The sequence below is a fragment of the Monodon monoceros genome, unplaced genomic scaffold (genome assembly GCF_005190385.1).
Source record: "Monodon monoceros isolate NGI ecotype Baffin Bay Population unplaced genomic scaffold, NGI_Narwhal_1 Super_Scaffold_7, whole genome shotgun sequence".
Taxonomy (NCBI): Eukaryota; Metazoa; Chordata; class Mammalia; order Artiodactyla; family Monodontidae; genus Monodon; species Monodon monoceros.
The window spans coordinates 95,353,942-95,408,960 of NW_021703784.1; the positions used below are offsets into that span (position 1 = coordinate 95,353,942).

Consider the following 55,019-nt stretch of genomic DNA (forward strand, 5'->3'; position numbering starts at 1 on the left):
TATGGCCTTTATTATGTTGAGGTAGGTTCCCTCTATGCCCACTTTTATCATAAATCGGTGTTGAATTTTGTCAAAAGCTTTTTCTGCATCTATTGAGATGATCATATGGTTTTTATTCTTCAATTTGTTAATATGGTGTATCACATTGATTGATTTGCGTATATTGAAGAATCCTTGCATCCCTGGGATAAATCCCACTTCATCATGGTGTATGATCCTTTTAATGTGTTGCTGGATTCTGTTTGCTAGTATTTTGTTGAGGATTTTTGCATCTATATTCATCAGTGATATTGGTCTGTAATTTTCTTTCTTTGTAGTATCTTTGTCTGGTTTTGGTATCAGGGTGATGGTGGCCTCATAGAATGAGTTTGGGAGTGTACCTTCCTCTGCAAGTATTTGGAAGAGTTTGAGAATGATGGGTGTTAGCTCTTCTCTAAATGTTTCATAGAATTCACCTGTGAAGCCATCTGGTCCTGGACATTTGTTTGTTGGAAGATGTTTAATCACAGTTTCAATTTCATTACTTGTGATTGGTCTGTTCATATTTTCTATTTCCTCCTGGTTCAGTCTTGGAAGGTTATACCTTTCTAAGAATTTGTCCATTTCTTCCAGGTTGTCCATTTTATTGGCCTAGAGTTGCTTGTAGTAGTCTCTTAGGATGCTTTGTATTTCTGTGGTGTCCGTTGTAACTTCTCCTTCTTCATTTCTAATTTTATTGATTTGAGTCCTCTCCCTCTTTTTCTTGATGAGTCTGGCTAATGGTTTATCAATTTTGCTTATCTTCTCAAAGAACCAGCTTTTAGTTTTATTGATCTTTGCTGTTGTTTTCTTTGCTTCTATTTCATTTATTTCTGCTCTGATCTTTACGATTTCTTTCCTTCCGCTAACTTTGGGTTTTGTTTGTTCTTCTTTCTCTAGTTCCTTTAGGTGTAAGGTTAGATTGTTTATTTGAGATTTTTCTTGTTTCTTGAGGTAGGCTTGTATAGCTATAAACTTCCCTCTTAGAACTGCTTTTGCTGCATCCCATAGGTTTTGGATCATCATGTTTTCATTGTCATTTGTCTCTAGGTAATTTCTGACTTCCTCTTTGATTTTTTCAGTGATCTCTTGGTTATTTAGTAACGTATTGTTTAGCCTCCATGTGTTTGTGTTTTTTATGTTTTTTTCCCTGTAATTCATTTCTAATCTCATAGCGTTGTGGTCAGAAAAGATGCTTGATATGATTTCAATTTTCTTAAATTTACTGAGGCTTGATTTGTGACCCAAGATGTGATCTATCCTGGAGAACGTTCTGTGCGCACTTGAGAAGAAAGTGTAATCTGCTGGTTTTGGATGGAATGTCCTATAAATATCAATTACATCTATCTGGTCTACTGTGTCATTTAAAGCTTCTGTTTCCTTATTTATTTTCATTTTGGATGATCTGTCCATTGGTGTAAGTGAGGTGTTAAAGTCCCCCACTATTATGGTGTTACTGTCGATTTCCTCTTTTATAGCTGTTAGCAGTTGCCTTATGTATTGAGGTGCTCCTATGTTGGGTACATATGTATTTATAATTGTTATACCTTCTTCTTGGATTGATCCCTTAATCTTTATGTAGTGTGCTTCCTTGTCTCTTGTAACATTCTTTATTTTAAAGCCTATTTTATCTGATATGAGTACTGCTACTCCAGCTTTCTTTTGATTTCCATTTGCATGGAATATCTTTTTCCATGCCCTCACTTTCAGTCTGTATGTGTCTCTAGGTCTGAAGTGGGTCTCCTGTAGACAGAATATATATGGGTCTTGTTTTTGTATCCATTCAGCAAGCCTGTGTCTTTTGTTTGGAGCATTTAATTCATTCACGTTTAAGGTAATGATCGATATGTATGCTCCTATGACCATTTTCTTAATTGTTTTGGGTTTGTTTTTGTAGGTCCTTTTCTTCTCTTATGTTTTCCACTTAGAGAAGTTCCTTTACCATTTGTTGTAGAGCTGATTTGGTGGTGCTGAATTCTCTTAGCTTTTGCTTGTCTGTAAAGCTTTTGATTTCTCCTTCGAATCTGAATGAAATCCTTGCCAAGTAGAGTAGTCTTGGTTGTAGGTTCTTCCCTTTCATCACTTTAAGTATATCATGCCACTCCCTTCTGGCTTGTACAGTTTCTGCTGAGAAATCAGCTGTTAACCTTATGGGAGTTCCCTTGTATGTTATTTGACGTTTTTCCCTTGCTGCTTTCAATAATTTTTCTTTGTCTTTAATTTTTGCCAATTTGATTACTATGTCTCTCAGCGTGTTTCTCCTTGGGTTTATCCTGTATGGGACTTGCTGCACTTCGTGGACTTGGGTGGCTACTTCCTTTCCCATGTTAGGGAAGTTTTCAACTATAATCTCTTCAAATATTTTCTCTGGACCTTTCTCTCTCTCTTCTCCTTCTGGGACCCCCTATAATGCGAATGTTCGTGTGTTTAATGTTGTCCCAGAGGTCTCTTAGGCTGTCTTCATTTCTTTTCATTCTTCTTTCTTTATTCTGTTCCACAGCAGTGAATTCCACCATTCTGTCTTCCTGGTCACTTACCTGTTCTTCTGCCTCAGTTATTCTGCTATTGATTCCTTCTAGTGTAGTTTTCATTTCAGTTATTGTATTGTTCATCTCTGTTTGTTTGTTCTTTAATTCTTCTAGGTCTTTGTTAAACATTTCTTGCATCTTCTCGATCTTTGCCTCCATTTTTTTTCCGAGGTCCTGGATCATCTTCACTATCATTATTCTGACTTCTTTTTCTGGAAGGTTGCCTATCTCCACTTCATTTAGTTGTTTTTATGGGGTTTTATCTTGTTCCTTCATCTGGTACATAGCCCTCTGCCTTTTCATCTTGTCTATCTTTCTGTGATTGTGGTTTTTGTTCCACAGGCTGCAGGATTGTAGTTCTTTTTGCTTCTGCTCTCCACATGATTCTTATAACAAGGTACATTTGGGAGTCGGTGGACCAGTCCTGTCTGCACGTTAGAATCACTTGGAGAATTTTTGAAAAAAATCTCAATGCCAAACCCCATTCTAGACCGATTGACTCTCAGTCTTGGGGGTGAGCCCCAGCCAGGCACCAGGACTTTTCATAAGCTCCCAGGTGATTCCAAGGGGCAGCCAGAATGGAGAATCCTGGCTCTAAGCCAGTGCTGTCCAAAAGAACTTTCTGGAATACTGGAAGGGTCCTCTCTCTGCACTGTCCAATTGATGAGTCCTTACCACATGTGACAATTAAGAACTTGAAATATGGCTAGTGTAGCTGAAGAACATAAATATTAATTTTGTTTAATTTTAAATGATATCCATTTAAATTTGAATAGCCACACATGGCTAATGGCTACCTTATTACACATGCAGCTTTAGACCTGGGTGTGCACACCTCCCCCTCTGAGTAACAGGCAGGAGCTGAGGAATGAAAATAAGAAGGGTCCTCCCCACTCCTAAAAGGAGCAGGGGTCCTCTCTGAGACATTTCCTTGGAAATCAAAATGTTTTCATGGGATCCAAGACAATAATTGGTCCCAGGGGTCTGTTCGTAGGGTAAATTTCCCACCTGGCCCCTTTCTTGGCTCCACTGGAGAAGGAAAACAGCCATCTCCAGGCTTCCAAGGAGAGCCTTGAAGTCGCAGGAAAAGCCAGGGGGTGGGCTGAGGAGGTTAGCTTCTATTTTAAAGATGTTTTCCTCTTTGGAGTATGCTCCATCCTCCAACGGTGCAGACAGGGCAAAGGCTATGACTGACATTGTGTTACTGAACATTAAACAGCCTCTGAGGTCACCTGGCAGCTGGTGGGCACGTCCTGACGGTCGGTTCTTAATCAGACTCACCCCTGCCCCTGGGAAGCTTGAGGCCCTGGTGGGGAGGAGGCCAGCTGTAGGCAATCACCAGGTGATTTTCCCATCCCCCTCCATACTCCCTGCCCCTTGTGTCACCCCACCCCCGTGCCCTGCTGTGATGGATGTTTGTGCGTTAAGTGGACACACAGACAGGCAGGCAACAATACAGGAAGCTCTGTTGGGTTTCTTCTCCCCTGCTATGAGCTCACTCCTGGATGAAAAGCTGTGATTTCCAACCAAATGTTTTCTTACAGTCACCACACCTATTGGTTTTCTCTCCTCTGGGAACATTCAGCAGGTCTTGTAAGGGGTCATCTTACTCCAGCTCCATTAGGGCAATGGGACCTCAAGACCTCAGTCCAGGGTCGGGGAGGGAATATGGAACTGTGGAGGAAGGGCTGGGTCTGGGCAAGTCAGTTCACCCTTAAAATGGGGATATTAACTTCCACTTCTCAAGGCGGTCGGAAAAACAAAGCCAGGTGATGATTTGTAAATAAAAATCACCAGCAGACAGCAAGTACCCAAGTATTTTTAGCCTGAGCTTCCCTAACCCCTATTCCTTAGGATTTCATTTTTGGTTATTTGTTTGTTCGTTTGTTTGGCCACGCTGCACGGTTTGCGGGATCTCAGTTCCCCAAGCAGGTTTGCGGGATCTCAGTTCCCCGGGCCTGGGCGATGAAAAGGCCAACTCCTAACCACTGGACTGCCAGGGAATTCCCAGGATTTCTTAATCTTCACCTTACTCTTTCCCTAAATTTCCTCTTAATAATTGCAGTGCCCTAGGCTGTGACCTCTGACCTCTGCAGATGTGTTACCCTAGGATAATTCCCCAAATAACCTGACAATACCCAAGTCCCAGTGGGCCACGCACTGTGGGATTCCCTGCCAGGACTCAGCCAACCCTCCCAGAACTATTTTCTCTTCAAATTTTTAGCTCAGCTTAAACATTTGCTATGTGTCCCCAGTATGGTGGCTGAGCGTTTGTGCATGCGATGGGGCAAGGAGTCAGCCACCAAATCAGTGAGACACACATCACCAGAGCATCCTCCAAGCACTGTCCTGACTAATAGCTCTTACAGTCGTCCAAACAACCCTACGAAGAGAACATGGAAATTGTTATTATAACTCCTATTTTCCAGATGAGGAAACTGAGGTACAGAGAGTTGAAATGTCTTTCTCAAGTTCACAAATAGTAGCTGCAGACCCAAGCCTCAAACTCAGATTGGTTTTTACTTCAAATGATACTTTGCGTGCAACGCACACAAGACAAGAACTAAAATATTGATTAGTACTATTGTTATCCAAATTCCATGCCTTTCCAGCAGCAAGGAAAGAGCTGTGTTTTAAAAACAAACAGGCTGTGATTAAGTACAGACACTGATGTCCAAAGAAACCAGATATTAATATGCACTTGCAAGCCGAGGAGGTATACTTGTGTTTAAGGACCTCGGTAATGAACATGGGCTGTGGAAGCTTCTTAGAGAAGGCAGGACTTGAGTTGAGCATGGAAGAAGGGATGGGCCTTGCATGGGGAGAGGGGAGAATCAGGGCTTTCCAGGCAGGGAGCCCCACCAGCACAAAGGCTCTGGGTACTGGAATAAGCATGCATGTTTTGTCAATTCAACAGCTGAGCTCAGGGGCCAAGCACTGGAGATGCAGAAATAAATAAGACAAGGTCGCTGCCCTAAAGGGATTTACAGTAGCAAGGCCAACATGTGCTCTTTGGGCCTGTGAGGGAGGAAATCAAGGAAAGGAGACAGCTCTGGTGGAGTTAGATAGTGAACAAGCCTTGAATGGCGGTCCAGGGAGTCTAGGGTTTATCCCGCGGGCAGTGGGGTGGGAGAGGGCTCCTCCTGCAGCCCCTTTGTCCCAGTGTCTGAATCATGCTCAGGCCCCAGGACACAGCTCACAGGCCCTTTCAGCATTCTCCCCCAGGCTTCCAGGCTCCATGAAAGCCACAAGACAAAGACAATAAATCTCCCTAGTGATACCCCCCCCCCGCCCCCCCCTCCCCCAGCTTTTGTCCCTCCCCTTTGTCTGGAGAGGAAGCCTCCCACCCCACCAGGGGCCAGGCTCTCACCATCCCACGTCCCCTGACCCTCCTCCCTCTAACCCCCCTTCCAGTGGGCTTTATGATTTCCATGGAAACCAGAGAGCCCTAGCAGCCAGGGGTCCCTCACCAAAACACTGTTTGTGCCGCCATTTGGGGTGGAGGAGACGGGAGACGGTGTGAAAGTGAGAAAATAGCTTACAAATGCCTTCCCCGCCTGCAGCCATGCAATCGATCTGGGCTGGGAGGAAGGAGGAACTGCGCTTTCTGATTTCAACTTCAAAGGGGCTTTGCTGGGTTAAGTCCAAGCCTGGCCTGGCAGCCCTAAAGCAACACACACACACACTCACACACATACACACTCACACATACACACACACACTCACACATACACTCACACACACATACGCACTCATACATACACACACTCACACAAACACACAATATATAAACACTCAACTACTCATACATACACACACTCACCAGCCCCACCTTCCTAGGAGAGGTGGGCTCAGTCCACTAAGAAACAAGCCTCCCATAAGATGACCCTGCACTTAGAACAACTGTCTGTTCCCAGCACGGAAAAACCCTCTGGTGACCCCCCAGAGCTGCAACGCCCTCAGGATGCCCCAGCCCTCAGCATCTTGCCCCTCAAGCCCCCTGGCCTTAGGACTCAACAGATTGGAAACTTGCTTCTCGGCCTTTTTAAAGACCTGGTGACAGCAGAGCTACAGATGCTGCAGGTTGGAAGGCCAGCACCTCTGCAGGCTTTCCCACAGGACCCCTGCAGAAGCCATCAATCCTGCTCAAAAGGACCAAGGACAGGGGACCAGCAATACATGAGAACAGAAGAGAAACACTTCGTTTCCCACTTTGCTAGGTCCCTTCTTGGAGATCCAGACCCTGGGGGTGTGCTCAGGTTGGAGAGGGGGTCCCCAAGTACTAGGAGTATTTCAAAAAGCAGCCAGTCGAATGGAAGCATGCAGCCCCTCCCTATGGAATGGATTACGACAGTCCAGATTGTTCTCGTCGGCCGTTACGAGGCAGTCCAGAATTCAGTAGGTAGTTCAGTTGTTTCAGATTGTTTTTGGTAAACGAGGTAATCTGGGGGTTGGTTCTCACTCAGCAGTCTTCTTGGGAGTCCAAATATTTCTGAGCACAAGGGGCTTGTTGGTGGATAAACGCCCAAGCCCCTTGAATCAAGCCTTACGTTGGGCTCATCCAAAGACCTTGCTGAGTTCACTCCTTACCTCTAGCTTGCATTAGTTCTCTACCCTCCAGAGGAAAAACAAATGAGAGCCCTTCTTTTCCTCTGCCTAGGTCTCACCCCAGCATGCGGAGCGGAATGTAAATCTGGTCCTCCCTCCATCTAAATTGTTTGTCCAACACCTGGAGGGTAACTTTGGCATCGTGGATGGTAGAAGAGGGTTCCAACGGATCCTCACCCGACTCTTCCATGTACACTGTTGTTCCCGGAAAGTTAGCTTAACTCTACACTTAATCTATAAAATGGACGCGATAACGCAGCACCCTCCTCCAAGACAGTCGCAATGATTACGAGATAACAGATGCTAAAATGCCTGGCACAAGGGTCTCTAATATTCACTACTTCTCTTCAGTGAGATGGATAAATGTGAAATAATATTAACTGTGATCCCTCTAGCCATCCCTTTTATCTCAAGGAGGCAATAGATCTTATAGATGCACATTAATGCTTAGTTTCTCTACACCAGTCCCTCCTTACTTGTGAAACTTAACTTTGAACTAATCCGTTTTAAGTGCCTAATGTGTGATCTCTGCATCAAGACCTGAGCAAAGATGGAAAATTAAAAAAAAAATTGTCATCATCACTTAGATAAAAATAATTTACTAAGCAATTTGACCTCTACATACCAAGCCTTGCAGAAGACAAGGGCATGAGTAAAACACAGTCACTGCCAACCAGCAGTAGCATATTGTGGTGGAGAAAGTCCCAGCCCTGGATCCCATCCACCCAGGCTGAAATCGCAACTATCCCCTACTGGCTCTCATTTCATGCTTGGCAGGTTATTTCCTCATTCTGAGCCCAGTTTTCTCATCTGGAAAATGGGGCTGATCACAATAGCACCTATACCTCCCAGGAGTCAATGAGGTAAAGCCCATGAAATGCTCTAGCTCAGGATATGTGTAGCTTAGGAAGTGTTCAATTAATTTTAGCTGCTATTATTCATATTATTGTCATCACCATCATCAGTCCATCCAATTCTGGAATAATTCAATCACAGAATAGCACAGGAGCGGGGTGAGGGGTGGTATAAAGATTCCAGTTGGCCCTGGGAACCCACTTCCCCTTTGGAGACTTCGTTATATAAAGCAACATGGAGAGATGAGACCCAAGGATGCTTTCTTGCTCAATGACTTCAAGAGGTACTCGAGGTCACAAACAAACAAGAGAAACGACAAAAAGCACCAAGGAGCCCCTTAAAGCTAACAGTTCTGTTGGGGTCCTCCCCTTCAGCTCGGTTCCCTGATGGCCAATTTGTTTTCCGGAAAAAGCTCTTTTTTTCATCTGATCGCTCCTCCCCGTGCTTTCCCCTCCTCCCAGGCACCTTCCTCCTCCCGGGGAAGCAGAAGTCCCTGAGGGCCAGACAGAGGGCCGGAGGTCTCCACCGGCCTGGCCAGGAGCCACTGGGGCTGCTTCCTGCCAGGACACTTCTGCGAGCTGCTTACCACCCCAGGGAAACCCAGATAAAGCACCTCCCCACCTGAGAGCATTTTGCCCTTTAAGGGAAGGCTGTGTTTGGAGCCCAGAACATATTTACAGCTTTCTGAAGATTTCATCCAACCTTTTACGGATACAGTAAGCATCAAAGAGGCCCACCCAGGCCCATCTGCTACTGCTTTCACGGGCAGACCTGGCCTGATCCTGAGTAATTACCAAGTCACTGAGCATTGCCTCTGATAATCTTGCTTTCTTCTTTCTTCCCTTTTTCTACCTCCTTATCCCACCCAAGTCTTCTCTTCCACCGTCAAGCAGCCTTATGAAATAATCCCATCTGTCTTTTCAAAGATGAGACTGAGGGTAATTATTCAAAATAGCCACCTATATATGTGTACTGTGTGTGTGTATATATATATATATAACTGAATCTCTTTCCTATATACCTGAAACTAACACAACATTGTAAATCAACTATATTTCAATAAAATTTTTTAAATGACCATCGAATGTGGCTTCATATATTTCCATCCCAAGAAAGAAAAGCTTAAAGAAGAGACCTGCTAAGCATTCATGAGCCCAGAATTTTGTTTTATTCTCACAACAGCCTGTCAGTAGGTACAATAACCATCCCCACTTGATGGACAGCTGAGGCTCAGAAGAGAGCTATAACTTGCCCAAGGCCCTAGTGACTGGTGAGGACAGAGCTGATATTCTAACTCGGGGCTCTAGGCGTTGTCTGTGTGACACCACACCACAGCAGACTGAAAGGCGAAGGGATTTCCAGCATTGCCGAGAGATTGACAGGATTTACAGGGAGACACCAAAGTTTGAGGAATCTATCATACCCTATAGGTCTCTCTCAACACTTCCTTCTCTTGGGACCAGATCTGAGTCTGTCCACCACTGAGGTGGCAGGCAGGACACCCTCACTCTAGGACACCCTGGATAACGACAGCTAACCACATTGCAGCTGCCTCATCCAGAAAGGACGATGCGCCTGAATTCCCAGAGACTTGGGGAATGAAAGGCAAGAGATTTTGAGATACTGGTAAAGTTCTGCCATTCTATTGGATAAATAGGTAGACAGAGATGATAGAGCATGGGTATAAATATATACACAGGGAAATAAAGACACCTAAACGTATAAGGACATAGAGTTTCACATCACAAGTTTTCATGTCAGTTAAATAGATAACTAATAAGAACCTGCTGTCTAGCACAGGGAACTCTACTCAATACTCTGTAATGACCTATATGGGAACAGACTCTAAAAAAGAGTGGATATATGTATATGCATAACTGATTCACTTTGCCCTACACCTGAAACTAACACAACATTGTAAATCAACTATCCTCCAATAAAAATTAATTTAAAAAAATAATCCAGCAGGACTCAGGAGTGGGGCAGGGTGAAACCAGCACAGATTTTATAATTAGGCAAACTGGCTTTGAATCCTGCATGGCCATATACTGGTTCCATGACCTTCAGCAAATTGCCTAACATCCCTGAGCTTCAGTTTCCTCTTCTGCAAAATGTAGATGATAATATATGTCTTCATAGACTTACTAAAAGGATCTGGGATTATTTATGGAAGATACCGACATTGCATTGAGGTTGCTAAACAGTCAACAAATAGTATTATTCTACATATTCTTATTTGAAATGATAATGGCGTCACGAAGCTCTCCAAGACATCCAGACGTACAGATCCCCAGGATGAATGTGGGCCAAGAAACAGTCCACTCCTTCCATCCTTATCTCTCAAAGCAGAGATATGGAGACTCCAAAGTCCAGGGCAGTCCTAAATACAAGAGAGAGAGTTTCACCAGCCAAAGAGCGGCTGCTCTGGCCTTTCGGGAACAGTCCTCTGCCTTAAAGCTCCTCATGGACCACCCACACTTACAGGAGAATGTTCAGACTCCCGGCATGACTCAGCAACCCCTTCACTTCCCCTGCGGCCTCACCTCCAGCCAGTCTGATCTCCCACGCACATACCTCCAACCAGACATTCAGCCCACCATTGCCCAAACACAGTGTCCCAGGGTTCTGATCATGCTGTTTCCTGAAGCATCTTCCTTGCCTTCTGTCTAAAGAATCCCCTGTCATCATTAGGAGCCCAGCCCAAATCCATCAGGCAGAATTTTTTAAATTAATTTTTATTGGAGTATGGTTGATTTACAACGTTGTGTTAGTTTCTGTTGTGCGGCAATGTGATTCAGTTATACATATATCCACTCTTTTTTAGATTCTTTTCCCGTACAGGCCATTACAGAGTATTGAGTAGAGTTCCCTGTGCTAGACAGCAGATCCTTACTAGTTATCTATTTTATATATAGTAGTGTGTCTATGTCAATCCCAGTCTCCCAATTTATCCCTCCCCGCACTTTCCCCCTTGGTAACCATAAGTTTGTTTTCTACACCTGTGACCCTATTTCTATTTTGTAAATAAGTTCATTTGTATCATATTTTTAGATTCCACATATAAGTGATATCATATGATATCTTTGTCTGACTTACTTCATTCAGTATGACAATCTCTAGGTCCATTCATGTTGCTGCAAATAGCATTATTTCATTTTTTTTATGGCTGAGTAATATTCCATTGTACACATGCACCCCTATGTTCATTGCAGCACTATTTACAATAGCCAGTACATGGAAGCCACCTAAATGTCCATCGATGGAGGAATGGATAAAGAAGTTGTGGTACATATAGACATCAGGCAGAATTAACCACCACCTTCTGAAAGGAGAACAAGAGGGTGTGGAGGTATTAGAGGAAACAACACTTGCTAAGTACCAACTGTGGGCCAGGCATTGGCTACTCCACAAACTTTATACTACTCACTCCTTCAAATAACCATAGGAGCTAAGTCTTGCTATCCCCACTTTACAGGTGAGAAAACTAGTTCATGTGGTCCCACATTTGAAAGACCCCAAGGTCCTTTTCCTCAACTCCCTGAGCCACGTGGACACACAGTAAAGTGTAGGCCTGTCTGTCTCTGACACTAGATTGTGTTTCCTGTAAACAATCCATGTCTTACTCATCTCTGAGACCTCCCAGTCTCCTCGGCCCAAGCTTAAGCCCCAGTATCCAGCACCTAAGTAAGCCCTCAATAAATGCTTGCCATAGAAATCCTTCTCCGCACACACAGGGAGCTGCTGGGTTATCTTTCTGCTTATTACAGATACTAGAGAGAAGGGACACTGGATCACTGAGGAATAGCATTTCCAGGTAGAATGTCCCAGGTTTCTCTGTGGACACAGGTGTGTCAGCAGGCGGATTTGACCTTGGCAACCACCCATTTGCAGGAGCTTGAAAAAACAACTTCCTGCTTCTCTTTTAACGGCATTCATTTTAAAGGAAATTCCAAAATTTTAGTACAAACAGTCTAGCAGTAGTACTGTGATCTCTGAGCTCATGATCACACTCTGTGAAGATGGGCCATTGGACCAGGAAGGACAATGGCCCTGTCGCCTGTGTACACCTAGGGGGCAGCTTTCCCAAATTCAAGGCAGAAAGGTCCAAGAAACCTACAGCCTAGGAGGCAACCTTTTCCACAACCCATGGCATTCACCATTTTTTGGAACAAACTCCCCATGTTTGGGGATCTTCCCACCAGCTGAGCACCGTCTCCCAAGTTAGAAGCTGGAACGCACTTTCCCTGGCCTCCTTTTCAGCTAGTGTCAGCACGTGGGAGAATTCATTTTGAAAGAGAGCAAGCTGAGGACCCAGGAGCTGCATGGAGTCTGTTTTCTGGCTGAGGGAGAGGAATGGCAGAAAATCACCAAGGTCTCAGAGTCAGCTGTGGTCCAGCCCCAGGCAGAACTTCATGGTACAAGCAGTGAGGTCCCTACTAGAACCGGATAATTCGAGGATGGCTCCTTCCCAAAGCCAAATTTCCAGAGATTCTGTGAGCTACCTCATGTTCTTTATTAAATTCATTTTATGCATAAATAGGTGGGGGACCCTCTGTGGTTTACATCTAAGATGCCAGAAGGATGCAAACCTCAGGGATGCCAGCCGTGCAAAACAAAACCCATTAAGGCTGAACACAGACTGAGCCCCTCACCTCCATGGAGAGCCCATGGACCTGAAACATGCAAAATAAATATGTGTTGGAATAAAATGTAGAGAAGCCACGTTTCCAGGCTGCCTCTTGGGCTCTCAGACCCAACACCAGAGAAGGAAAAGGACAGGTCCCACGTATTAAATAGGATTCTACAGTGCAGTGGGTTGTCTTTGTGACTCAGAAGCTGGCTCTGAAGATCTTTTCTCTGAAGGAGTGTCCAGAAATCATTGAACAATGGCAGCATCACTAGAAAGAAGTCTGTCACCTCCCACAGAAGTGACTTTGAGGGACAATATGTTTCTGAATTTGCAATTTTGGAGCATTTGCTCAAATATCATCCTCCGTCACAGGGTATGGCAGAAAGTGAGAATCAGAACAGAGTTTCCTTCCAGTTCTGCCACCAAACGCCCCTTGCTCATTTCCCTTCCCTGGGTCTCATTTTCCCTTGTCTGTGAAATCAGAGGGTTGATCTTTGCTCCCCATTGCCCCTTTCAGGGAACACTGACCCTGCAAAAAGCTGCTTCTTTTGATGCCTAGGCCATTGAACCAGGGCTACAGGCATGGCTGTACAGCTTGTGTAAGTAGCATGTGTCCTGCCAAGGATGCCCACCTGAGGGGTGAGTAAAACCCAGCCACACTCCCCAAGCTGTACATCCGGGGACGGGGCTGCTTCCCCTGGAAGAGGGACATTTTTCCTTAATTTGCACAAAAGCATCGTATGGGCCCTACTTCTGGTTATTTCATCCCCATGCCCTGCTCACTGGGGGCATCCTACCCGCTTAGTCATCACCCCTCCTTCACTGCAGACTTAGCTCCTGGTTACAAGTGTGCGCACTGCCCTCTTCCAACATGATCCTCAGAACTTCGCTACCAACATATGTACCTCATCCAGCAGCTTGGCCTCTCCATTCCTTGACGTCCTGCATGCCAACAATTGTTTCTCCTCTCTCCTCAGCCACCCACTCAGCGTCACACCATAGACCATGGCGTTACCAGAGATCTCTGTTTCAAAATCCCACTCTTTGACCTCTACTTCCCATCCTTCCAGCGCACTTGCTGCAATACCTCCCCACACTTCCATATTTCTTGCCTCTTATCCTGACCACTAACTCAGTGATCCAACCACATGTCCACCAGCCAGCAGCCACCTCCGGTCTTTGCTTCCTTCTTTACATAAATTAAACACCACGGTCCTTCTTTTTTAATGACACTCCGGCAGATAACCCCACCCCAGCCCCAGATCTCTCTCCTCTGTCACAGCCACATTGAAAAACTCCAACACCTGCCGAACACCTTCTCTGCTCCTATAACCGCAGCAGCTAAACACTGCCAGAGAAAATCATGCAAACTGCAAAGTGACTTCACTTTAAGTTCGTGGACATAAATCTCACAGTGGAGAATCAGCATTGTGTGCTTCCCTGGGAAAGGTGCTTTTTCATTGTCCGAGATAGTACTTGATGCCCTCAAAATTTTATATGCCCCTTTGCTCAGCTGATGCCCTCACCCTACAATTCACTTAGAAACTAAGAGTCACAAAACCAGGATGCCCTCCTCTTCCCACCACCAAAGTCTAGCAACTTGTCTGCTTCTTAGCTCCTTCCCCACTCCTTCCTTCCTAATGTGCTGAGTAATGCTCTCTCTTCTTACCAGGCTGATCCTTCCCCATGTGTTCCAGCTCGAATCCTCTCTGAACCTCTCAAAGGCTTTTCTCCTCCAACCATCCCATCTCTGTGGACGCATCATTCACTCGTAGTCTTGGTCTTCCTCAGACCATTCCTGGCGCACAAAGGTGCTCCTCGACCTTTGATTGTTAAAAGACTTTCTTGGGAATTCCCTGGTGGTCCAGTGGTTAGGACTCTGCACTCTCACTGCCTAGGGCCCAGGTTCAGTCCCTGGTCGGGGAGCTAAAATCCCACAAGCTGCATGGCACGGCCAAAAAAATCAAATAAAATTTGTTAAAAAAAAAAAAAAAAAGAGGTTTTCTCTCCATCCCACATCCTTCTCTAGCTATTGCCCTTTTCCCTGCTCACTTTCCCAACAAAACTTTTGAAAAGAGTTGTTTCTGTGAGCATTCTCCCATGCCCCGCCTCACATCCACCCTACAACTCTCTGTCTTCTACCAACACGATCCACTGTGACTGGTCCATGTTACTGACCTCCATGTCACTAAATCCAGTGGACAATTTTCCAGTCTCTTCCCTGATCACTCAGTAGCATTCTTCACAGCTCCAGCTTTGCCGTGCTCAGATTTTTGTCACCAGTCCAGACTGCTCTTCAGAGCTCCAGACTTGCGTGTCAAACTGCCTCCTTGATGTCTTCACTTGGATGTCTTACTGACATAGGCTCGACATGGTGAAAAGAGAACTCTCCTCCCTCTCTCTCTCTCCACCCTCCCCCACACACACCCCACCATCACCCCACCCACTCTCCCATCCAGGTCATTAGAAGTCCTGTTCATTCTACATCCAAAATCTGCCTCACTTGCCATCCTCTGTGGATGCCACCCTTAGGCAACCCACCATCAACTCGCATCTTAGCCTCTGAAGCAGTCTAGTAACTGGTCTCTCTGCTTTTTCTCCTGCTCCCTTTCAGTTTTTTCTCTACACAGAAGCCTGAGGGATCATTCTAAATACACATTGGATCATATCAGTTTTCTGATGGCTTCTCATTGCCCTTAAAGTTGCACTCGCTGTGGCCTTCCAAGTCCTACATGACCTGGCCCCTGTTTGTCTCTCTAACTTTGTCTCATGCCACCCTTTCCCTGACTTCCTGCCCACTAGCCTTCCAGATGCCCTGACAATAGCTCTGAGCCCACTGAGATCTTTCCTGCTTTGAAGTCTCTGCATTTGCTCTTCCCTGCATCTGGAACTCTCTCAATCAGCCCTTTGCATGGTGAGCTCACCGTCATCTATCAGGTGCCAACTGAAAGGTCACCTTCCAATAAGACTTTCACTGAACACCTTGTCTGAAGTTGTCCTCAATATTATTTTCTATCTGAAATGTTACTTGCTTCACAGCATTTTCTGTTTGTTTATGTACCTGTTGACTATCTACCCCCACAAAAATGATAATTTCCATAAAAAAAGGACCATGTCTATCTCATCCTCCACTATAATCCCAGTGCCTAGCCAAGTGATTGGCATACAGTAAATGTGTTGAATATTTGTTGAATGAATGAATGAGTGAATGAATCATCATGGTTTGTCTTTAGTCTAATCTTTCGCCCTTTATCTCATACTCTTTTGTATGTATCCCCTACATACAAGCCAGTCAGAACTGTTCCTCAAACTTCTCATGCCCTTCCCTGACCTTTTGCCTTTGCTCACACTGTCCCCTCCATCTGGATACCCTCCTATCACCCCCATTCCACATTCAAGTTCTCAAAATCCTAGTCAACATTCAAGGCCCATCTTCAACTCTAATGACTGAAATTCCATCATTAGCAATTCTTAGAATCCTAGCGGGTCAGTTCTTAGAGATGGTAGCTCAAAATTGTATTTGCTGCTTCAGCTGCCCATAGCACTGCACTGAGGAGGATTCTGGGGTCTAGAGCCATAATCAAGCAAAAAAAATTGCCATCCATGACAATGGGAAGGGGATGGCTGCCCTGATGTTACAGGTGGGGAAATTGACGTTCAGGCTGGTGGGGTGACTTTCCAGGGGACACACCTAGGTGGAGGCAGTGCTGAGAACAGAACTTGTGTCTCTGGACCATCAGTGTGGAATTATATCAGGCTGCCTTGTCTACACCCCCAGAAAGAGGGGCTGAGGTTCACACAGACTTGAAAGACTATTGAGATTGTGAATTTTAAATTTTAAAAATATATACGCAGTATATGATTTTTAACCTTTCTTTTCCAACGAGACTCTGACTAGATTAATTTTATATGCAAACTTCTGTCAGAAGTCTCTACTTTTATTTTTTTGTTACCACCAAGATAAAAATATTTTAAACACAACAAGAAGAATTACCAACAATCACAGTCCTGAAGCTAAGTACTCCTTTCTTCTTTATGCTGTCTTTTTAAGTGCAAAGATCTTCCAAGCTCTCTGTACTGGAAAGTTCATCAAGTTGCTTTTCTTTTTAATAAAAAAGGTGAACAGGGAGAATTGGAGAAAGTTAAAGCCTATTTGCCATAGACTAAACATGTGCCCCCAAAATTCATATGTTGGAATCTAATCCCCAATGTGATGGTGTTTAGAGGTAGGGCCTTGGGGGTGATTAGGGCATGAGGATGGATCCCTCATGAATGGGATTAGCACCCTTATAAAGGAGACACAGAGTTTACTTGCCCTCCCACCATATGAGGTTACGGTGAGAAGACAGCTGTCAATGAGAAGCATCTGGAAGCTGTGAGAAGTGGGTCCTCACCAGACATTGAATCTTCCAGGGCCACGATTTTGGACTTCCCAGCTTCCAGAACTATGAGAAATAAATGTTTGTTATTTATAAGCCACCCAGATTATGATATTTTTGTTATACCAGCCCTAATGGACTAAAACACTATGGCTTGTCTATTATATGCCAGAGACCATGCAAGGCCCTTGCAAACATTAGCTCATAGAACCTTCAAAACAGTCCTATGGGGTAACTACTTTATTATTCCATTTTACAGATGAGAAAACAGTCCATTGGTAAGTATCATGCCCCAGAACTTTGCTCCCCTGAGTATGTTCCCTGGACTAACAGCATGCACCATTGCCTGAGGTCTTTTAGAAACAAGATTCTTGAGACACACCTTAGACCTACTGAGTCAGAGTCTGTATTTTAACAACACCCCCCAGTGATTCTTCTGCACACTAAATCTTAAGAAGCCCTGGTCTTGATGACACAAACAAACAAGAAAAGAACTAGGATTCAGACAAGACCTGTCTAACTGTGCTCTTGACAGCATGGCGGCAGAGACTCTGACCGCAGTCCAGCTGGCGCACATGTCCTAAGTAGAATCACTGGTACCTCTTCCTGCCCCACACAGAGACCCCGACTCACTGTCCGCCTTGGCTGGGCTGAGCTTGGGGGAGGGTAGCTGCAGGCTGGACTTGCTAGTGCAAAAAAAAAAAAAAAGTGGACAGAAGAAACACAAATGACATGGTTATGAAGAAAACAGGTTGGTTAAGTCCTCACTGACACAGTTGGACATACCAATACTACATTCGATTGCCTGTCTCCTCTGACATTCATCTGTCAGTGGACACTTAGGTTGCTTCCATATCTTGGCTATTATAAATAACGCTGTTATCAACATTGGGGTGCGTGTATCTTTTTGAATTAGTGTTTTTCTTTTTAATATATACCTAGGAGTGGAATTGCTGGGTCATAGGGTAGTTCTATTTTTAGTTCTGTGAGAAACCTCCATACTGTTTTCCACAGTGGTGGCACTAATTTACATTCCCACCAACAGGCTACAAGTGCTCCCTTTTCTCCACATCCTCGCCAACATTTGTTATTTGTTTTCTTTTTGATGATGGCCATTCTGACAGGTGTGAGGTGATCTCTCATTGTGGTTTTGATGTGCATTTCCCTGATGATTAGCAATGTTGAGCATCTTTTCACGTGCCTGTTGGCCATCTGCCTTCACTCTCTGGAGAAATATCTATTCAGTTCTTCTACCCATTTTTTAATTGGGTTGTCTTTTTTTTTTTTTTGGTGTCAAGTTGTATGAGCTGTTTATATATGTTGGATATTGACCCCTTATCAGTCATATCATTTGCAAACATCTTCTCTCATTCAGTAGATTGTCTTTTCATTTTGTCACTGGTTTCCTTTGTTGCACAAAAGCTTTTAAGTTTAATTAGGTCCCATTTGTTTATTTTTACTTTTGTTTCCTCTGCTTTAGGAGCCAGATCCAAAAAAATATTGCTGCGACTTATGTAAAAGAGCATCCTGCCTATGTTTTCCTCTGGAAGTTTTGTAGTATCCGGTCTTACATTTAGATCTTTAATCCATTTTGAGTTTATTTTTGTATATGGTGTTAGGGAATGTTCTAATTTCATTCTTTTACATGTCGTTGTTCAGTTTTCCCAGCACTACTTATTGAAGAGTCTGTCTTTTCTCCACTGTATATTCTTTCCTCCTTTGTTGTAGATTAATTGACCATGAGAGTCTGAGTTTATTTCTGGACTCTCTATCCTGTTCCATTGATCTATGTGTCTGTTTGTTGTGCCAGTACCATACTGTTTTGATTACTGAATCTTTGTAGTATAGTCTGAAGTCAGGGAGCATGATTCCTCCAGCTATGTTCTACTTTCTCAAGATTGGTTTGTCTATTTGGGGTTTTTTGTGTTTCCAGATAAATTTTTTAATTATTTGTTCTAGTTCAGTGAAAAATGCCATTGGTATTTTGATAGGGATTGCATTGAATCTGTAGGTTGCATTGGGTAGTATGGTCATTTTAACAATATTAATTCTTCCAACCCCAAAACATAGTATACCTTTCCATCTGTTTGTGTCATCTTCAATTTCTTTCACCAGTATCTTATAGTTTTCAGAGTACAGGTGTTTTACTTCCTTAGGTAGGTTTATTCCTAGGTAGTTTTTTTTTTTTGATGTGATGATAAATGGGATTGTTTCCTTTGTTTCTCTTTCTGATAGTTCATTGTTAGTGTTTAGGAATGCAACAGATTTCTTTATATTAATTTTGTATCCTGCTACTTTACTGAATTCATTGATGAGCACTAGTAGTTTTCTGGTAGCATCTTTAGGATCTTCTATGTATAGTATCATGTCATCTGCAAACAGTAACAGTTTTACTTCTTCCTTTCCAATTTGCATTCCTTTTATTTCTTTTTCTTCTCTGACTGCTGTAGTTAGGACTTCCAAAACTATGTTGAATAAAAGTGGCCGAGTGGGCATCCTTGTCTTATCCCTGATCTTAGAGGAAATGCTTTCAGCTTTTCACCATTGAGAGTGTTAGTTGTGGGTTTTTCATATATGGCCTTTATTATATTGAGATATATTCTGTCTATGCCCACTTTCTGGAGAGTTTTTATCATAAATGGATGTTGAACTTTATCAAAAGCTTTTTCTGCATCTATTGAGATGATCATGTGGTTTTTATTCCTCAATTTGTTAATGTGTATCACATTGACTGATTTGCAGATACTGAAAAACCCTTGCATCCCCTGGATAAATTCCATTTGATCATGGTATATGATCCTTTGTGTGTGTGCGTGTGTGTGTGTGTGTGTGTGTGTGTGATCCTTTTAATGTATTGTTGAATTCACTTTGTTAATATTTTTTTGAGGATTTTTGCATCTATGTTCATCAGTGATATTGGCCTGTAATTTTCTTTTTTTGTGATATCTTTGTCTGGTTTGGGTATCAGGGTGATGCTGGTCTCATAGAATGAGTTCAGAAGTATTCCTTCCTCTGCAAGTTTTTGGAATAGTTTGAGAAGGACAGGTGTTAACTCTTCTCTAAAGAGGGAAGTGGGTGCTGCATCCTTTTTCCAAAGGGCAAGGGTTGCCTCCATGCTCTTCAGTCCTGGCACCTGAGATAACAGTCCCCAAACTCTGGGTCACTGTTGTCCCTGCTGCTGAAGTCCTTTCTCTGCCAAAGAGACTAGACCCAGCCCACATAGAGTGAAGGCTGGGTCTCTCTCTCTCTCTCTCTCTCTCTCTCTCTCTCTCTCTCTCTCTCGTCATCAGAGGCCACTTCATCCACATCATACAGGAAGACCTCTTGAATTTATGGACATATTCCAGACCCAGAAAAAGATTGCCAAATCTTCTTGGATGCCCTTAAACCCAGCCCAGATTTTCTCAGGGACCGGAAGAGAAGTTTTCCCTGAGTATTTTTATAGAGGGGGAAGTCCAAGATTTTATTTTCTATTCAATCAGTACCTCCCCGCCATCATGAGAGTGGATGTCCAGACATAGATTCCCAGAAACTGTTTGACTCAGTGCTGGCTCCAGTTGGCTCAACAATAACTTCCCCCAGAAGCCAGCCAGAGTTACACAGCATCATCCAGCCGAAGAGACTTGAAGACATAATTTCCAACACAAACACTGAAATGGGTCACTGCAAAGCTATAACTTGAATAACTCTACTTACAAGAATATCAGAAGTGTCTCCCAGGACATGGTCCAAACAGTCCTGTATTCCGACTCTGTGGTTCCTAAGTAGCAGCTCTAAGAGGACCGGGATGGTTTGAGTCAGTGGTTAGTAATCATAGTATTCATCAATCCCAGTGCATCTCCTCTGGTACCGGTATTTAATTCATCTTTTTGGACTCTTTAAGAAGCAATCAGTTTGTTTGTTTTCAACAAAAATCAGGTTTTCTCACTTTCCTCCCATACTTTCTTTATCCAGTTGTTTAATCATTTAAGCAAACACCCTTTGAGCACCTGCCACATTGCAGGCACTGGGAATACAAAGATGTGTAAACACAGCACCTATGATGGAAAGATGTCCATAGAGCAGAGGAGACAGGTAAGTACAGAGAGCTGTTACAGTGCAGCCAAATCAGGGCTCTTCTAGAAGCAAGTTCCCGGTGCTCAAGGGGCATCAAGTGGAGGAGTAGGGGTCTGGCCAAGTAAGATAGTTCAAGCAGATTTGGGGAACCCACTTCTGATTATCCTCTGTCCATGTAAGAAGCCGCCTCAAGTAGGCAAGAGATGTGCCATACAGCTAAATAATAAAGGACAGAGTAACATGGGGTAAGATGCCCGTTGGACACAAATATGCTTTTTTTTTTAACATCTTTATTGGGGTATAATTGCTTTACAATGGTGTGTCACTTTCTGCTTTAAACAAAGTGAATCAGTTATACATATACATATGTCCCCACATCTCTTCCCTCTTGCGTCTCCCTCCCTCCCACCCTCCCTATCCCACCCCTCTAGGCGGTCACAAAGCACCAAGCTGGTCTCCCTGTGCTATGCAGCTGCTTCCCACTAGCTATCTATTTTACGTTTGGTAGTGTATATATGTCCATGCCACTCTCTCACTTTGTCCCAGCTTACCCTTCCCCTTCCCCATATCCTCAAGTCCATGCTCTAGTAGGTCTGTGTCTTTATTTCCGTCTTACCCCTAGGTTCTTCATGACTTTTTTTTTTTCCTTAGATTCCATATATGTGTGTTAGCACGCGGTATTTGTTTTTCTCTTTCTGACTTACTTCACTCTGTATGACAGACTCTAGGTCCATCCACCTCACTACAAATAACTCAATTTCATTTCTTTTTATGGCTGAGTAACATTCCATTGTGTATATGTGCCCTAAATAGACATTTCTCCAAAGAAGATATACAGATTGCCAACAAACACATGAAAGAATGCTCAACATCATTAATCATTAGAGAAATGCAAATCAAAACTACAATGAGATATCATCTCACACCAGTCAGAATGGCCATCACCAAAAAATCTAGAAACAATAAATGCTGGAGAGGGTGTGGAGAAAAGGGAACCCTCTTGCACTGTTGGTGGGAATGTAAATTGATACAGCCACTATGGAGAACAGTACGGAGGTTCCTTAAAAAACTACAAATAGAACTACCATACGACCCAGCAATCCTACTACTGGGCATATACCCTGAGAAAACCATCATTCAAAAAGAGTCGTGTACCAAAATGTTCACTGCAGCTCTATTTACAATAGCCAGGACACAAATATGCTTTTGACTGATGTCCCCAGGTTTCCAGTTGAATAAGAAAATGAGCGCTGGATGACCTTGAAGGTGGGATAGAATGCCAGACATTGGAACCCTGTGGCGCTGTGGCACCTGTGCTTTCAGCCAGTGCATTAGCCCTCTGTGATCACGGAAGAGCACACCGGAAGATGGGTGTTTGTCTGCACAGCGTCCTGCACTTCGCCTGCAATGATGCCTACCACACTTTATTATTCATCGTTGAACTTCAAAAGAGCAGAAAACACTGGTGTGTTATTTATCGCTCTAACCTTATCATCCAGCATGTGCCTGGTATATGGAAATAAAAATAGATTTGTTTTAAAAAGCACATGGAACAAAATACCAGACCAGTACTCCTCAAAACTGTCAGGGTCCTCAAAAACAAAGCCCGAGAAAGTGTCACAGCCAAGAGGAGCTTAAAGAGACACAATGACAAAATGCAATGAGGTATCCTGGATGGTATCCTAGAACAGGAAGAGGACATTAGGTAAAACGTAAGGAAGTCTGAATAAAGTATGGACTTAGTTAATAGTTATTGTATCAATACTGGTTCATTAACTGTGACAAGCGTGTCATGTGAATGCAAGAGGTTAATAATAAAGGAAACTGGATGTGGAATAGATGGGAACTCTCTGTACTAGATGAGCAATTTTTCTGTAAATCTAAAACTCTTCTAAAATAAAAAGTTAACAAAAATATGGCTAATCGGGCTTCCCTGGTGGCGCAGTGGTTGAGAGTCCACCTGCCGATGCAGGGGACACGGGTTCGTGCCCCGGTCCGGGAAGATCCCACATGCCGCGGAGCGGCTGGGCCCGTGAGCCATGGCCGCTGAGCCTGCGTGTCCGGAGCCTGTGCTCCGCAACGGGAGAGGCCACAACAGTGAGAGGCCCGTGTACCAAAAAAAAAAAAAATCATCTTCATGCACCTTTGTGCCCTCCCCCTGCCCAGCTGGCCCTCTACCATTGCTCTGACCCTCTCATAGTCTCCATAAAAGACCTTCTCTCTTTGCTAAGCCTGGAGCCATGGAACATGCTCTTGCCTGGTAGTGAGAAGCCCAAGTTCCTTTGCCATCATCCCACTGTATGACTTTGTATAAATCATTTGCCCTCCATGGGCCTTAGCTTACCCATCTATTCAATGGGAAGGTAAGACTAGAAAGCTCTTTCAAGTTGCTCCATGATGACAAAGATGGCGTCTGGTTCACCTCAGTATCCACAGCTCCTAAGAGAGCCCTAGGCGCATAGCAGGCCCTGAATAGAAGTTTGTTGAATGAGTAAATCAATAAACATTGCTTAATACTCTAAATATAAATGGAAACTTCTAAAGTCAGCCCAACGTCTCCAAATCTCCTTTCTTATAAACTTGATTTTAAGCTCCTTTGTGTCTTCTCCACATTGCTCATAGGGACTTTATAAGCATTTGAGCAGTAATTGAGAAGAGTAATGGAGAAGGTCAGGACCCTCAAGCTTTGAACTCCCTGGAGTTCAGACGCAGTGGTACCAGCTGAGATGGCAGGGACTTCACATCCAGATCCTATCACGCTGAGTGTCATCTGGGCTTCGGAGGCTGGGCTACCCAAGGAATCCATCGGCCCCTTCTCAGCATCCTTCTCCAACAAGTCCAGTGTGAGAGGGCCCAGAACACACAGCCCCTGTTTAGGAGACCCTGGAAGATCTCTTAGAAGAAGACAGCACAAGCCCAGGGAGGAGAGAAGCTAGAAGTCACCAAAACAAAAATCTCTGCCCCCCCGCCCCCCGCCAAGTGGTCTAGAGACCCAGATTTTAGTCCCAGCCCCCAATCTGCTCCTCAGACACACTCAGAGATCTAGGAAAGTTTTTCTCTGTCTCTGGCCGGCTCCCCTCCCAGAGCTGGGGTGGGGTGGGCCCAAACAAGGATGAGAGCTCTTTCTAGCTCCTGGGAGGGCTGCGTTCTCTCCTACCCCTTATCTCTGGGTTTTCCTCTGCACAGAGCGCTCTCCCCACTCCCCACCCACCCTCCACCCTTCATAGAGAAAGCTCCTGGCATGCCCCTCGTCTCCAGTCCCCCCTGACGCCCTGCCCAGGATCATTCATTGTCTGCACTAGGCCCTCAGAACTCTTTGTACATTCTCTCTCTCAGAACTGATCACGCTCCATTATAACCATTCATCCAACTGTCTGTCTCCGCCACCCAACCGGGAGCCCGCGACGTCCTGTTCCCCATTTGATCCTGTACCCAGCGTGCTGCCTGACACATCGGTAATAAACAAGGACTCGAGTAAACAGATGAGTGAGTGAACAAATGAAGAAATGTGTGTGAACAAACAAAATTATGAAGTGCTCTATAATCTTATATTTTGGATAACCTACCTCAAATTTCCCTGGAGAGTTGGTGAGGTTCTGTTACAGGATCTGTTTTAAAAAAAAAAAAAAATCCAATAGCTTGTTGTTACAGTTGTAAATTCCTGCAGGTTTTCCCTGGTGCATTTCAGAAGAGGGAAAACAAACACCGATACCCTGTCCTCCAGCTCCCTCCCTGCCTCCCAATTTCTTCTTCCCACCTACCTCCTCCCTCTCTCCGTCTCTACTCTTTCCTCATTCTCTATCTCTGTTTCTCTTTTGCTGTCTCTGTCTCTATTTCTGTCTTCTCACTGTCTCTCTGTCTCTCTTTTTCTGTGTCTCTCTCTGTCTCTTTCTGTCTCTCTCTCTCTCCCTCTCATGCATTTTCCACCATTTCCCCTCCCAGCCCCCGTCCCCCTTCACTGAGGGCTCTCCACGTGTGCCAGGCGTCTTACAGATGAGATCTCACTTTCCATCCCAACCGCCTGGCACTGCCTCATTTGGACTTTTGGAGAAACTCTGGTTAAGAACGTGGGCTTTGGAGTTGGACAGAGGCAGCCGGCTCCAGGCCTGGTTCTTCCATGTAATTGCTGTGTAACCTTGGTCAAGGTACCTGGCCAAACTCTCTGAGCCTCCACTCCCTTATTAGCAAAATGAGGTGAAAGTGCCCCTCTCAGAGGGCTGCAGTGGTTCAAGGAGGGAATGGTGGTGAAACGTTACTCTCTGTTCTACTATGGAGATTGCTTTGGGGTCATCTGCAAACATCATTAGGACTTGGAGGTCTTTGTGGAAGATGGTGGCCACCTGAGGACTGAATGGATGCTCATGTGATACTGAATGAGTGAATGAATGAATGAGTGATAGGTCTACCTCCATGGGAAGAAACGTTGGTACTTCTCCCCTAGACCTGTGCTCTGGGCTCCGACGTGTGTGCCCACTGATTCCACGGCTTTTCAGAGCACAAAAGCTTAGCGGCACCCTGTCCCTTTATTTCCTCTGTCTTCCCTGTTCTCACTCTGATCCTGTCCCTTCTCTGGCGTCTATTTTCTCCATCTTCTCGCCCCACCCCCCCCAGCTTCCTCTCCAGTTTCCCACTCAACTCCTTTTAGGTCCCCTTCTCCGCACTGCTCCCCTCAGCCTACTCGCCCCACTTCCCACCATAACATTTGCAAACTAGGGGTCCCTTCCTTATCCCAAGACACGAGTGTGAGAAAAGGCTTCGGACACAATAGTTACACACACACACAAAAAGGTTTATTTGATGAACCGCAGTGACTAACAGGGTCAAAAAATAGCATAGACGTTCCAAAGAAGGGGCAAGTGGGGCAGCTGGCAGCCTCCTCCACCCTCTGTCCAGGGTCACCAATGGGGCCTCAGGGGGCACCTCTTCCCTTCTGGGAGCTTCCTCCAGCCTTGACTGGAGGCTTTGGGGACAGCCCTGGACTGAGAAAGTGAGTCTGTCTGTGGAAGATTCTGGCCTGAGATGGGAAGAATGAGCTGAGATAAGTCCCTTCCCTTCTTCCCCTCCCTCTGCTCCCAGAGCTGGCTCCATCCCATCCAGGGTCAAGATGTCCACTGACATCAAGCTGGGCTCTTCCTGCCTCCATGGCTCATGTCTTGTCCTTCACGTCCAGAGTCCTCCAAGAACAAAACCCGGAATATACACACCCGGCCCTCAGTGCACAAAGGCCCCACAAGCATCTTCATCCTCAAAGCCTCTCTGGCGGTGTGGCTGTCGTGCCACCAGTCTTGCCGTGACTGCTCCAGTCCCTGTTCCCAGCCCCCCAAGAAGCCAAGCGGTCTGATCCTGACGGGAGGTGAGAAAAAAACCCACCCAGTGCTTTCCACCACATGGCAAGCAGGTGTCCCCCTTTAGGAAGAGGGCTACTGACCCTGGAAAAATAAAGAGTGATGAAGGAGATGCTTATAAATTCAAAGCAAGGTTGGCAGGCTTGGGAAAGGGGTCAAGGGAAGCTCCCATTTCCCTCATAGAACTAGGGACAGCGGCACAGGGATCCAGAGCACAAGACCTCCCCAAGCTTTGGGCGCCAGCTGCTTTGGGAGGGGATCTCCCTATAGGGAGCCTGGGCACAAACACAGACTTCTCTCTTAAAGCGCGGACCAGCCGTCAGAGCCCCCAAATCCAGTGGGGGTGGACTCATTTTTATTCTAAATTGCCTCAGCATGTCCCTTCTTCCCTCAAGGATATTGGGTGAAGAGCAGAGATCTGGAGAGTGGTGGGGGGGGGGGGCGGGGGTGAGTTCATCCAAGTGACAAGTAACACAGGCACACCACTCTTTGTGCGATGCTCATCCTTGTTTACACATATGTGCACACACAAAGCAAGCGTCCCACCCCCACCAAAGTGACCCTTGGCACCCATTCACACCAGTGCCCAAGAAAAACATCCTGGAGATGTCGGGATGGGGTGGAGAGACAGGGAGAGAGCTGTGGCTCATGGTTCTAGAGGAGGTTGGAGGGATGAGGATTTGGGGAGGGAACCCAGGCAGCTTTTAGACGAAATGCAGACTCTCCCTCTTTCTCCATCTTCCCTTCCCAGCTCCCCATTCATATCATGAAACCAAGGAGGCTGCTGGTTCATCAACCCCATTGCCTTCCAGTCCCCACAGGAAATAGAGGATGAAAAAAAAGGGTCTAAGGAAATCTGTAGAAAGCATATCTAGTTGGCATCATGGAGGGGCTGCAGGAAGGGAGGCCCCCTTCGTGGATGGCTCTACCTCCAGTGCCTGAAATGACAGCAAAGCGCTCCAATTTGGAGGGAGGCTCTGGAGCCCTCAGCTGCAGAGACGGGAGCCGTCATTTTGCTGACACCCAGCCCGCCTCCTGCCCGGCCATTCGGCCATTCTCCCATTCCCTCCCGGGGCACTCAGGGAACCGGACAAAGAGCTTGAACAGGGGCAGTGTTTGCAAGCTTCAGGAGTCTTAACCCTTAGGAGCCCTTCAGAGCGAAGAAGTAAAAATGGAAAGGAGGGACTGAACGAGGAAGACGAGCTACGGGAGAGGGGGTGGGAGCCAAGAGGTACGGATTCTGAGTAAAAATTGCAGAGAGAAAGGGGGAAACAGAGAGAGGAAGAGGGGCGAGAAACCTAAAAGGAAATGGGGGGAGAAAAAAAAGCTGGAGATCCAAGAAAAATGCTGGGGGGAAATGAACTTTTACTGAGCCAGGACACACACATCATTTTAGTTTCTCCATTGTATACACGTAGAGAAACTGCATCTCAGAGAGTTTGAGAGGCTGCGGCAAGGTCAGTCTCACAGAGACTGAGTGGCCGAGCCCGGGTCTGCAGGGCTCAATCTCTCTCCACTAAACCACAAACCTCTGAACCAGAGCAAAGGGAAAAGGAGGACAAGGACGCAGGCAGGAGGCAGGGGAAGGAGTCAAGTGCAAGAGAGAAGGTGCCCCCGGCTACCTGACCTCCAGAGAGCAAGGGCAAAGGCTGGGGCCAGGCAGAGGGCACCAGGCGCCCGCGATCCCAGCCCTAGTCAACCACGAGGGTCTCTTGGCTGTAGGGGATGGATTTCTCCTGCGTCGGCTCTCCGCCCTTCCCGCTGCCGGGGCCGGGCCCCTGGCTGTGCCCCGAGGAGTAGCTGGCCGACTTCTCCCCACTGCTGCTGTGGGAGGCTCCCCCGCACCTGCTCTGTCCCCAGCAGAGCACGGAGGCGCAGGCCTGGCGGAAGCGCAGGTCGAAGAAGGCGTAGAGGAAGGGGTTGAGGCAGCTGTTGACGTAGCTGATGCAGGTGCAGTAGGGGAAAACGTTCAGGAGGAAGATGTCGAAGTCGCAGGGCCAGTGCAGCAGGCTGCCCAGCATGTAGAGCGTCTTCACCAGGTGGTAGGGCGTCCAGCACAGGGCAAAGGTCAACACCAGCACCACGATGATGCTCAGGAGACGGCGCCGCTTCCGCAGGCCCTCGATGCGCTCCTTGCGGAAGTGGCCGGCGATGGTCTGGGCGATGAAGAAATAGCAGGTGAGCATGACGATGAAGGGCACCACGAAGCCCACGGCGGTGGACGAGACGCCCAGGCCCACCTCCCAGGCCCACTCGGAGCTCGGGCCGGCCACCATGGAGTAGTCCATGAAGCACTGCACCCTGGTGCTGTTCTCCACGTGGAGGATGGCGCCGGTGGAGCGGAACACCATGACCGGCACGGCCAGGAGGGCGGCCAGCGCCCACAGGACGGCCGTGGCCGCGGCCCCGCTCACCCGCAGCCTCAGCCGAGCGTTGGCCACGGGCCTCACGATGGCCAGGTAGCGGTCGAAGCTGAGGCCGGTGAGACAGAAGACGCTGGCGTACATGTTGACAAAGATGAGATAGCTGCTGAGCTTGCAGGCGAACGCCCCGAAGGGCCAGTCGTAGTCCCGGTACGTGTAGGTGGCCCACAGGGGCAGGGTCACCACGAAAGTCAGGTCGGCCACCGCCAGGCTGGCGATGAAGATGTCAGCCGAGCGCCTCTTCTCGCGGCTGCTCCGAAACAGTGTCCAGAGCACCAGGCCGTTGCCCGTGGTGCCCAGCAGGAACACCAGCATGTAGATGGCAGGGATGAGGGCCCCCGAGGACTTCCAGTCCGCGTACTCACACTCAGACTGGTTGTCCACCCCGTAGTAGTTGTCGAAATCGCCACCTTCCTCCATGCTGGGGAGCCGAGTCGGGCACGGGGTCCCGGGGGTACCAGCTCCGTGGCTGTGTCGCGCCAACTCAGCAAGTGCCCTCAGCTGCTGGCTGGAGCCTCGGAGGGCAGGCGGGAAGGGCTGGAGGTGTCCAGAGCCCTTCCTAGCAGCAGATGGAGCTGCCTCTGGCTCCTCTGGACCCTGAAGGATGCCTCCCTCCTGCAGTCTTCCCTCCACCCGCTCCTGCCCTGCCCCAGCCTCAGCTCAGACACTTCCTCGCGCCCTCCTGAGTCTCTGTCTCCTCCTTGGCTGTCCGTCCCTCCTCCCACCTCCAGACCAGCCCCTCACTTGTGAGTCTTAGGATCTTGAAGTTACAGCCCACTTTTTTTTTTTTTTTCCTTCTTGTCCCTGGGCAAGTGGACCAGATTGACCCCTGCAGTGCTGGGCAGAATGTTATCCGTGGTTTGCAGCCTGCTCTCCTCCTGGCCCGGTTTCTCTCCCTCCGGTTTCCTCTGATGTTTGGAGAAGCCCTCCTCAGTCCTCTGCACCCTCCTGTTCTCACCCCCTCCCAGACCCTCTAAATGGGGCAAATTATGCAGATTGAAACCCAGCCTGAGCTGGAGCCAGGGAGGGTAGGGGGCGAGGAGGGTGTGAGATTTCGCAGGATGGTCTCAGCCTCTGGCATGCCCTCCTGGTAGGCCGGTCTGTCTCCTCCGTCCCCCTCCCCTCCCCTCCCGCCCTCCCAGCCCCACCCCGAGCAGACTTCCCTCGATCCTTCCTCTCACACCCTCCTCCTTTACACCTCGGCTTTGACCCTCTCTCTGTGGGGATGTTTGTGGTCTACAGACCCAGTTATAGAGGGATTTGTCTACGATTCATAAGCTGTTAGCAGATTGCAGTTTTCAGATGGCACAGGAAGTTTTAGAGGGTCAAGGAGAGAGTCACAGAAGAAAGAAACCTCAGACTAAAGTATCTCTAATCAAGCCATTAAATCTATGGCTTGAAACTGAGGCTGAACAAGGTAAATGTCTTGCCCAAGTTCACAGGATAAATTTTGTTTTGCCTGGCAGGTAGTAGGTGGTCACTAAATGGTTGTTGAATGAATAAGTAAGTGGATGGATGAATTAGGGAGTGAGTGAAAAGAGGAGTCCATATATAGAAGAACGGGTGTTTGATTTACTATGCAGTGAAAACACGGATACATTTCGGTCCCTGAGTTCTTACTGCCATACACAGACCAGGCAGGGCATGTGGGGGTCAGGAAGTCATAACTGAAGGAAGAGGCAGAAAAAGGGGTAGCCATTTAGTAGATGCTGTGGGCACAATCCCATAGAAACTGGCTTTGCCCTGTCCGTTGGCCTCTCCAGGACCTCTGGGCAGGAAAGAGAGAATGAGGCACAAGATAAGATTAAAAATATGCACCCCTGAGAGTGGAGAAGGCCATCTAAAGTTGGGCAAGAGTGAGATGAAGCAAAATCCGGAGATGAGTCTCGGCCACATTCAAAGCAAAAGGCTTACAGAATTAGAATCTGTTATCTCAAGAAGAGTTAGTCAGAAAAATCTTCTCCAGAGGTCTTAAGACAGGGACCCCAAACTCAAATACTCACAAGGACCAGGCTAAGAATGTATCTGGGTAAAACAAGCAGTCTGAGACAACAGGGAGTGGTGGAGGCTGGCAAGAGGGGCAAGCACACTCTATCAGGAGGAAGACTCCTGGGCTCCAATCTCCGCTTGCCACACAGAAATGTGGAAGCTACCATGACCACGCCTTCTGATTTTTCTACATAATTTCAAATTCTAGATTTTATGAGAAATTTCCAGATTTGTAAATTTGGGGAATTCATTCCATTTTTTAAAAATAAGAGGGCAGGACAAGTAAAACATGTCCCCAGGCCCCCAGTTGGTGCTCTTTGAACGGGAGCTTACCCAGAACAGAAGGAGGCGGAAAAACAGAAAGGATAGGCCAGGAGGAAGAAACATAAAATGCAAAGGTAGGGAAATGAAAACAAGCACGGCCAAAGCCTCAGAGGGTAATGAGGAGATGCAAGAAAGGAGAGGCAGAGAAGGATAAGGAAGGTCCTGAGGATCTCGGATGACCTTTCCCGAAAGGCAACGTGCAGATGCGAACTGTTGGTGTTTCTCATGAGGATTAATTATTGAGTGCTTACTACATGCTAGACATTCTTCTAAACATTTTCTATTTTATATGTCTTCATGATCTCTTTTAATCAGCAGAAACACTTTAGAAAGTAGGTACCCTCATTCAACTCAATTTACAGATAAGGAAACTGAGGTACAGGGAGGTGAAGTGACGTGGCCAAGGTCAGATCAGAATTTGAACCAAGGCTGTCTTGAGTCTATGAACTAAACCACTACGTTCCCAAAGAAAAAACTCCAACCCATTTTAAATTGGGGGATTTGCCATCTGTAGAGAGTATAAAAATGTAGGATGGTGCTAGGATACCTGTGGTTTACTTTGAAATAAGCTCTCTTGGGTGAAATTAAAAATAGATTGACTAAAGTATGTTCAAGATACTCCCCACTCTTGATTAAACAGAGTATAAGACACTGCCAGGCAAGAGTCAGTGCACCTTAGCCTGATCTAGAAACTGCCCTGTGACCAGCTATTCCCAAAGAGGATTTCCAGTCGCCTGAGGCCAGGTAGAAAGTTAACAGGACCAGCCTCTGGAATCGTGGCAGTCTGCAACATGGTGGTCCGGGCACCCAATAGGACCCAGAGCTGGGGCTTCCTTGATCTCACAATACACAGGGTAGGAATTTCTTGGGGCCTGCTTGCTCCTGCACGTTTGTCTAACAGAAGACTGTGCAGGTGGCAGAGGGGCTGTCATTATAACCTGACAGCAGGCTTGGGTGAAAATGGTTAACCTTCCACCATGTTAGATTTCTTCAGTGATTACCTTGACCTATCAAAAGGGACCTAGGTGTCGAGCAGGAATCAGCTCAGGTCAGGTCACAAGAGATGGCCCTTCCAAGATAAAGGCCAAATGGAAGGAGGCTCAAGAGAGAGGGGATATGGGGATATATGTATACATATAGCTGATTCACTTTGTTGTACAGCAGAAACTAACATAACATTGTAAAGCAATTATACTCCAATAAAGATATTAAAAAAGAATAAAAAGAAAATGCAAAATAAATAAATAAAATGACCAAAAAAAAAAAAAAAGCAAGACCCTCAGTGAATCCAGAGCTTCTCTGGTTTTCTCAGAAAGATGTGGGCACTTGTGCCCTTTGCAGTTAGGAACACAGAAGGAGGTGGGCAAGAGTGTCCCCCAAATCGGCCAGCTGTTCCTGGCTGCTCCCACTTGAATTCCGAGCCAGACAGGAGCCCAGAGACCCTGTTGGCAGAGGAGACGGATCCATCTCTTTAATCCTCTGGCCTCCAGGCTCTCTGACTCAGAGAAGCAGTTAATCTCACCAGAAGAACCAGACTCACTGAGATGGGAGGGAATAGGGAGCCAGGGCTGGGAGGGGGTCATTGACTGGGGCCAGAGAGGGTGGGGTGCTGATAAGATCTGGCCCCCAGCCGAGAACCAGCTGGAACCGGATGGCCTGAGCGCCCTACCATGGCAGCCTGAACGGGGTAGGATCGGCCAGCCCTGCTCCCTCACCCTGCCTGACACCCAAGGCGCCTGGTCACCCAAAACAGAAGATGAAAGTTTACTCAGTGGGCCGAGTAGCTGAAGGCTGACCTCACGTGCCCCCAGGGCTCAGAAGTTAGCCCTCTCCAGACAGAGAGTACCTGGGCAGAGCCTGCTTTTCATTTCGGTCCCCCCTGAACTTGGCACTGGTATATATCTGCTGAGTTAGAACCAAAGGAATGCGCTCAGGGAAAGGATAGAAAAGGTTGGGTCTTCACCGCAGCGCTGCTCTCCTGCACTAACAAGGGCACCTTTCTGCTGAACTGAGCCAGAAGAACCTACCGTGAGCCATCTGGCAAAGCAGCAGCAAGGCCAGACCCTTGGCCACTGTCCTCACACGCCCCACTGGGGTTGGCCGGAGCAGGAGAGGCCGAGCAGGTTTCCCCGGGGACTTGCCCCTCTCCTGGGTGATTTCTTTGGGAAACTGTGATGAGCCTGGCAGCCCAGCGCCCCAGACCTGCTGTGGGCCCTTTGAGGGGCGCCCAGACTGCTGCGGTGGAGCTGGTGGGGGGGGGGGGTCCAGTGACTCCACAGCCCTCGCCCACCCCACCTCCAGGGTTGTCCCTGGCCTAGAAGGAACAGAGTGGCTTAGCCCTGCGCCCGGGCCGTGTGCGACTGCGCACACTTGCGGCTGGGGTGGAGCTGCTCGCAAGCGGGCGGGACCTGTGCGCGCCCGGGGTGCGCCTGCGCGCTGAGCGCGGCATTCGAGCACGTAGCGTGTGGTGGGGTCAGGGACCTGTAAGCAGCCTCCTCGAGGGCAGGAAAGGCGGTTAATGGACTCTCTCTAAGGGCTTGGGATGAGGGGAAAGGCTGAACCTCGCCCAGACCTGGCCCCAAGCCTGGGTGCAGGACATCAAAGCGGAGCCTTGCTCTTCTCTGCCCCTCGCTGACTTCTCACCTCCTCCCCCAGCTGCACGCTGCAGCCCCCTCACTTCACAGGTCTGCTTTGAACTCAGCTTCGGAACTCACCCAGGGCACCAGGGCCCTGTTCTCCCCTTCCCAAGGGGCAGCAGCTGTGTCCCTCACAGCTGGTGGTATCATCTGAGGAGAAGGGGAGGGCAGGCGAGGGAAGCAGGCGGGGTGCCCGGCCCACTCCCTTTCCTCCAGCCGCACTCCCTTCCCCATCCCAGCTTATCTGACCAAAAGCAAATGGGCAGCTGCCTTCTGACCATTAAAGCAGAGCCCCCTTGGCAGCCCCTTCTCCCCTGGCCATTTGGTGCTCCTTCAGACTCCCAGGCCAGTCTCCGGAACTCCTGGATCTCCTGAGCTCTGGGGACAGCAAATGCAGGAAAACCCACCGGCCTGGGAGCCAGGAAATACGAGTCCCAATTTCATCTTGATCACGAATTCATTCACTCAACAAATACTTACTGAGCAGCTACTATAGTGTGAACAATTCAGACCGTGTCTCCGATCTCCCGCACGTACATCCTAGAGGCCGGAACGAGACAAAATAGATGCGCAGTAAGGAAATATGATGAAATCTATGGATAACGACAGAGAAAATACGCGGAAAGGGGATGATTTTTGACAGGGTAGACCACGGGAGTGCAGGGCTTGGGAGTCGCTGACATTCTAGCTGAAACCTGAATGACTAGCTTGCTGAGTGACCCTAGACAAGGCGCTTGCCCTCCCTGAGCCTCAGTTTCCCTGTTGGTACATGAGCACATGGAACCAGCCAGAGCGAGCTTTCTGTGACTCTGGAAATTGTGGTAGTGGCTCCCAGAGGTGTTTGAAGAAGTGGATTTCCCGCTAAAAAGGCCAAAAGAGAGAGGCAGACTGACTCGGTGGAAGTCAGTGATGGGCAGGGTCAGATCAGAATCCATTCTCCCCGTCATGGCACCAAAACCCATCTAATGTTTTTTTTTTGTTAGACTGTGAGTAAGAGGCGTCTGGAAACCTTTCCTTATCTCCTCATCCACCCCTCTCACGCCTTCACCCACCATTACCCACACCACCACCCCCTACGTAGCATGGCACCCTGTACACAGTGGGCATCTAATAAATACACAGGGACCATTTGGCTGCAGCCAGAAGGACCAGCATTTCTATAACTTCAGAAGCCCTATGAAGTCAGGGCTTTCTCTAAGACCACCTGGATGGAGGGCTGGTTTCCCATGACTTGGAAGAGAAAGGACTCCCTAAATTGCATTGAGGCCGTTGATTCCCATGCTGAGGTGATGGGCCTTAAGAGGAGAGTAATGGGGGAGGGGAAGTAGCACAGGGCCAGCATCAGCATTTCATAAAACCTTTTGGAAATGACACCTTCCCCGCCTCCCCCTTAGGGAGATAACCCTCTCTACGTGTCAAGCTTGGATTTTCACACCTCGAAGTGGTAATTCTGGTGCCTACTTGCTGCTCAGGATGCTTTGATGAATAAAAGCTAGAAAGATGAATTCATCGTTATTTAATAAACGGAGTGCGCTAGGTAAACAGAATCCTCCCAAATGCTAACTCACTTGTGGGGGGAGGACGGGAAAGCAGGTAAAGCGGCCTTTGCCGGAGGAAAAGCTTTGCCGTCTCTCATCTGTTCCACATACTTGACTCTGTTGATGAGGAGACTGAGACCCGTGGAGGGAAAGGGAATTCCTCCAGGTGTCCCCACGGGATCAAGCACGCCGTCCCCTGTGCCACTCTGTCTTCCCCTCGCATCCCTAAAGTTTGCAGCCACAGGAAGGCTTTCTTCCTTGGAGGCTGAGAAGAGGGCTGGCAGGAGGCAGGAGGACAGGAAACAGCGCAGAGGCCGGAAAGAGGTCAGGAAGAGGCGGACGGGACCCGACCCCCGCTCGCACCCAGCTCTATCAGCCTTCAGGAGAGCAACAGGGTGTTTCCAAAAATATTTACAGTGAGTCTAAATTAACGAAGTACTGTATCAGTGCTGACAATGGGAGGATGTGGGGCGGAGCCCTCCAGGGGAGAAGACCAACGCAATCAGCCCAGAGGCCGCACAGGGGCGACTGAGCTTCGGGAAGACCAGCCTGGCACCAATAACCGAGGAAGTCAAGCCCTTCACCCTGGGGCCAGAGCAGGAGACAGCGCTGCCCATCCAGGCTGCCTGGAGTCCACACTTCCCAGGGACAGGGAGACATCCTAGATTCTCAGAATTGCAAAGAGCATCATTAGCCTGCCACCCTGCCCCAATCCAGTGCAGAAATCTCCTCGATAGCACCCCGGTCCGAGGGCCATCATTCAGGGGCCTCTCGAATACCTCTGGTAACCAGACACCCCCTCCTGCCGCTGGCAGCCCATTCCCAGTCCAATTTGGGGCATCACTGCTCATTCAACAGTGTTACCTTCAATAGAGCAGAGTGGTTCAGAGCATAGCACAGCCGCTCACCAGTCACATTGCCATGGGTGAGCAGCCCAATCATTTCAAGGCTTGGTTTTCCCATCTGTACAATGGGAGTCACTATAGTATCTACCTTATGGGGTTGATACGAGGTTCAACAGGAGAGTAGAGGTAAAATACCCAACTTGGAGGGAATGCCACGGAGGCAGAAAGACACGGGCAAAAGTGCAGAGATGCGAAAGAAAGAGCTTCAAATGTCATGGGGCTAAAGTTAAATAAGGCTGGGAAAGCCAACCACCATTTTGTTGCCATTAAAGTGTCACCAGAGAGCTGGACCTGCACCGTCTGGTACATTACCCACTCACCACAGTAGCTATCAAGCACTTGAAAAGTGACCAGGGTGAATGGGGATGAGCTGCAGGTATAAAATATACGATGGGCTTCAACGTACGAAGAAAAGAATATAAGAGATCACATTAGTAAGTTTTTATATTGATTACATATCAAATTATAATATTTTGGATACATTGAGGTAAATAAAATATATTATTAAAAAGGAATTTTAATAATTCTATTTAAAGGAATTTTGTTTCCTTTTTTAATGTGACTACTAAAAAAATTAAAAGTACACGTGTATTTTGTGCAGAACTTTTTGTGAATATCTCTGATTTTCTTCAGAGGAAAATTCTTTTGCATGATATCACCATGTTAAGAGAATGAACATTTGTAAGTTTTGTAATGCGCCTCCAGGAATCTGGATCAGTTTACACTCCTAACAATAGTATTTGAGAGTGCTTATTCCACTGCACCCATAGTAACATAGGATCTGACCATTAATCTGCCAATTTAATAGCAAACAATCTCATCTCATCATTAATTTTTGTCTATTTGATTAATGATGCTTTGATTAAGGTTGAACTTCCGTGCACATGTTCATTAGCATCTATATTTCTTTTGTGATTAGCTTGTTCATGTCCTTTGTCCACTTTTATTTTAGAATGTTTACACTTTACATGGTGACATATGAAAGCATCTATATGTAAAGGATAAAAACTCTTGTCATGTGTATTTCAAATATTCTTCCCAATTTTAAAAAAAAATAGGTTTTTTCAATTATAAAAGCAATAATGTTCATGATGCAAAGTTTAGAAACTATGAAAAGTAGAGAGACATAAGTAAAAGTCATAATAATAAAAAAAAAACTATACTTCAATGAAAAAAAAAAGAAAAAGTACACGTGTAGTTCCCAATATATTCCTATGGGGCAGCGCTGAGCTAAAGGATCAGATCTAAGCTTTAAGACCTCCACTCCGGAGCCATCTTGGAATGGGCAGGCTCATTAGGAAACAGCTGTCTAAACCAAACAGCTGTCTAAACTAAGGAGAGAACTCAGATTTTTTTGGTCCCAAGGTAGAATCAGGAGGGATGTGATTTCTCTTGTCCTTACATTAGAGCTCCACGTAAATACAGTAATAAATAAATACAGTATACAAATAAAGTAATAAGTAAAGCTTATCACATCCTGAGAGGTAAAGTTTATCAGGCACTGCAAACACATATTTAAATGCTTTTCCCAATGTAATTCCACAAAAATTTTTTTAATTCATAAAACTTTTATAAGATATTAGAAAAAAAAACTTATGGTTACCAAAGGGGAAAGGTGGGGGTGAGGGATGAATTAGGAGATTGGGATTAATACATACACATTACTATATATAAAATAGATAATCAACAAGGACCTACTGTATAGCAAGGAACACTACTCAATACTCTGTGGTGACTTATATGGGAGAAGCATCTGAAAAAGAATAGATACACGTATATGTATAACAGATTCATTTGCTGTATACCTGAAACTAACAGAACATTAAAAATCAACTATACTCCAATATAAAATAAAAATGTTTTAAATAACATAAAATATATAGTTCTAGTAATTAGATTAGACTAATTAGACTCTGATTAGAATAAATCAGAGTCATGAAACAAAAATATTACAGGTGGAAGAAATAAAAGGAGATTAAAAAGTAAAAACAAAAAAATGTATAAGATAATTTACATTATGATTCCCATTTTACAGATTAGTAAAGCAAGGTTCAGAGAGTCACATCACTAGCTGAGGAGAACGCAGCTTCTGTGTAACAGAGGGAGGATTTGAACTCTCAGCTTAGACTCCAGAAGCCTGAACGCTCTATAGCCAGGATATACTCTCTCGATGCAGGACTCTGCTTCTGCACCCAAATAGTGCCTGCTTGTGATTCACTGAAGGGGGATGCCAGAGGAATCTCCTACACGGAGCCAGCTTTCTCCTGCACTGCAGTGATAGCTCAATTGCAAGCAGCCTGTCTGCACCGTGAGGTTGAATTTAAAAAAAAAATTCACCTAGGGCTGTCATCCAGGGCTCACAAGAATTCACAGGACTATAATAGCAAAATGATCATTTGCAAGACCAACATGCTTTGCGATGATTTAAAAAGTAAACTCTGAAGGCAAAAAGCCTGGTTTCAAGTCCTGGCTCTGCTACTGTACCTCTCCAAGCCTGGATTTCATGAACTATAAAAGGCAGGTAATAACAGACAACAGTGGTCAGAATTCTGAGATACAAGAGATAAAAAGACTTAGGTCTGTGCCTGGCACAGAGCAATTGCTCAGTAAACATTGCCTTTACAATGATCTCACTTAATCCTCACAATAACCTTATGGGATAGGGAGGGTCCTTTATGACAAATAGGAATGATAACATTCCCAGTTGGCAGATGCAGAAATTGAGGCACACACTGAGCTCTCAGGAGGACTTGGTGGCCTTGGGTCAGAGGTGGGAGCCCAGAGGCATCACAGGCAAATGTAAAGAAAACTGCATTTCAGGGCCTAAGGCTACAGTTTCACTTGGTGATGGTCCGAATTGTGTTCTGGTGACTCAGGAAGAAAAAGAGAAAGAAATTGAGGCACAAAGAAATTTGTCCACTTTCCTAAACTTCCAAGTATAGGAAGTAGGATTCAAACCTTGGATGGCTGTTTCCAGGGTCTGCAGTCTTTTCTGGGGGGAAGGGGTAGTTGCAGTCTTAATCACCATGGTATACAGGTTGTGAAGTCATATTTTTTGAACAATTTGTGAAGTCATTTTTTTTTTTCTTGCTCTTTTTTAATGACATTTCCTTAGTTTCTTGAGCTAGGAAAGCTGCCTGATCTACCTGCCCAATGCTTGGATAGCATCCAGTGGGATAGTCAACCGCTTGCTGTGAGCACAGAGGGGTGGCTGTCTCTGGATGCCACAGGGCTCCAATGGTACCACAGGTATGCAATGGCAACTACCTCTGCCAAGAAGGCACGAGGCAGGTGCTACAGCATCTCCCACCTTTGTGACAGCTGAGGCCCAGGAGTGGTTGGGGAGATGGAAATAAGCACCGGACACGGGTGTCCCTGCCAGACAGGAGCGCAGAGCGGCCTCCTGAGGTCTATCCTGGGCCTGGCTGTTAGCTGCAATGCTTCTAACTGCTGGGCGATGCTGCCCTCTGGTGGTCATCATCTGGTACTCCGCCTTGACCTTCCTCTGAGCCCGATTCCCAGCACTGGCTTTCCGGCCTTGCCTTGGGTTCAGAGACGCTACAAGCTGAGCCCCTGGGTTGGGGGGGCTCAGGTAAGGCAGACCTCTCCTTCCCCTAGGCTCCCACGGCATCTGGAATTGCCATCCCCAGAATCTTCCAGTTCTGGGGCTGTGCTAGGAATACTTAGCAAAGAGGACTTACAGTCAAATCGGCTGAAGATTCTGGGGCTGAGCAAGTCTTAGAAACCAGCTCTGGCCCCCGGTACCCTGGAGAATCAAGCACTAGGCCCCTACACCCAGCTCAGTGTTTTAAGCTATGTATTCTCTCCTGAAATGTGATTACATTGCACTGCAATTATCCAATATCATATTATGACACTGATATAGGAAAAGAAATGTTCTTGTCATTTTCTCTTTGGATGGTACAAGAGTGAAACACAGAGACATTGAATCATCCTCAATATTATTCATGACTCTCCATCAAGCATGTCACTCTGTAAAGATACACATGAAAGGGGAAAATGTAACTCTGTTTTATTAAAGAAAATTATGGACTAGAAAGAGACTAAGGAATCTTTGTTAGAATAAATAAACTGACAATTGATTAGAGAAAGGGTGACAGTCAAATCCCTGGAGGCAAGACTCGCATTGCTGAGCACCTAGCGCCACCTTGTGGTTGCTTTCAGGATAGCAATCCCAGCCTCCACTCTGCCTGCTTCATCCACCGTTTAAGACATACTGAGAATTTCTTATCAGAACCGTTTATCTCCATCAAATTTGTACTGAAACCTCTCCTATTACACCCACTTATCGTAGCATGAAAAAAAAGTGGAAATACAGTTGAATGGGCCCAAGCAATAAGTGCGAGTCTAGAAATATTCTTCATTCAACCCCTCTTAGCTATTCCAGTCTTAGCCACATAGAAATTTAACTAATCACATCTCTCAAAATATGTGCATGCCTTTTTTCCTCCTTTCTCTCTCTGGAAATACACCCTATTTCTCAGGCACCAGCCACTCAGATAAGAAGTGATCTTCAGCACAGACAGGTGTAGGGACAGAGCCAGTAAGTGGCTGAGCCAGGCTGGAGCTCCAGGCGCCTGTGACTCACGTTAACGAAGGTTTACTGCATTTTTCCACTGTATGTGCTAAGCTCACTGATGAGTCAGAACACTGCCTAGGCCTCTACCTTCAAAAGACTGAGAGCCTTGTGCGGAAGACAAACATCTACTAACGACGTAAACAAGCAAAGCTGCAACTGTAGAAAGTCTTACAAGGAGAGTTCCTTTCCCACAGCCAGAGTTTTAGAGGCTGGCTCTTAGAGGCTTTAAGTACTGAAAAGATTATGACCTCTTCCATAATCAATTTAGAATAAAAACAAGCAGAATCAAAAGATAAGTGTAGGGGAATTCCCTGGTGGTCCAGTGGTTAGGACTCCACATTTTCACTGCCGAGGGCGCAGGTTCAATCCCTGGTTGGGGAGCTAAGATCCCACAAACCCATGGCACAGCCAAAAAAAAAAAATGTAAGTGTAGTGAAATTTCAAAAAGTCTTGTCTTTCCCATGATGACTTCTTTGAAATTAGCATCTTACGAAAAATTAAGAGTGACCGTGTTTCACTAACCCCTGAAATACAAAATACATACTTAGTCTGCTTCTTGGGGAATCCAGGACTGGATACATATACAATAGGAGTTTGTCCCAGTCAGGAAAATCAAGAAAGACTTTCCTGAGAAAAGGTAACTGCTCTGAGAGCTTCAAGGTGAGAAGGCAGGTAGGAGAAAAGGATGGCAAGCACTGGGCAGAGCATGTGCAAAGGTCCTGTGGCAGCCTGGAGCTTCAGAAAGCCGAGGCCAAAAGTAGGCAGGTGAGGCTGGAACAGAGGGCAATGAAGGGCCAGGCCACACTGGCTTTGTGGGCCACCTCGAGGTGTTTCATCTTCATCCTCCAAGCAATGGAAAGCTGTCGAAGGGTTTACATTAGCAGGGCATGGTGACAAGATCCAGTTGGTGTTACAGAAAAGCCACTCAGGCTGTATGTGGGAAATGGATATGAAGGAGGACAAGAGTTCAATTAGGAGACGTTTGTCCCCACGGAAGATGATAGAGGCTCTGATTAAGAGCGTGGTGGTCCAAATGGAGAGAAGCGAATAGATTACGGAGATATTGGGGATCAGATGCAGGTCTAAGGACAAGGGAGCTGTCAGGGTGCCTCTTAGGTTTCTCACTTGCTGGAACTAAATGAATAGGGGTGTCATTCACGGAAACAGGGTGTGGCAGAAAGTGGTAAGAGAACCCCAGTGTCTATTTTCTCCTTCCTTTAGTGATTGCATCAAGTCCTCGAATGGGCCAGTTCAGATCTCCTCGGGCTCCACTCCCTTTTGCTCCAGCTCTACCAAGGGCTCCAATGGACCCGCACGCACAGCCGGATGGAGGGTTCCTCACCACTGGCCCGACCACACCTCCTCACCTCCCACGCTGGGGCTTCCTGTTGATACGGCTGGTGCCCGTGTCCTTGCAGGCAGTCAGAAAAACAAAAGGGTTAGCACCCCAGGGGACCAAATTTGACCACTGGGAGACAGAAGCCAGTGGAAAAATTCTTCCCGCCTTCTCTCCCAGAGGGCTGGTCCTCAGGGGAAGTTTACATAACTTGGAGTAGTTGTCCTACAGATGGACCAATTCATAATATGCATCCTCCTTCCTGCCTCACTCTTCTTGTGACTTACTCCTATTCCCTGGGACTTTATTCCATAATAAAATAAGAGCACATAGGTCCCCTGCCTCAGACCCTTCTCCTGGGAGGACCCAGTCTAGGCAGTAGTATAACCTCCCATATTTTAGCTGGGAACACAGCTGCACTAGACACGGGGTGCCCAGCCCTCCCACTACAGCTCACTCCCTGTCTGCAACTTCATGAGTCCACAGGATGTGAGTAGAAGTGACGTGTTTTTCTGGGTCAGATCTTTTAAAAAGGAAATTGCTTACTCTTCACTTTCTTTCTTTTCCCCCTCTTCCCTTGGGCTGGAACATGGGCATCAGGCAGGTGAGCCAGCTTTGACCATGTGGCTGAAGACAACGTCTGCAGAAGGGGCAGAGCAACTGGACACTGTGCGGAGGGGGGCCGGACCACCCATCTGCCTCTCTGTCTCACATCTTAGCCTGTCCCATAACCCACATATAGGGAAGAGTGGAACAAGAATGGGTTTGGGCAAAACCCATGAGTCCAGCTTTAGACATTCTGTATTTGAGTAGCCTTCAAGAAATCCAAATGAAATGGCAATCGATCAGTTGGACATGAGTCTGGAATGGAGAGGGAAGGTCTGGACTGCAAATGTAAGTTTGTAAATCATCTCCCTCTCATGGGTGGCTGGTAATTAAAGTCTAAATGTGTCCAAGGTATAGTGAGAAGAGAAGGGAACCTGTGGCAGGCAGCTTCCAAGATGGCCAGTATAATCCCCACTTCCTGGTATTTATACCCTGGGCAACGCCTCTTGAATGTGAGCTGGACCTACTGACTTGCTTCTAAAACCTAAAATAAAACTGGCTTCCATGTTGGGTGCCCTTTCTCTCAATCACTTGCTCTGCGGGACGTCCACCAAGCTGCCCTATGGATAGACCCAGGTGGCAAGGACCCAAGGAGGCCACTGACCAACAGCCAATGAGAGACTGAAGCCCTCAGTCCAACATCCTGTGAGGAAAGAATCCTTCCGATAACCACGTGGCAGAGATTGAGAGCAGATTCTACAGTCTTGGTTGAGCTTTCAGGTGATGATTCAGCCCCAGCCAACATCTTAACTGCGGCTTTATGAGACTCTAACCCAGAGACACCTAGCTATGCGAGAGCCAGATTCCTGACCCAGAGAAACAGATAATAAAGGCTTGTTGTTCTAAGCTGCTAAGTTTGAGGGTCATTTGTTTCTCAGCGATGGATAACTAAAGTGGAGCCCATGCCAGAGCCTTGAGGATCCCTCTCTTTTAATGGCTGGCAGAGGGGAACAAGCCTGCAAGAGGCAGTCCAGGTGGGTGTCCGGTCACAGCATCCAGGAGCAGAGAGGGAACAGCCAGCAACAGTGGGATGCTGCTGACAGGTCAAATAAAGGAGAGAGGAATACCTGAAGGACATTGAGATGTGGAAATCCCTGCTGACCTTAGACTATAAGCTGCTCTTTCAGGACAGCTGGGCCTGGAACACCTGTTTAAGGTCATTGAGGAGAACGTTGGAAAGGAGGAAATACAGAACTTTCACCAGAACTTTGACAGTGAAAGCAGAAAGAAATAGAGCAGCAGTTGGAGCAGGATAGAATTTTTTTTCTTTAGTGGCAAAGACTCGAGCTTGTTTAAAACCAGTGGGCACTTCCCTGATGGCAGGATGAGGAATTCCACCTGCTCCCCAGGAAACAAGTATAACTAATGAAAATTATTAAACCCAACCATTTAAAGTCTCTGGAAATTGTCCTAAGGGAGGACAGCAAATGAAGAAACAATTATGCAAGAACTAAGTCTCAGTAAGGACAGCAAGAGTCTGTGAAACTTGAACCATAACACACTCCTTCCCTCCACATCTCAACAAGACAATGAAAGCTGTAATCTGAGAAGGTGTGGTTGAGAAAACGGACCTTCCTATCCCCTAAGTTCCCAGTAAAGGGGTAAAGTATTTCACTGGGAAAGGCAAACCACAGTCATTTCTCATTCCCCCGAACTCCAAGTTGCAGAGGCTAAACTCCTGGCAAAGGTGGCCGAAATATCAGGGGCTCACTTGCTCCACCTGGTCCACACTTATAGCTCAGAGGCTCAATCCCAGGCACTGCAGGCCAAGAATATGGGGGTCCTGATTGCCCTCATCCAAGTTCATGTCAAGAGAGGCAAGCTGCGGGGCTTCCCTGGTGGTGCAGTGGTTGGGAGTCCGTCTGCCGATGCAGGGGATGCGGGTTTGTGCCCCGGTTCAGGAAGATCCCACATGCCGCGGAGCGGCTGGGCCCGTGAGCCATGGCCGCCGAGCCTGCGCGTCCGGAGCCTGTGCTCCGCAGCGGGAGAGCCACAGCAGTGAGAGGCCCGCGTACCACAAAAAAAAAAAAAAAAAAAGAGGCAAGCTGAGAAGACTTGAGGCCACCCTCTTCATTCAGTGCCCTGCTCATAAATCAGGGGTGTCACTCTGAAAAAGTGGACCGCTGTCCCTGCCCCCAGCTCTGGAGAAGCGGTTCAGAGATTTCACCCAGGAGGAAAGGCAGTTAGGAAGAATGCAGAGCTCCATAAAGACAGACAGGACTGACATATATATCAATGGATTAGAGTACAGCCTCAACAAATAAACCCTCACATTAATGGTGAATTGATTTTTGGCAAGCATGACAAGACAATTCAATGGGGAAAGAAAAATCGTTTCAACAAATGGTGCTAAGACAACTGGATATCTACATGCGAAAGAATGATGTTGAATCCCTATCGTATGCCATATAGAAAAATCAACTCACAATGGACCAACACCTGAATCTAAGAGCTAAAACTGTAACACTGTTCATAGAGAACATAGGTGTAGATCTCATGACCTTGGATTAGGCAACAGTTTCTTAATATGACACCAAAAGCACAAGCTGTAACAGCAACAAAAAAATGGATAAATTGAACTCCATCAAAATTAAAAACTTCCGTGCTGCAAAAAAACACCATCAAGAAAGTGAACCCATAGAGGAGGGTGCTTCAAGATGGTGAAGGAGTAAGCTGTGGAGATCACCTTCCTCCCCACAAAAACATCAGAAATACATCTACATGTGGAACAACTCCTACAGAGCACATACTGAACACTGGCAGAAGACCTCAGACTTCCCAAAAGGCAAGAAACTCCCCACATACCTAGGTAGGGCAAAAGAAAAAAGAAAAAACAGAGACAAAAGAATAGGGATGGGACCTGCCCCTCTGGGAGGGAGCTGTGAAGGAGGAAAGGTTTCCACACACTAGGAAACCCCTTCGCGGGCGGAGACTTCAGGTGGCGGAGGGGGGAGCTTCGAAGCCGCGGAGGGGAGCGCAGCCACAGGGGTGCAGAGGTCAAAGCTGAGATTCCCGCACAGAGGTTCAGGGCCGAACGGCACTCACCAGTCCGAGAGGCTTGTCTGCTCACCCGCCGGGGCGGGCGGGGCTGGCGGCTGAGGCTCGGGCTTCGGTCGGATCCCAGGGAGAGGACTGGGGCTGGCGGCGTGAACACAGCCTGCAGGGGGCTAGTGCACCACGGCTAGCCAGGAGGGAGTCCAGGGAAAAGTCTGGACCTGCTGAAGAGGCAAGAGACCATTGTTTCCTGGTGCGTGAGGAGAGGGGATTCAGAGCACCGCTTAAAGGAGCTCCAAAGACGGGCGCAAGCCGCGGCTAAAAGCGCGGACCCCAGAGACGGGCGGGAGACGCTAAGGCTGCTGCTGCCGCCACCAAGAAGCCTGTGTGAGAGCACAGGTCGCTATCCACACCCCGCATCCAGGGAGCCTGTGCAGCCAGCTGCTGCCAGGTTCCCGGGATCCAGGTACAACTTCCCCGGGAGAACGCACGGCGCGCCTCAGGCTGGTGCAACGTCCCGCCGGCCTCTGCCGCCACAGGCTCGCCCCGCACTCGGTGCCCCTCCCTCCCCCCTGGCCTGAGTGAGCCAGAGCCCCCCGAATCACCGGCTCCTTTAACCCCGTCCTGTCTGAGCGAAGAACAGACGCCCTCCGGTGACCTACATGCAGAGGCGGGGCCAAATCCAAAGCTGAGCCCCGGGAGCTGCGAGAACAAAGAAGAGAAAGGGAAATTTCTCCCAGCAGCCTCGGGAGCAGCGGATTAAATCTCCACAATCAACTTGATGTACCTGCATCTGTGGAATACCTGAATAGACAACGAATCCTCCTAAATTGAGGAGGTGGACTTTGGGAGCAACTGTAGACTTAGGATTTGCTGTATGCAACTGACTTGTTTCTAATTTTTATGTTTACCTTACTATAGTTTTTAGCACTTGATGTCATTGTTTATTGTGATATCATAGATTTGTTTCTTGGTTTGGTTTCCCCTTTTGTTTCATTACTTTTTTTTACTTTTTTAATTTTAATAATTTTTTAATTTTAATTATTCTTTTTTCTTTCTTTCTTTCTTTCTTTTTTTCTCCCTCTTCTTCTGAGCTGTGTGGCTGACAGTGCTCCGGCCGGGTGTCAGGCCTGAGCCTCTGAGGTCAGAGAGCCAAATTCAGGACATTGGACCACCAGAGACCTCCAGCCCCATGTAATATCAATCGGCAAGAGCTCACCCAGAGATCTCCGTCTCAGTGCTAAGACCCAGCTCCACTAAGTGGCCAGCAAGCTCCATTGCTGGACACCCCATGCCAAACAAATAGCAAGACAGGAACACAACCCCACCCATTAGCACAGAGGCTGCCTAAAATCATAATAAGGCCACAGACACTCCAAAACACACCACCAGACGTGGTCCTGCCCACCAGAAAGACAAGATCCAGCCCCACCCACTAGAACACAAGCACCACTCCCCTCTACCAAGAAGCCTACACAAGCCCCTGAACCAACATTACCCACTGGGGGCCGACACCAAAAACAACGGGAACTACAAACCTGTAGCCTGCGAAAAAGAGACCCCAAACACAGGAAGTTAAACAAAATGAGAAGACAGAGAAATACACAGCAGATGAAGGAGCAAGGTAAAAACCCACCAGACCAAACAAATGAAGAGGAAATAGGCAGTCTACCTGAAAAAGAATCACAGTAATGATAGTAAAGGTGATCCAAGATCTTGAAATAGAAAGGAGAAAATACAAGAAGCCTTTAACAAGGACCTAGAAGAACTAAAGAGCAAACAAACAATGATGAACAACACAATAAATGACATTAAAAATTCTCTACAAGGAATTAACAGCAGAATAAATGAGGCAGAAGAACGGATAAGTAACCTGGAAGATAAAATAGTGGAAATAACTACCACAGAGAGGAATAAAGAAAAAAGAATGAAAAGAATTGAGAACAGTCTCAGAGACCTCTGGGACAACATTAAACGTGCCAACATTCGAATTACAGGGGTCCCAGAAGAAGAAAAGAAAAAGAAAGGGTCTGAGAAAATATTTGAAGAGATTATAGTTGAAAACTTCCCTAACATGGGAAAGGAACTAGTCAATCAAGTCCAGGAAGTTCAGAGAGTCCCATACAGGATAAATCCAAGGAGAAACATGCCAAGACACATATTAATCAAACTATCAAAAAATAAACACAAAGAAAAATTATTAAAAGCAGAAAGGGAAAAGCAACACAAAACATACAAGGGAAATCCCATAAGGTTAACAGCTGGTCTTTCAGCAGAAACTCTACAAGCCAGAAGGGAGTGGCAGGACATACTTAAAGTGATGAAAGTGAAAAACCTACAACCAAGATTACTCTACCCAGCAAGGATCTCATTCAGATTCGATGGAGAAATTAAAACCTTTACAGACAAGCAAAAGCTAAGGGAATTCAGCACCACCAAACCAGCTTTACAGCAAATGCTAAAGGAACTTCTCTAGGCAGGAAACACAAGAGAAGCGAAAGACCTACAATAACAAACACAAAACAATTAACAAAATGGTAATGGGAACACACATATCGATAATTACCTTAAATGTAAATGGATTAAATGCTCCAACCAAAAACATAGGCTGGCTGAATGGATTCAAAAATAAGACCCGTGTATATGCTGTCTACAAGAGACCCACTTCAGACCTAGGGACACATAAAGACTGAAAGTGAGGGGATGGAAAAAGATATTCCATGCAAAAGGAAATCAAAAGAAAGCTAGAGTAGCAATTCTCATATCAAACGAAATAGACTTTAAAATAAAGACTATTACAAGAGACAAAGAATGACACTACATAATGATCAAGGGATCAATCCAAGAAGAAGATATAAAAATTGAAAATATTTGTGCACCCAACATAGGAGCACCTCAATACATAAGGCAAATGCTAACAGCCATAAAAGGAGAAATTGACAGTAACACAATCATAGTAGGGGACTTTAACACCCCACTTTCACCAATGGACAGATCATCCAAGATGAAATTCAATAAGGAAACACAAGCTTTAAATAACACATCAAACAAGATGGACTTAATTGATATTTATAGGACATTCCATTCAAAAACAAAAGAATACACTTTCTTCTCAAGTGCTCATGGAACATTCTCCAGTATAGATCATCTCTTGGGACACAAATCAAGCCTTGGTAAATTTAAGAAAATTGAAATCACATCAAGTATCTTTTCCAACCACAACTCTATGAGACTAGATATCAATTACAGGAAAAAAAACTGTAAAAAATACAAACACATGGAGGCTAAACAATGTGCTACTAAATAACCAAGAGATCACTGAAGAAATCAAAGAGGAAATCAAAAAATACCTAAAAACATGGGCTTCCCTGGTGGCACAGTGGTTGAGAATCCACCTGCCAGTGCAGGGGACACGTGTTCAGCCCTGGTCCAGGAAGATCCCACAAACCGCAGAGCAGATATGCCCATGTGCCACAACTACTGAGCCTGAGCTCTAGAGCCCACGAGCCACAACTAGTGAGCCCACGTGCCACAACTACTGAAGCCCGCGTGCCTAGAGCCTGTGCTCTGCAACAAGAGAAGCCACCACAATAAGAAGCCTGCGAACTACAGTGAAGAGTAGCCCCCACTTGCCACAACCAGAAAAAAGCCCATGCACAGCAACAAAGACCCAACACAGCCAGAAACAATAAATTAATAAAATAAATAAATTTATTTTTAAAAAAATACCTAGAAACATATGACAGTGAAAACACAATGACCCAAAACCTATGGGATGCAGCAAAAGCAGTTCTAAGAGGGAAGTTTATAGCAATACAATCCTACCTCAAGAAACAAGAAAAATCTCAAAAAACAGCCTGACCTTATACCTAAAGCAATTAGAGAAAGAAGAATGAAAAAAAACCCAAAGTTAGTAGAAGGAAAGAAATCATAAAGATCAGATCAGAAATAAATTAAAAAGAAATGAAGGAAACAATAGCAATGATCAATAAAACTAAAAGCTGGTTCTTTGAGAAGATAAACAAAATTGATAAACCATTAGCCAGACTCATCAAGAAAAAAAGGCAGAAGACTGCAATCAACAGAATTAGAAATGAAAAAGGAGAAGTAACAACTGACACTACTGAAATACGAAATATCATGAGAGATTTCTACAAGCAACTATATGCCAATAAAATGGACAACCTGAAAGAAATGGACAACTTCTTAGAAAAGCACAGCCTTCCGAGACTGAACCAGGAGGAAATAGAAAATGTAAATAGACCAATCACAAGCACTGAAACTGAAACTGTGATTAAAAATCTTCCAACAAACAAAAGCCCAGGACCAGATGGCTTCACAGGCGAATTCTATCAAACACTTAGAGAAGAGCTAACGCCTATCCTTCTCAAACTGTTCCAAAATATAGCAGAGGGAGGAATACTCCCAAACTCAGGCCACCATCACCCTGATACTGAAACCAGACAAAGAGGTCACAAAAAAAACTAAAGGCCAATATCACTGATGAACATAGATGCAAAAATCCTCAACAAAATACTAGCAAACAGAATCCAACAGCACATTAGAAGGATCATACACCATGCAAGTGTGGTTTTTCCCAGGAATGCAAGGATTCTTCAATATACGCAAATCAATCAATTTGATACAACATATTAACAAATTGAAGGATAAAAACAATATAATAGGGACTTCCCTGGTGGTACAGTGGTTACAAGCCCGCCTGCCAATGCAGGGGACAAGGGTTCGAGCCCTGGTCTGCGAGGATCCCACATGCTGCAGAGCAACTAAGCCCAAATGCCACAACTACTGAAGCCTGCACGCCTACAGCCTGTGCTCCACGATGAGAGAGACCACAACAGTGAGAAGCCCGTGCACCGCAACAAAGAGTAGCTCCCGCTCGCCGCAACTAGAGAAAGCCTGCGCATAGCAACAAAGACCCAATGCAGACAAAAATAAAATAAATAAATTTATTTTAAAAAAATATGATATCTTAGTAGATGCAGAAAAGCTTTTGACAAAATTCAACACCCATTTATAATAAAAACCCTCCAGAAAGTAGGCATAAAGGGAACTTACCACAACATAATAAAGGCCATATATGACAAATCCACAGCCAACATCATTCTCAGTGTTGAAAAACTGAAACCATTTCCTCTAAGATCAGGAACAGGACAAGATTGCCCACTCTCACCACTCTTATTATTCAACATAGTTTTGGAAGTTTTAGCCACAGCAATCAGAGAAGAAAAGGAAATAAAATGAATCCAAATCGGAAAAGAAGAAGTAAAGCTGTCACTGTTTGCAGATGACATGATACTATACGTAGAGAATCCTAAAGATGCTACCAGAAAACTATTAGAGCTAATCAATGAATTTGGTAAAGTAGCAGGATACAAAATCAATGCACAGAAATCTCTTGCATTCCTATACACTAATGATGAAAAATCTGAAAGAGAAATTAAGGAAACACTCCCATTTACCACTGTAACAAAAAGAATAAATTACCTAAGAATAAACCTACCTAAGGAGACAAAAGACCTGTATGCAGAAAACTATAAGACACTGATGAAAGAAATTAAAGATGATACCAACAGATGGAGAGATATACCATGTTCTTGGATTGGAAGAATCAATATTGTGAAAATGACTATACTATCCAAAGCAATCTACAGATTCAATGCGATCCCTATCAAACTACCAATGGCATTCTTCACAGAATTAGAACAAAAAATTGCACAATTTGTATGGAAATACAAAAGACCCTGAATAGCCAAAGCAATCTTGAGAAAGAAAAACAGAGCTGGAGGAATCAGGCTCCCTGACTTCAGACTGTACTACGAACCTACAGTAATCAAGACAGTATGGTACCGGCACAAAAACAGAAATGCAGATCAGTGGAACAGGACAGAAAGCCCAGAGATAAACCCACGCACCTATGGTCACCTTATTTTTGGTAAAGGAGGCAAGAATATACAATGGAGAAAAGACAGCCTCTTCAATAAGTGGTGCTGGGAAAAGCTACATGTAAAAAAACAATGAAATTAGAACACTTCTTAACACCATACACAAAAATAAGCTCAAAATGAAATAAAGACCTAAATGTAAGACCGGACACTATAAAACTCTTAGAGGAAAACATAGGAAGAACACTCTTTGACATAAATCACAGCAAGATCCTTTTTGAGCCACCTCCTAGAGAAATGGAAATAAAAACAAAAATAAACAAATGGGACTTAATGAAACTTAAAAGCTTTTGCACTCAAAGGAAACCATAAACAAGACGAAAAGACAACCCTCAGAATGGGAGAAAATATTTGCAAACGAAGCAACTGACAAAGGATTAATCTCCAAAATATACAAGCAGCTCATGCAGCTCAGTATCAAAGAAACAAAAAACTCAATCCAAAAGTGGGCGGAAGACCTAAATAGACATTTCTCCAAAGATATACAGATTGCCAACAAACCCATGAAAGGATGCTCAACATCACTAATCATTAGAAAAACGCAAATCGAAACTACAATGAAGTATCACCTCACACTGGTCAGAATGGCCATCATCAAAAAATCTACAAACAGGGCTTCCCTGGTGGCACAGTGGTTGAGAGTCTGCCTGCTGATGCAGGGGACGCGGGTTCGTGCCCCGGTCTGGGAAAATCCCACATGCCGCGGAGCGGCTGGGCCCGTGAGCCATGGCCACTGAGCCTGCGCGTCCGGAGCCTGTGCTCCGCGACGGGAGAGGCCACAACAGTGAGAGGCCCGTGTACCGCAAAAAAAAAAAAAAAATCTACAAACAATAAATGCTGGAGAGGGTGTGGAGAAAAGGGAATCCTTTTGCACTGTTGGTGGGAATGTAAACTGATTCCCACCAACACAGCCACTATGGAGAACAGTATGGAGGTTCCTTAAAAAACTAAAAATAGAACTACCATGTGACCCAGCAATCCCACTACTGGGCATATACCCTGAGAAAACTATAATTCAAAAAGAGTCATGTACCACAGTGTTTATTGCAGCTCTATTTACAATAGCCAGGACATGGAAGCAATCTAAATGTCCATCAGCAGATGAATGGATAAAGAAGATGTGGCACATATATACAATGGAATATTACTCAGCCATAAAAAGAAACGAAACTGAGTTAATTGTAGTGAGGTGGATGGACCTAGAGTCTGTCATACAGAGTGAAGTAAGTCAGAAAGAGAAAAACAAATACCGTATGCTAAGACATATATATGGAATCTAAAAAAAAAAATGGTTTTGAAGAACCTACGGGCAGGACAGGAATAAAGACGCAGATGTAGAAAATGGACTTGAGGACATGGGGGGGGAAGTGTAAGATGGGACGAAGTGAGAGAGTGGCATGGACATATATACGCTACCAAATGTAAAATAGATGGCTAGTGGGAGGCAGCCGCATAGCACAGGGAGATCAACTCGGTGCTTTGTGACCACCTAGAGGGGTGGGATAGGGGTGGTGGGAGGGAGACACAAGAGGGAGGGGATATGGGAATATAAGTATACGTACAGCTGATTCACTTTGTTATACAGCAGAAACTAATACAACATTGTAAAACAATTGTACTCCAATAAAGATGTTTAAAAAAAAAAGACAACCCATAGAACAGGAGAAAATGTTTGCAATCACATATCTGATAGGGGACTTGTATCCAGAATATAATAAAGAACTATTACAACTCAATAATAAAAAGATAAATAACCCAGTTAAAAATTGACAAAGAAGGGACTTCCCTGGAGGTCCAATGGTCAAGACTCCGTGCTCCCAATGCAGGGTGTGCAGATTCGATCCCTGGTTGCGGAACTAAGATCCCGCATGCTGCACGGCACAGCCAAAAAAAAAAAAAAAGGCAAAGGGTCTTTACAGGCATTTTTCTAAAGAAGATATACAAATGGCCAATAATCATGTGAAAAGATGATCAACATCATTATCCGTCAAGGAAATGCAAAGCAAAACCACGCTGAGATTCTATTTCACACCAACATGGAGGGCTGCAATCAAAAAGGCAAATGATAACAAGTATTGGCCAGGATGTGGAGAAAATGGAAACCTCACACACTGCTGGTGGGAATGTAAAATAATGCAGCCACTTTGGAAAACAATCTGGCAGTTCCTCAAAAGGTTAAACAAAGAGTTACCATATGACCCAGCAATTCCACTCCTCAGTCTATACCTGACAGAAATGAAAATATATGTCCACACAAAAACGTACACAAATGTTCATACAAGCATTATTCATAATGGTCAAAAATAATAATGGCATAGCCATACAATGGAATATTATTTGGCAATAAAAAAAGAATGAGGGGGCTTCCCTGGTGGCACAGTGGTTGAGAGTCAGCCTGCCGATGCAGGGAACACGGGTTCGTGCCCCGGTCCGGGAAGATCCCACATGCCGCGGAGTGGCTGGGCCCGTGAGCCATGGCCACTGAGCCTGCGCATCTGGAGGCTGTGCTCTGCAGCGGGAGAGGCCACAGCAGTGAGAAGCCCACGAACCGCAAAAAAAAAAAAAGAATGAGGTACTGATACATGGTACAACATGGCTGATTCTTTAAAGCATTAAGAATGAAAGCTAAGTGAAAGAAGTCAGTTACAAAGAATCACAAGGTGTATGAGTCCATTTACTTAAGATGTCCAGAATAGGCAGATCTATAGAGACAAAGTACATTAGTGGTTGCCTAGGGCTGTCGGGAAGGGGAGGTTAAAAGGGGAATAATTGCTAATGGGTATGAGAGTTTTTTCAGGGTGACGAAGTGTTCTAAAATTGATTGTAGTGTTATTTTTCTGGATTTTTTGAGTTTATAGCATTTGTCATCTTTTTAAAATTTATAATTTGCTGTGATTTGTTCTCCTTCTAAATAAATAGTGTCTTCTGTAAAAATAAATAAATAAATTGTGTCCACAAAATCAGAAAAAATAAAATAAAACAAAATCGATTGTAGTGATGGTTGCATAACTCTGAATACAATTAAGAACCACTGAATTGTACTCTTAAATAGGCGAATTGTATAGTATGTGAATTATATCTCAAAAAATGGTGTTATGTGAAAAGTAAAAGTCAACGGAAAGGATCCTGTTGAAAGAACGTTAAACAGATGAAGGAGAAAAGGGGTAAAAGATGGCGGAGGGAGGGGTCCACGGCAGAGGTGGAAGGTTAGAACCTGCTTCCTCATGAAGGAGAAAAGGGGTAAAAGATGGCGGAGGGAGGGGTCCACGGCAGAGGTGGAAGGTTA

The 55,019-nt window shown here is 45.8% G+C and overlaps 1 protein-coding gene across 1 annotated transcript; it reads right to left on the minus strand.

Annotated features, from left to right (window-relative positions):
• Nucleotides 1-25,849: 25,849 nt before the first annotated feature.
• On the minus strand, nt 25,850-29,868 carry APLNR (apelin receptor). Its single transcript, XM_029206789.1, has one exon. It carries the CDS (start codon nt 29,260-29,262, stop codon nt 28,111-28,113), a length of 1,152 nt encoding a protein of 383 aa, XP_029062622.1. The 5' UTR covers nt 29,263-29,868; the 3' UTR covers nt 25,850-28,110.
• Between the last annotated feature and the right edge of the window lie 25,151 nt (nt 29,869-55,019).

Coding starts and splice junctions, on each gene's coding strand:
- APLNR (XM_029206789.1), bottom strand. CDS start 29,262: ATGGAGGAAGGTGGCGATTTCGACAACTACTACGGGGTGGACAACCAG.